At 34.4% G+C, this 71677-nt stretch overlaps 6 protein-coding genes and 2 pseudogenes across 6 annotated transcripts; 3 read left to right on the plus strand and 5 right to left on the minus strand.

The window, feature by feature from the left end:
* Nucleotides 1–737: 737 nt before the first annotated feature.
* LOC120162374 (chloride channel protein CLC-f-like) lies at nt 738–6176 on the plus strand. Its single transcript, XM_039172533.1, has 9 exons — nt 738–1421; nt 1783–2185; nt 3024–3218; nt 3711–4165; nt 4270–4374; nt 4785–4970; nt 5123–5335; nt 5430–5662; nt 5781–6176. Exons 1-9 carry the CDS (start codon nt 1008–1010, stop codon nt 5866–5868), a joined length of 2292 nt encoding a protein of 763 aa, XP_039028464.1. The 5' UTR covers nt 738–1007; the 3' UTR covers nt 5869–6176.
* A 958-nt stretch (nt 6177–7134) lies between these two features.
* Nucleotides 7135–10359, plus strand: LOC120162553 (COP9 signalosome complex subunit 6a-like). The gene is made up of 9 exons (XM_039172696.1): nt 7135–7474; nt 7566–7654; nt 7920–8013; nt 8422–8483; nt 8605–8683; nt 8810–8902; nt 9287–9387; nt 9967–10022; nt 10106–10359. The coding sequence occupies exons 1-9, from the start codon at nt 7192–7194 to the stop codon at nt 10185–10187; spliced, it is 939 nt and encodes a 312-aa protein (XP_039028627.1). The 5' UTR covers nt 7135–7191; the 3' UTR covers nt 10188–10359.
* Nucleotides 10360–10582: 223 nt separating this feature from the next.
* Nucleotides 10583–13314, minus strand: LOC120162555 (annotated as a pseudogene).
* A 12520-nt stretch (nt 13315–25834) lies between these two features.
* On the minus strand, nt 25835–29378 carry LOC120161818 (isocitrate dehydrogenase [NADP]-like). The gene is made up of 13 exons (XM_039172026.1): nt 29130–29378; nt 28974–29017; nt 28803–28906; nt 28670–28707; nt 28264–28341; nt 28084–28137; nt 27902–28003; nt 27669–27760; nt 27483–27586; nt 27295–27363; nt 27096–27211; nt 26889–26923; nt 25835–26008 (listed from the first exon to the last, which is right to left on the minus strand). Exons 1-13 carry the CDS (start codon nt 29179–29181, stop codon nt 25850–25852), a joined length of 1047 nt encoding a protein of 348 aa, XP_039027957.1. The 5' UTR covers nt 29182–29378; the 3' UTR covers nt 25835–25849.
* A 2180-nt stretch (nt 29379–31558) lies between these two features.
* Nucleotides 31559–35104, minus strand: LOC120161775 (serine/threonine-protein kinase AGC1-7-like). The gene is made up of 4 exons (XM_039171983.1): nt 34985–35104; nt 34779–34862; nt 34036–34685; nt 31559–32606 (listed from the first exon to the last, which is right to left on the minus strand). Exons 2-4 carry the CDS (start codon nt 34821–34823, stop codon nt 31724–31726), a joined length of 1578 nt encoding a protein of 525 aa, XP_039027914.1. The 5' UTR covers nt 34824–34862; nt 34985–35104; the 3' UTR covers nt 31559–31723.
* A 2127-nt stretch (nt 35105–37231) lies between these two features.
* On the minus strand, nt 37232–42080 carry LOC120162103 (CTP synthase-like). Its single transcript, XM_039172281.1, has 22 exons — nt 41872–42080; nt 41547–41694; nt 41377–41456; nt 41182–41268; nt 41043–41093; nt 40831–40948; nt 40680–40736; nt 40506–40570; nt 40276–40359; nt 40137–40187; nt 39986–40048; nt 39827–39873; nt 39637–39706; nt 39482–39559; nt 38991–39080; nt 38808–38846; nt 38472–38699; nt 38309–38394; nt 38144–38192; nt 37976–38056; nt 37765–37858; nt 37232–37422 (listed from the first exon to the last, which is right to left on the minus strand). The coding sequence occupies exons 2-22, from the start codon at nt 41662–41664 to the stop codon at nt 37232–37234; spliced, it is 1827 nt and encodes a 608-aa protein (XP_039028212.1). The 5' UTR covers nt 41665–41694; nt 41872–42080.
* Nucleotides 42081–55830: 13750 nt separating this feature from the next.
* Nucleotides 55831–61996, minus strand: LOC120161450 (annotated as a pseudogene).
* Nucleotides 61997–63371: 1375 nt separating this feature from the next.
* On the plus strand, nt 63372–65256 carry LOC120161890 (metacaspase-4-like). Its single transcript, XM_039172101.1, has 2 exons — nt 63372–63819; nt 64470–65256. Exons 1-2 carry the CDS (start codon nt 63480–63482, stop codon nt 65249–65251), a joined length of 1122 nt encoding a protein of 373 aa, XP_039028032.1. The 5' UTR covers nt 63372–63479; the 3' UTR covers nt 65252–65256.
* Nucleotides 65257–71677: the final 6421 nt, after the last annotated feature.

Consider the following 71677-nt stretch of genomic DNA (forward strand, 5'->3'; position numbering starts at 1 on the left):
ATGTCTAACATTTTTAATCTTACCATTTAAGTGCTTAGACAGTAACAATCATTAAAAATAAGTCAATCAATCGACATTTGATATGTGGTTTGATTTTTTATTCTTTAATTTTCTTTAAAAATAAAATTCACAAAATTTCAAAAAAAACCTAAAACTTTTCTTATTTTTTATAAAATACTCAACGATCTTCAATTTCGGCTTCGAATACCATCACCGGTAGCGTCCACATGCTTTTGGCCACTAGTCCACCAATCAATCACCTATTGATTGAGATAGATGGGTGTTGAAATTTAAGGTTTAGATTTAAGGATCCGGGCTAAAGGATTTTGGGAGATTGAAGCCATGATCGACGACAGATGATGAGTAGATAGACAATGACAAACGGGTAGGCGGTTGATGGGAGTGGCAACGATGGTGGACGATCGAATGGTAAGATGAATATTTTGAGATTAAGAATTTTGAGACTTTTTTTTAGATTTTAGAAATATTTAGAGAGATTTTTGAAAAATGATAATAATTTTAATTTTTTTAAAAAATAATTTTTTTAAAAGTTTATAAAGACGTTACTATCACGTTTTAAGTGGTTGATGAATATTTTTAACACATATCATAATTCATTTATTTAACTTAAACAATAATATTAAAAACGTTAGACATATTAATTGGAAAAAAAGACATTGTTATTATTAAACCAACTATTTATTATATAATAGTATATTTTTTTGTTGGAGGTGTACGATTACAGAATATATTTACAACATTGGTTATCTATGTGTATGCGTGTGTAGTGGTTCGATCTGATATGAAACGCGTACGAGATCTGTTTGATGTTGTTAAGCCGGGAGCCAAACGGCGCGCGTATTGATGGTTGAAAATTAGGAACCAAATCAAATGAAATAAAAAAAGGAGTGTTTCCATTTTCAATTTCTCAGAAAACGCAGGCCAGGGCTGGGATTCGGAAGTAGAATCGAATTTGGATTAGAACTTGAGAGAGTTTGGGGGTGGAAATGACGGAAGGAGGTGAATTCAGCGATCAGAGGCATCTCCTGAGATCCAACAGCCATAAAGACGAAGAACATGACATCGAGGGAAATCCCAATGACTTGGAATCTCAGGTGACGTACAACAACAGCAATAACGCAGGCATCAATGATCTGGTGAAGTATTTGGGGAAGGGGTTCTCCGCCAGGCGCCTCAGCTTCAAACGGCTCGATAGAGACAGAGATAGAGGCAGAGAACGCTCATCGCCGTCTTCGCTAGATCATCATCATCATCAACAACGTCATGTTCACCACCATTCTTACGCTGGGGATGCCGCTGATCCGCTGGGAGATAGCGCTCCTCCCGAATGGGCTTTGTTGCTTATCGGTTGCTTGCTTGGGGTCGCCTCCGGTTTCTTTGTGGCCGCCTTCAATAAAGGAGTAATTTTTTTCTTGTTTCTTTCTTTTTTTCTCCCTCTAGATCTATCCTCTTGAATTTGCTATCAAAAGGGCTTAATTACAGTTTTTGTTCTTCTCATTTACCCATCAATATTGTCATTCTTCAAATGACATTCCTTCTATTGCTACCAAATGCAGCTTCTTTTGGGTTCTCGTATCTCACCTTTGCAACTTTTGCTGAAACAAATCTTTTAGCAAAGCAGCAATGAATATGTGAAGTTTTTGTTTCTATTGATAGCTTACTAGGAACCATATAGTATGGTATTTGTCAGAGTAGCCAATGGCTCTTCAGTTTTTTTAAGCTGAAATTTCTGTGTATTGATGTTTACCATTACTCTACCAGGTTCACGTCATACATGAATGGGCATGGGCGGGGACTCCAAATGAGGGTGCTACTTGGCTTCGTTTGCAGAGACTGGCTGATACTTGGCATCGGATTCTTTTGGTACCAGTTACTGGAGGTGTTATTGTTGGAATGATGCATGGTTTACTCGAGATTTTGAACCAAATACGGCAATCCAGTTCTTCTCAACAACAAGGTTTCAGTTTGGTTGCTGGGGTTTTCCCCACAGTAAAGGCTATCCAGGCTGCCATAACTCTAGGTACAGGTTGTTCTTTGGGTCCAGAAGGCCCCAGTGTAGACATTGGAAAGTCATGTGCCAATGGGTTCTCATTAATGATGGAAAACAACAGAGAAAGGAAGATTGCTCTTGTGGCTGCCGGAGCAGCATCTGGGATTGCTTCTGGTGTGTTAATAAAAATTTTCCATTTCTATTAAGATTTATTTTGCCCAAAATTTTGCTTGTTGATGAGAATGCCTTATCACTTCAGTTGTTCACATCAGTCCATGGGTTTATTATTATAATTCAATGTTATAGAATGGTGAACACTGTTTTTAAGTTTAACTGAACAGCTCAAAGTTATGCGGTGATCAGTCAAATTTGTTTAATTGGTCAATGGTCTTTTAGCTATATTTATGAGGTGTGCAGACTAGACATCTATGGAAAAATTGAAATCCATATATATACTGATATTCATGTGTTTTCATATTGTTAGTGCAGGTACTGTTTCTCTAGTCTGTTGTCTGGAAGAGTTTGGTCCTTTGTACTTAATTATGTATGTCAATGCTTGGGAAGGCAATTAAACAGGAACTAGTGTCTAAATATTCCATGGTATCATGTCATTTGAAGGGTGACCTGAGTGATGATGTGCTAGGGTGTGGTATAACTTATTTACTGAAGTCTCTTACAGACTACTTCCATTGGTTAAAGGAACTTTTCATCTCTAATAATACTCTATGTAATATGAAGCAAAGCTGGATTAATGACTTGGTCAAATTCTTTTATTTAGCAATCGAATCTCTAGTTTGTCATCTTCCACTCACCCCCACCTCCACCCCCAAAAATTTAATACATGACCCTCTAGAGCATGAAAATCCAAACTTCTCTAGACTTACTTCCATGTTTAGTTCTAGCTTTGATTGGCATAAGCTTTTAAGCTTCCTTCCGATCTATTAATTTCATTTAAGGCTATATACCATTTCTAGGTCGATTGATTAAATGAATCTTTTTCCCTTCTTTCCAGGTTTTAATGCTGCTGTTGCTGGTTGCTTCTTTGCTATAGAAACTGTATTAAGACCTCTACGTGCTGAAAACTCGCCTCCTTTTACAACTGCGATGATTATTTTGGCTTCTGTTATCTCATCTACTGTATCAAATGCTTTGCTTGGTACAGAATCAGCCTTCACCGTGCCATCATATGATTTGAAATCTGCTGCTGGTATTTCTCCTTCCTGCAAGGAGTTTCTTTTTATTTTCAGGATTGCAGCTTTTTTTTTTCTTGTATGTATTAGTGTATGTTTCCTGATGTAATTAAGTTTTATAGTCCTTTCAAAAGTAATTTGTTGTCTAACTGAGGAGATTGATGAATTTGTTGATCCGTTAATCATGAATTAAGGTGTGCTTCTTGTATGTGAATTGTTAATTGCAGCTACTTTATGTTTTGATTTCATTTCCTCGTTACAAATTTTTTTAATTAAAAAAAAATCAAAAAGCATATTTGCCTTCAAATATTTGACAGTGAATGGCCAATTTAGTGTGTAAATGTGTAATTTCACTGTGCATTATCATTTCCAAAGGCATAGACTTGTGGTTGTTTGGTTTTTTACCTGAATAGATAAAACGCGCTTCATGAGTTGTACTAGGAAAGTTATGATTACAAAGAACTCCATATATGGGAATAATATATTATGATATTAATTTTGCCTTGCAGAGCTACCTTTGTATCTGATCTTGGGGATGCTTTGTGGCGTTGTAAGTGTAGTCTTCACTCGCTTGGTTTCTTGGTTCACAGAAGCATTTGAGTATATCAAGGAGAAATTTGGACTTCCTACTGTAATCTGCCCTGCATTAGGTGGTTTAGGGGCTGGGATAATAGCTCTTAACTATCCTGGAATACTATACTGGGGCTTTACAAACGTCAACGAAATCCTACATACTGGGAAGTCTGCATCAGCTCCTGGAATCTGGTTGCTAACCCAACTAGCCGCGGCCAAAGTTGTCGCCACTGCTTTATGTAAGGGGTCTGGGCTTGTAGGTGGCCTTTATGCACCAAGTTTGATGATTGGTGCCGCTGTCGGTGCTGTATTTGGAGGCTCAGCTGCTCATCTTATTAATTCAGCTATTCCAGGCAATGCTGCCGTTGCACAACCACAAGCATATGCACTGGTAAACTTTTAACGGGGAGTTATTGCACAATTACTCTTGAGCTTGGAAAAATCCTGTTCAATTTTATCTAAGCTGATTTGAATACATTAAAGTTTCTACTGTAGGTTGGAATGGCTGCCACATTAGCTTCAGTTTGTTCAGTTCCCCTAACTTCAGTTCTGCTTCTTTTTGAGCTGACAAAAGATTACAGGATCTTACTTCCTCTTATGGTAATGTTTTATGCTATCTTGCTTGCTTTTTATATTTTCGGAATAAGCAATATAGAGAATAGGGGAATCCATGAATATAATTTTTACTATTATTTCATAGTCAGCCTAGTCATCTTTAGCGAAAAGAAAAAGTAAATAGGTTCAGTTTAACTGCAGTCCAGCTTTATTGGACTTCATTAGTTGTCTAAAAACGGAAACAAGTTATGCACTGATGCTAGTGGTTTAACTGAAATCTAAATCATGGCGTTCTTTGTTTTATGTTCTAATACAAGATTTCTTTACTAATTCATGTTTTGTTGGGATTAACTATTAACGCTTTAGGGCTTTGTGTTATTCTTGAGCAATTTCATTGGAGACATTGTCTAAATATTTACAACTTAATTTTTCTTCTTTTTCTATTTGGCATATAGGGGGCTGTTGGATTAGCAATATGGGTTCCTTCAGTGGCTAACCAGCACAAGGAGACTGAAGCATCTGATACGAGGCATTCAGCAAGAGGATATTCTTCTGTTTCCGCTGCTGAGGAACTCTCTGTCATAGAAAAGGCTATTGACCTAGAAGCACTAGACGAAGATATGCTTCTTGAAGATCTTAGGGTATAATTCTCTCTTATTTTGTTTTAGAGAAGTTTATTTATTTATTTTTTTCAAAATGATCAAGTTTCTGGTTTCAATTCATTGTTTGAGCTCCTCATTGGTATTCTCTTTGAGTTTCTCAACTTGACAAATTCCTTATTGTTTGTTGTCAGGTTTCTTGGGCCATGTCAAAGAATTTTTTGAAGGTGTCAATGGCTGTTACTGTAAAAGAAGCAATGAAAAGCATGCATGACGGTCATCAGAAATGTGCGGTTGTGGTTGATGAAGATGATTTTCTGGAGGGGATTCTTACATTCGGTGATATTAGACGGTGTCTGTCTAAGAAGCCTAGTGATGTCTCCAAGGGTGATTCAACAGCTCTGGATGTATGGGATGCAAACCTTCTCTCTATCTCTCTCTCTTGTTCGCTCACTCACTCTTTCATGTTTTGAATAACAAACAATTAAACCATGCATACAGGCAAATACATGTCTTGTTTCATCTGTCTGCACAAAAGGGATAAGCTACCGTGGGCAGGAGCGTGGAGTTCTAACCTGCTTTCCAGACACAGACTTGGCAATTGCCAGGGAGTTGATGGAGGCTAGTGGAGTAAAACAATTGCCGGTGGTGAAACGTGGTGGAGAGCCCCACAAAGGAAGGAAACGGAGAGTCCTTGCCATTCTTCATTATGACTCAATCTGGAACTGTCTCAGGTCCATATTTTAGCTTCAATCTGTTATACAATCTGTAGTAAATATAGAGACAAAAAAAAACTTGAATATGATTTTGATTTAAATGTTTATTGTGGTTGTGCATGCAATTGTCATGCAGAGAAGAGATAAATCACAGGAAGGCCATGTATCAGCATGTGCAGAGGAAGGATAAGCAAGGGGAGATTGCAAATGCCAACTGCAATTAATTAAAGCATCTGTATCTCTATCTTGGGCTGCTGCCTGCAAACCACATATATAGATAATAGAGCAACGTAGAAGCAAATTGTTTATGCCGTCTTTAGAATTATGATTGGAATTGGGTCTCCAAATCAGGCACTGAGTGGGGATATTAGGGAATGTTTTGCTGTGGGTCATTTGCTGTAATTTGCAGCCCAAAATATATACACGTAAAGTATTTATAAGTGCTTTGTAATTGGGCTCACAACAATCATGTGTATTTTGACCCATTCACATCACTGGATACGAAGAAATTCCATTGTTTTCTATTATCCAAGCCATTTAATCAAAAGTTAACACCTAGCCATATTTCCTTCATTTATTTTACCATATTGCAGATTGCTTCATTTTTATGGGTTAATTAAACCAATCTTAAATTATTGTTTATAATCTAAATTTATCTTTAAAACAAACTGATTGAGTCTTTAAAGTATCAATAGTAGGGATGATTGAAATATTTAAATCTGCATTCTGATTTGATCTGATCCAATAATATTAATTTTCTTCTAAAATCAGTTTTCGTGATTAATTTTAGACGGTAAATGTTATTTTGAATTCAAAAAATTAAATTATGGATATGTGGGTACTATATTAACAACTTAAATATCTGTTTAAAGTAACACATTATATTTGAACCAGTATTTAATGTCCAAACTAATAGTTAGGCTAACGAAAATACTTAAATGATAGTTTGAGAATTTAGTTAAAATGTTTGAAGATAAATCTAGGGTTAATTTTTTTATTATAGGTAAACTATCTATTTGTTCACCACCTATTATTTAGTTTATGTTTTAATCATCACTTATTACTTTTTTCAAAAATATACTTAACATTACATATCTATTTTGTTTTGGTCACCCATTGTTTAAAAGTTAATGGTAATGTTGATGTGATGTTTTTAATTTTTTTTAAATATTAATTTTTTAACGATTGATGACCAAAACAGAACCAAAACGTAATGTTAGATTTGATTTTAAAAAATTAATAGTTGAATGACCAAAATAAAAAACTAAGTAATAGATGGGTGACCAAATAGATAATTTACTCATATACATTTGGATCAAAAATAATAATTGAGTGATAAAAATAAAAAATTAAGTAATTATATATATATAGATCAGCATGGGCTGGGCTTAGTTCTCATTTATATTTTTAAGCCGAAGAGAGAGGAAGCCCATATGTCCAAATCCAAATCAATACTCCAACTATATAAAATAAAATAAAATTTCAGAGAAAGCAAAGCAAAGCATCGACGCAAACTGGGAAAATACAATCAAATTTGAAATCAAAGAATGGCGTCATCGTCGAGCAGCGGCCTAACCTTCAAGCTTCATCCGCTGGTAATCGTAAACATATCCGAGCACTACACTCGGGTCAAGTCTCAGATGAACCCTCATCCACTCACCTCCACCGTCAACGGCGTCGAAAACCAACAGCCAGCCCCTCGAGTCTACGGATGTGTCATAGGTGTCCAGAGGGGTCGCACCGTCGAGATCTTCAACAGCTTCGAGCTTCTCTACGATCCCTCCACCCACTCCCTCGACCGCTCCTTCCTCGAGAAGAAACAGGAGCTTTGTATGGCCAAGACTTTTTTTCGTTTTGTTTCTTCTTTTATTGGTTTTATAATTCCAATTTAAAATTTTTTCTTTTGAATTTATTTTCCAAGATAAGAAGGTTTTCCCCCATTTTTACATTCTTGGATGGTATTCCACTGGGAGCGATGCCCAGGAATCTGATATGCACATTCATAAAGCTGTATGTTTTCTTAACCTCCCCATCCTTTCACATTTATATAATATATATATATATATATATAAATATAATTACTAAGGAAAAGATGCATATTTGATTGTGTTGCTTATTGTTAATGTTTGATTGCTATGGTGAGTGATATGTTTTTCCGCTTCTATTTGAATCTTCTTTCTACCAAAGGAATTATATTATTGTAGTACTCGGTTGTCTCCTCTTTTCTTTGGCCAATGCGTTTGTTTAAGAATTTCTCCTTGTTCATTTGTTACAGTTGATGGATATTAATGAAAGCCCTCTCTATGTGCTTCTCAATCCTGCAATCAATCCCGCCCAAAAGGATCTTCCAGTCACCATTTATGAAAGTGGTTTGTAGCTGTTTAGTCTTTATTTCATTCTTTTATATTAATCAATATTTATCCTCTCATTGTCTCAGGATTTTTGCATCGAGGTATCCTATGTCCTATCATACGGAATTTTAAAGTTTAAAGTGTAGTTTTGTTATGATTGATTAGCTGTCTATCTAATTCGTTCCTTCATTATCATCAATACATTCTTTGTTTTGCAACATAAGATATACATTCTATATTTGCTAATTTAGTCCATGTGTTAACTTTTCTTTATTTAAAGAAACTCTCTTGGAATGATTTCTGACAGGGACACAAACTGAAAATCTTCTGCAGTTTTAGGTAGTTTTAATACCCTTTAGTACAGTTCCTAATTATTCTTTGGTAATGACATTTTTATTCATCTTCTTGATCATGTCAACATAAAAGAACTGCACGTTATAGATGGGATTCCACAACTTATTTTTGTCCGATCAAGCTACACAATTGAGGTTCATACTCATGCTTCCGAAATTTCCATTCTTTTCTATACAGTTTAATTTTCACCAAATGGAATTGCTGAGATTGTTTCTCCTTTTTTCTTTTTATTATGGGGGTGTGGGGGTGGTAAAGACTGTTGAAGCTGAGAGGATTTCAGTGGATCATGTTGCCCACCTAAAGCCATCTGATGGAGGTTCAGCAGCAACTCAATGTAAGCCCACATTCTTCTTTTTCTTCTTGGGATTTCTGTGGAAATTCATAATCCTCCTTGATGGAAGCCTTTTTTACTTTTCTGTAATTGATGATTACAAGTGAACTCTTTGTATTTGTGATGCAGTGGCTGCTCATCTTACTGGTATTCACAGTGCAACCAAGATGTTGAATAGCAGAATTAGGGTGCTTCATCACTATCTTGTTGGAATGCAAAAAGGTATGAGTCCATTCCTTCTGAATGTAATTCAAATTAAATTTATTATAATGCATGTGAATTTTCGGGGTCATTGATAAATACCTATATTTGTAGTGTAGAGTGTGGATAAATGTTTCAGACATGGAGAATACTTCAAAGTAAATTATAATTTTCAATTTCCATAATAAATTAAGACTAAATTTGAGAAATTGTTATGGATGTAAAAAGTTATAAACGCTACCATCTTTAATTGTTTTTATGACTTTTTATCACACATTTCCCATTTCTTATTGGATGTTGTATATATTACTTGCATTGGATAAGCTGAAAAAAATTGACTATTATTATTTGGGCTATTGTGGATTACATGGCCATGAATTAGTTCTAATATGTTCTCCATTTCAGGTGATATTCCTTGCGAAAATTCACTATTAAGGCAAGTATCAAGCCTCCTCAGAAGGTTACCTGCCATCGAATCAGAAAAATTTCAAGATGACTTTCTGATGGTGAGCTCTTCTTCTTGACCACAAGAAAGTTGTGATTTTTTCTGTTCTTGTGAGGATTTGGTTTTTGTATCATACTTTTCTTTGATACAATCAAAAGTGTGGTATCTTAAAATGATCAATCATACCCTCAAATTGTTACCCCCAGAGTACCATTTCTTGCAGCTACCTAAGTTCTGTTAACGGAAAGATTTGAAAACCCAACCTACCTGTAGAAAGTTGGTAGAACATTCTATCATGGTTTCGTAATAGGATCTTCTAAAACTTTTGTGATTTCATTGTAGCTTGTTAGAAGACCTGAAGAAGATGTTTGTTGCATGTTAATTGTCCTGATGCAATGGTGAAAATAGAAAGATATTTGTCGTTCTAGTTAGCAAGTTTGATGGAAATAAGACCGGTGTAGATCTTTAGTCTGAAGTACAGTTCAAAATTCGCATATTCTACATACATGCATTGGTACTTGTATAATTATTGCCTGCTTCAAAGCATTTCTTTTCTTTTGGATTTATCAATCCTCTTTTTGAGGATTTGCCTGTCAATTATTTAATCTGCCGAAACTTTTCTTTTTGAAATTATTCACAGGAATACAATGATACCTTGTTGATTACTTATCTTGCGATGTTCACTAACTGCTCAAGGTAAGGGTTACGTTCATGTTCCATCTTTGGCTAAATGATTTGTTATTATTATTATTATCATGGTGATGATATTTGCTTTGCAGCACAATGAACGAGCTAGTCGACAAATTCAACACTGCTTACGATAGGCATAGTCGAAGGGGTGGACGGACAGCTTTCATCTAAATACTGTTATTGTTTATTAATAGGTTGGATTTTCGTTGGAGAGGATGGTGGTGGTGTTTGTGTTTGCGGTGTTTTAAAGCCTCTCGAGTAATGTAATTTAATTAAGTACTACTAATATGATACGAGTAGGGATGTTTCAAATTCCAAGAGATGAATGAAGTGCTTTGCCTTACCTGCATATTTTACCATTTATGAAACTACATCTTTGACAACAAAAAAAACACATATTCAGAACTTTTTTATACAATAAGTTTAGGTGAAAGTACCTGTCAGGTCCCTCTATTTTAGGGATTATAACAATTTAGTCCCTCTATTATAGAGACTGGTTTAAATTAGTTCACTAAATTATCTAAATCTTGTCATTTTCTAATTAGCCGTCGCCAACTTAGGTTGTAATAATTTAACAACAGAATGTGAGTGAAAGTGAAACGAAACACTAGCTATTATTGCAAGCGGATGGGACAAAACCTAAATTTTTCCCTTCCAAATCATATTCCCACAAATAGTTTTGTTGCATAATATTTCCAATAATAGAAGATTCAGAAAACCCTGCAGGCGAAAACCCAAGGCACCTAATTCCACCACCAGCATCAATGATATAGCTATTCCAGTGTGGCTCAAACCGAGCTCCATCGACGAAGTGAATGATCAACTTCGGCACCAAAGTCTAATCGAAGCCGGCAGTAGCGTTGAAGCAATAGTCCATTGGTATTGTATCCAACTTCACCCGTTGGTACTTCGAAACTGACTTCGTAAGAACTTCCATTACCTCTTAGCACGCGGGATCTGCTAGCCTCACCATGCTGGTGCCAGAATCGATGATCGTTCCACCGCCTTGTGTCGTGTCCCACACTTCCATAGGTATCTCCTACATTTTGCCACCGATGGAGATCCCCATAACATTTACTGCATAAAATGAAGGGATGACATCGAGTTCGAGCCTGGTATAACGAGCGTTGCCCGACACTTTCACTTGGTTTCAACTTTTACCGAAGTTGAGGTAATTGGTGACATTTAAGTGGCTGAGATGATCAACCAGGCAATAGGAAAATCTCGCACCAAATTTTTCTGCAGCATTGTGAAAGAATACTTTGTATTGGATAACCCCAAGATACCATCGATGTGGTTAACTGAGGTTTTGTAGAGTTAGTGCACCCAATTACCACATTACGGAGCCTCGTTTTTCTACCATTGGTAAGACCAACAGTGTGATGGTCTCAATCGCTAGGACTCCCGCTGGTTCTGAACCATCTATATAGCTGTTCCAAGACATGTTGGAGAAAAAAATCGACAAAATTGGATATCAATTTGAATCGTAATGATTTTTCAAATAAAAGCATAATAACATTGACGACAGAAATAAATTTGAGGTTTTTTTTTTTATTTTTACAATTCGTTCTTTTTGATTGGGGTGGAGAATGATGGTAAGTTATTAGAAAAAAGGGTTAAAAAATATAAACAGTGGGAAAGAGTTTTTGACCTTTCTCCCATCAACTTTGTTTGTACGGGGAAGTACCTCTCTAACACCAGATAATACCGTGGTTAGTGTCAATAATAGGGTTGCTGGCTATTGATGAGTTGATAGGTGAGTAGATCCAAATATAGATAATAGGTTTAATAGTAGTCATATCAAATGACTCTAGATAAGAAAAACTCAAATTGATCCGAACAAAAATGTTTTCTAAATCAAAGCAAACAGAGTTGGTCAGTACCACTGGTAATTACTGGCTTTCACAGAAGCAAGCCCCTTCCAGGACTTGAATGCCCTGTTTTGGTACCAATCTATTTAGAGTCATGTGAACATTACCTACTAATAATAACTACCACTAAGTGTAGGATGTAGTTAAGAAGGCAACATGGATTATTGCATCTGCAGCCGGCCGGCCAGCCTCATCTGTTAACTCTACCATTCACCATTTATTCTCGGATCTATACATTATCTATCTATCTATATATATTATGTCCGCAATTACCATAAATGTATTTCAGCTAGAAACGTGCTTGAAGATCTAACTCTCCCATTCAATATGGGTGGGGTTTAGCCTTGTCTAATGCGGCTTGGTGCTATGCATTTAAAGCCAAACTACAAAAGAAGCAGTGAACCTTAAATGCAACAGCATTTACCTTCAAGATCCCTACTTTATAAATGCACTTGTCGACCATTTTAGGCTTTGGTTTTGTACAAACAGGATACAAACCAGACACTTGTAGTGTCCAGAAGTTATACTTGTACGACACTCAGACCGAAATATCAGGTAAATTGTTACCAAAGATGGATGTAAGATTTTTTGTTAGATGAATTTTAGAGAACGAAAATAAATTATAAATAAAAATAATTAAATTATACGATAATGTAAAATTTTAAGAAGGAGAACCACCCGTTAGCCCTCTAGGTCGATCAGTGATTGTTATTGACAATGGAATCTTAATGTGTCATGGTAATGAATCTAGTTTAAGACTAGAGACTATTAGGTACCTGTAAGAATAGGCACAAGGAGTGAGTGGCGTAGGGCATGCTGTGATAGTGAAGGAGTTCACAACATCACACACCTCTGAGGCGCAAGGGACCGGACTAAAGGAAGAAGATGAAGGAGCATGTAACACCCTATTTCCATTTATCCTCCCCTTTCTGGTACAATCACCACCACGTCGCGAACATCCATATTGACAACGGACCCACGTCAAATCGCTCCCCGTGTCGACGACCAAACGGAACTTCTGCGACGGAGTCCCGATGTTCAGCGTCGTAAAATACTCTGCTATCGCGTAATCTACAGCTGAGGCGACCGGCATTTCGATGGAAGCCGGGCGCGAGACGGCTTCTCCAGATCGTCTGTGGGAGGTGATACTGTGGCGGATAATGTCATGGTGGAGAAGGACCTTGAGGCGTTCGTGCCGAGTTTTAAGCCCGTTGTTGGTGAGCCGAAGAGCGTGCCTGTGGACTAACTCTAATGTGAAGGAATCGGAATTGTGGTTTTGCAGCATTTTCTCGACATGTTGCTGAGCTTCAACAATGGAGAAGAAGACGATCAAGGGGAGCAAAATCACAAGTTTCCCCTCCATAAGTTTATGCCGACTGAGAAACGAAACAAGGAGAGGTCGAGAGAGAAAGGGAAATAAAATTATAAACAAAGGTCATTTTGGTTGATGTCTATACAAATCAAAACGTGTATATATATTTATACACTACAGAAAAACTTATAGATATGAATCTATGGTTTAAATCCGGCATTAGTATACTGATCAGGTTGTACTTGCTTCTTGTAATAAATAATACTTCATAAAAAAACCGACATAAAAATTTAAAAAAAATCTAAAAAATCTAAAAATTTTAAATTAAAAAAAACGACTATCCCATCCACCTATTCGGTCCATCTCAATACATATATTGCTTGAAGCCTTCAACCACACACACATCCCATCCCACTTTTCGTCTGGTGTGTGAATTTTCTTCAAATTAATAACTGTTATATTCTCACTTCTCTAATTTATTATTGGCTGGATGCCCCAAATTTCAACCTCTTAGTGTCTATAGGGTAAACTATGTATTTAGTCACTTATTTATTTATGTAATTTTATTTTGATCATTCGATAATTTTTTAATCAAAATCATACTTAATGTTATGTTTTAGTTCTGTTTTGTTCATATACGGTTAAAAAATTAACAGTGATCTTGATGTGTCAACATAAGATAATGTCATATCATCATTGAATTTTTTTTAAAAAGTTACCATATCAATAATTATGTTTAATTAAATATGATTTTGAAAAGAAAGTAGTTGTGTGACCAAAATGGAAACGCGAGAATAGGTGAATAACTAAATACGTAGTTTACCCTTATTTATATTATACTATAATACGGATCTCTATATTCATTTTAAAATAAAATATATTTTTTAGAAATTAAATTTTGTTAATTGTGGTTGACCTTACCTTATATGTGTGAATCTAGAATTGTAAATCAGATTGTGGAACGGAAGAAATAGTAGGGGGAATTTATCAGAATTCAGAATTATAAAAATAAGATTTTAAATAAATAAATAAAATAGACTGAAAATTCAGTAATGCGGCGGACTTTGTGAACGCATCAAGCTGGCTCCACGTAGGCAGGGTTGTAAAAAGTTGACCCGACCTGTAAAGTTGATTGAATTGATTCGAGTAAAAATTATTTTTGATCTACACTATGACGATCCGAAACAGACTTGAGTCGGAATTGGTGTTGACCTGAACTCGATTTGGACCTGGAAATTGTGGATCTGAACCCGACCTGCATCCGACCTAAACCCGAATTGAACCGAAAATATGATACCTGAACCCGAACTGCATCCGAATGATATGAACCCGAACCCGAGATTGACCTGGTAAATAACTGGTATTACCCAGCCTGTTTTCAACATGATCTGTTTTTAACCTGACCTGTAAATGATCCGACTTGTTAATGATCTGATCTGATATTTACCTGACTTATATATATTACCATGGAAATCTTATAAATTATTAATTTTTTAGCTTATGATGAAATTAAAATATTAATATGATTAATTTTTAAATGTTATAATAAAATATTTATTATGATACTTATATTAATAAATAGACCTATTATATAAAATTATTTAATAAAATTAATAAAATTATTTAAATGTAAATTAGATAAAACATTATTAATAATGCAAAGAAAAATTAATATAGTTTAATTTATATAAATTATATAGTTTAATTTATATAAAGAAAAAATAATATTAATAATAAAAGTATTTATTATGTAACATATATTAATGGTTTACATTAATAATATGAATAATTTTGGTAATAAAATAATAATTAAATTGATAATAACTGAATGTTAGTATTAAACGTGATTAATTCTCTAAAATATAAACATAAACTATACCATTTATTTTTTGTACAAAAAATTATCTAACAATTATAACATAAATGAAAAATAATATAAAATATAAATTTAATTGATAATGATAATTTAAATAACATTTAATATAAAATTTGAATTACATTTGAATCAATTCAAGTTCAATACAATAAAATGAAAAAAAAAAATAAAAAAATTTTAAGCTCTCAGATCTTATAACAAAAATGTTATAAGGCTAAAATCCTAACTTTGCTACCAGAGATTTCTTCATCGAGCTTTTATATCGAAATAGCTGCCAACATTGTTAATTTACGGGCAACTTTTAAAGCTACCAACATAATTTAACATGAGTAGCTATTTCAAAAAAATGACAGTTTGAACAATCTATTTAAGTCAGACCAACAAAATAAAATACAAGGCAACAACATGAAGCAAGCAGCATGAAACAGCAGGCAGTAACATCAACAGAAGGCATATTTTCTGCATTAAACAAACATTTAATCAGTGGTAAAGACAAAAGGAATACGATGGCCAACATTGCCAAACATTTACGACTTTACCAAACCCTTATATAATAAAACATTCAACATTGTTAATGAAAATAAAATTAATATCAAGCAAAATCAGAATGTGTTACTTTGGACAGAATCATCCTACAAAAAAACAAAAACATCAATTAAAATTTATTTCAGATAAACATAATAAACACAATAAGTAATTAATAAGTAAAAGTTACATGTAATAGAAGAAACAAGACCGAATCGTAAATTCCAATGGCTTTACTTAACGTTAACACCCTAAAAAATTAAAATTAAAATAATTAATAAACAATTTGAAATATTGAGATTAAAATAAAATATAAAACAATTATATCATACATTTACATAGCAGAGTCATTAACCACATTAAGGTAATCTTCATTCTCATCCTCCAGCTCAAAACCATACAACCAATTACGGGTTGTAACAAAAATCTCAAATTTTTTTGGTAAGAGTGAAACTCTTAATTTGGTCAAAATTCTACTCCCCATACTAAAGGACGATTCAGATGCAACTGAAGTAATTGAAATAGCCAATATATCTCTCGCCATGCGAGAAAGTACTGGATATGAAACACGTTGATTTTTCCAATTCTCCAGTACGAGGGACAAGGGGAAAACTGATGTACGAGTCAACATCAGATCGTCCACTCCTTGAAGCAGCTAAATTGTCATCAAAATTCTGAAAAACAAAAGACAAGAAATTAGTAAATAAAAATAGGAAATAAATAAGTTAAAATTCAACTAGAAATTATATTAACTAACCTGAAATAAATTTGATTTTCTAAATGTTCGAGACCGATTGGAACTTGAGCCACTTCTGTCCAAGGTTGTGTTACTTTGGACAGAAGAAGAAGAAACACAAGGTGCATTTTTGAATAAAATACATATAACTCAAGAAACTTGTCATAAATGAGACTTACACCCCGTTGAACCTCATCATCAACATAAAGAACATTGTACAACTCCTTAAGCAGTTGTAATTTATATCGAGGATCAAGTAAAATAGCAAAAGACAAAATCATAGAGTGATCAGACCAATATTTCTCACAAAGTTCAAGCATGGGTTCTGCCATTACAGAAATACCTTCACAAGGATCATTATGAGCATCACACAACAATTTCTCAATTGCAACAACGTTAGCCAAATACAAGTTAGAAGTGAGATACTTAGAACCAGAGAACAGAGAAATAATTTTATAAAAAGGGTCAAGAAAATCACAAATTGTTTGAATTGTTTCCCATTCATAATCAGTAATGATATCCAACTCATTTTCCATGTTAACAAACAAGTTAATTCCTAATATAGCCTCAAGTGCCCTATGAATCATCAAGTAAGTTGAATTCCAACGAGTAGGAACATCAAATACTAACTTACCAGAGAAAGAAGAATCACAATATTTAACAGTTAATTTCAAAGGAACAAAGTCAAGAGTCAGAAGAATTAATAAACTTAACAATATGACGTAATTTATTAACAGAAGAATCAATTACCTTCAAACCTTTTTGAACTATCAAGTTCAAAATGTGGGCAACATACCTTATATAGAAGTACTTACCATTGCAAGGAAGAGGAGAAATGACATTCAAATCATCTTTTAGTCACTTAACCATTTTATCATTTGCAGAAGCATTATCAAGTGTAATGGTAAATGTTTTTTTTTCAAGACCCCATTCACATAGCATATTTTTCACAAACTTAAAGATAGACTCAACATCATGACGAGGAGGAAAACGATAAAAATTAAGTATTTTAGACTGAAGTTTCCAGTTATTATCAACATAATGAGCAGTAAGGGAAAATAAGAACGTTAAGTGCAGGCAGACCAAGCATCACATGTAAAACAAACACGACTTGAGACATAATGCGTTGAATCAAACAATAATTTTTTTATTTTTCATGTTGCAACATGCAATACTTAGTAACAATATATCTAGATATTTCCTTAACATAAGAATTAAGGTAATGATGTAAATCCCTAAGTTTGTCATTTTCAACTATACTATATGCATAACCATGACACATAATAGCCTCATCAAACAATTCACAGTATTTGTTTTGATCAAAAGAAGCTACACTATCTGGATTTTCAGAAAGAAATCCTTATATGCTTGACATTTATCAGTATGCCTTTTAGGGTTAGATGTACCAATATGAGAATCAACTTTATACCTTTTCAATTTGCAATACTTACACTCGGCATAAACAGAACCATCATCAGCTTTGGTGAATGTGTAGTGGTCCCAAACACCAGAGGTTCTTCTCCCAAATTCGAATGAACCAGTGGCCCTCCTCTTAGAGGATTTATTTAAATCAACTGCTTCGGAAAGCACATCATTTATATCCCCTTGCAAAAAAAATTAGGGTTAACAACCAACCTTATAAAAGCAATTCGAATGAACAACCAACAATAGCAACAAATTAAACAGTTCATTTAAATTGTAAATAAAGGAAGCTAACAACCTTATAAAAGCAATCCGAATGAACAACCAACAACACAAACAAATCAACAATAGCAACAAATTGAACAGTTTATTTAAACTGTAAATAAAGGCAGCTAACAAACTTATAGAAGTAATCCGAATGAAAAACCAACACAAACAAATCAACAATAGCTACAAATTAAATAGTTTATTTGAACTATAAATAAAGGCAGCTAACAACCTTATAAAAGTAATCTGAATGAACAACCAACAACACAAACAAATCAGCAGTAGCTACAAATTAAACAATTTAGTTACCTCTTTCAGAATGCCCTTCATTCTGATTTGTTGGGTTTTCTCCTACAAAAGAAATGAATAATAAATTAATAAACAATAATAAAATCAAAACCAAAATAATACATTACTAAACAGTAAACATACTTGGACCATTCAACTCGTATGATAAACTGTCCATGAAACTCTTGAAAAAAGGATTCGAATATCAACCAAAAATAGAGAATTTGAGAGAACGGAGAGCTAGAGAGAGAGCAAAATGAGATAAATGAATAAGAAGTTATGGGCTCATGATTTAATTCCTAAGTCAGTGCGTTATGGGGTTGCTGCGTATGGTTTACGTTATCAGACTAGTGTCTCAGAGATGGATTTGTGTACGGCTCAAGAAGATAATGTGCATGCAGTGTCGTTTGTATATACTGATGGGCTCTCGAAAAAGAGCATTTTCGACAACATGAGGCTTTTTAATTCCCAGACAATGTGGTATGAGGCAGCGATGCCTGTTATTCTTTGTCTATGGTGCGATTTTTTTAATACTTTGGAGAAGTATAATAAGGCGCACGTGGTTTCTAAGTTTGAATTGTGTGTTTCTTTTGATGTCAAGGTGTTAGAAGTGTCATTTGATCCTATTGTTGGGCTGTTGAACAAGTCCATGGAGGTTAGTATGGGTGCACAGTTCCAAATAGAGTTAAAGATCTTCGACAGCCCAAGTATTCTTCATTTAGCCTAAGGCCTTTGGAAAGTCTAGAATCGATGATCGTTCCACCGCCTAATGTCGGGTCCCACACTTCTATAGGTATATCCTACATTTTCCACCGATGGAGATCCCCATAACATTTACTGCATAAAATGAAGGGATGACATCAAGTTCAAGCCTGGTAAAACGAGTGTTGCCCGACACTTTCACTTGGTTTCAACTTTTGCCGAAGTTGAGGTAATTGGTGACATTTAAGTGACTGAGATGATCAACCAGGAAATAGGAAAATCTCACACCAAATTTTTCTGCAGCAAACGTTGTGAAAGAATACTTTGTATTGGATAACCCCAAGATATCATCGATGTGGTTAACTGAGGCTATGTAAGAGTTAGTGCACTCAATTACTACATTACGGAACCTCGTTTTTCTACCATTGGTAAGACCAACAGTGTGATGGTCTCGTTTGCTAGGATTCCCACTGCTTCTGAACCATCTATATAGTTGTTCCAAGATAAGTTGGAGAAAAAATCGACAAAATTGGATATCAATTCGAATCGTAATGATTTTTCAAATAAAAGTATAATAACATTGGCGATAGAAATGAATTTGAGGGTTTTTTTTACGATTCATTCTTTTTGATTTGGGTGGAGAATGATGGTAAGTTATTAGAAAAAAGGGTTAAAAATATAAACAATGGGAATGAGTTTTGATCTTTCTCCCATCAACTTTGTTTGTACGGGGAAGTACCCTCTAACACCAGATAATACTGTGGTTAGTGTCAATCATAGGGTTGATGGCTATTGATGAATTGATAGGTGAGTAGATCCAAATATAGATAATACCCCTCTTCCACTGTTCTGACAGATATCGACTATGAACTCGAACTTTCCAAAGGCCGTAAGCTAAATGAAGAAGACTTGGACTGCCGAAGATCTTCAACTCTATTTGGAACCGTGCGCCTAATACTAACCTCTATGGACTTGTTCAACATCCCAACAATAGGATCAAACGACACTTCTAACACATGGCCATTAAAAGAAACACATAATTCAAACTTAGAAACCACGTACACCCTATTATACTTCTCTAAAGCATTAAAAAAACCGCACCATAGACAAAGAAGAACGTGCGTCGCTGCCCCATACCACGTTGTCTGGGAATTAAAAATCCACATGTTGTCGATAATGCTCCTTTTCGAGAGTCCATCAATAGATACAAGCGACACTACATGTGCATTATCTTCTTGAGCCGCACACAAATCCACCTCTAAGACACTATTCTGACAACGTAAACCATGCGCAGCAACCCCATAACGCACTGGCTTAGGAATTAAATCATGAGCCCATAACTTCCTATTCATTTATCTCATTTTGCTCTCTCTATAGCTCTCTGTTTCTCTCAAATTCTCTGTTTTTGGTTGATATTCTAATCTTTTTTTTCCGAGGGTTTCATGGACAACTTATCTTACGAGTTGAATGGTCCAAGTATGTTTACTGTTTAGTAATGTATTATTTTGGTTTTGATTTTAATATTGTTTATTAATTTATTATTCATTTCTTTTGTAGGAAAAAACCCAACAAATCAGAATGAAGGGTATTCTGAAAGAGGTAACTAAACTGTTTAATTTGTAGTTACTGTTGATTTGTTTGTGTTGTTGGTTGTTCATTCAGATTACTTTATAAGGTTGTTACCTGCCTTTATTTATAGTTCAAATAAACTGTTTAATTTGTAGTTACTGTTGATTTGTTTGTGTTGGTTTTTCATTCAGATTACTTCTATAAGGTTGTTAGCTGTCTTTATTTACAGTTTAAATAATATGTTCAATTTGTTGCTACTGTTGATTTGTTTGTGTTGTTGGTTGTTCATTCGGATTGCTTTTATAAGGTTGTTAGCTGCCTTTATTTAGAGTTTAAATAAACTGTTTATTTTGTTGCTACTGTTGGTTGTTCATTCGAATTGCTTTTTTAAGGTTGGTTGCTAACCTTAATTTTTTTTTGCAAGGAGATATAAATGCTGTGATTTCCGATGCAGTTGATTTAAATAAATCCTCTAAGAGGAAGGCCATTGGTTCATTCGAATTTGGGAGAAGAACCTTTGCTGTTTGGGACCACTACACATTCACCAAAGCTGATGATGGTTTTGTTTATGTCGAGTGTAAGTATTTCAAATTGAAAAGGTATAAAGCTGATTCTCATATTGGTACATCTAACCCTAAAAGGCATACAAAGAAATGCCAAGCATATAAGGATTTTATTTCTGAAAATCCAGATAGTGTAGCTTCTTTTGACCAAAACAAATACTGTGAATTGTTTGTTGAGGCTATTCTGTGTCATGGTTATGCATATAGTATAATTGAGCATGACAAACTTAGGGATTTACATCATTACCATAATTCTTATGTTAAGGAAATATCTAGATATATTGTTACTAAGTATTGCATGTTGCAGCATGAAAAACAAAAAAATCACTACTTGATTCAATGCATTCTGTCTCAAGTCGTGTTTGTTTTACATGTGATGCTTGGTCTGCCTGCACTTCACGTTCTTATTTTGCCCTTACTGCTCATTATGTTGATAATAACTGGAAACTTAAGTCTAAAATACTTAAATTTCTTCGTTTTCCTCCTCCTCATGATGTTGAGTCTATCTTTAAGTTTGTGAAAAAGATGATATGTGAATGGGGTCTTGAAAAAAACATTTACCATTACACTTGATAATGCTTCTGCAAATGATAAAATGGTTAAGAGACTGAAAGATGATTTGAATGTCATTTCTCATCTTCCTTGCAATGGTAAGTACTTCCATATAAGGTGTATTGCCCACATTTTGAACTTGATAGTTCAAAAAGGTTTGAAGGTAATTGATTTTTTCGTTAATAAATTACGTCATATTGTTAAGTTTATTGATTCTTCTGACTCTCGACTTTGTGCCTTTGAATTAGCTGTTAAAGATTGTGATTCTTCTTTCTCTGGAAAGTTAGTATTGGATGTTCCTACTCGTTGGAATTCGACTTACTTGATGATTCATAGGGCATTTGAGGCTAGATTAGGAATTAACTTGTTTGTTAATAGGGAAAATGAGTTAGATATCATTATTGATTATGAATGGGAAACAATTCAAACAATTTGTAATTTTCTTGAGCCTTTTTATGAAATTACTTCTATGTTCTCTGGTTCTAAGTATCACACTTCCAACTTGTATTTGGCTAACGTTGTTGCAATTGAGAAATTGTTGTGTGATGCTCATAATGATCCTTGTGAAGGTATTTCTGCAATGGCATGACCCATGCTTGAACTTTATGAGAAATATTGGTCTGATTACTCTATGATTCTATCTTTTGATGTTTTAATATAAATTACAACTGCTTAAGGAGTTGTACAATGTTCTTTATGTTGAGGATGAGGTTCAACGGAGGGTAAGTCTCATTTATGTCGAGTTTCTTGAGTTATACGTATTTTATTAAAAAATGCACCTTGTGTTTCTTCTTTTTTTTCTTCTGTCCAAAGTAACATAACCTTGGACAGAAGTGGCTCAAGTTCCAATCGGCCTCGAACATTTAGAAAATCAAATTTATTTCAAGTTAGTTAATATAATTTCTAGTTGAATTTTAACTTATTTATTTCCTTTTTTTATTTACTAATTTCTTGTCTTTTGTTTTTCAGAATTTTGATGCCAATTTAGTTGTTTCAAGGTGTGGACGGTCTAATGTTGACTCGTACATCAGTTTGCCCCTTGTCCCTCGTACTGGAGAATCAAACTTTGATATTTTGGAGTATTGAAAAAATCAACGTGTTTCATATCATGTACTTTCTCGCATGACGAGAGATATATTGGCTATTCCAATTACTTCAGTTGCATCTGAATCATCCTTTAGTATGGGGTAAAATTTTGACCAAATTAAGAGCTTCACTCTTACAAAAAAATGTTGAGATTTTTGTTACAACCCGTAATTGGTTGTATGGTTTTGAGTCGGGGGATAAGGATGAAGATTACCTTAATGTGGTTAATGACTATGCTATGTAAATGTATGATATAATTGCTTTATATTTTATTTTAATCTCAATATTTCAAATTGTTTATTAATTATTTTAATTTTAATTTTTAGGTTGTTAACGTTAAGTGAAGCCATTGGAATTTACGATTCAGTCTTTTTTCTTCTATTACATGTAACTTTTACTTATTAATTACTTATTGTGTTTATTATGTTTATCTGAAACAAATTTTAATTGATGCTTTTGTTTTTTTGTAGGATGCTTCTGTCCAAAGTAACACATTCTGATTTTGCTTGATATTAATTTTATTTTCATAAACAATGTTGAATGTTTTATTATGTATGGGTTTGGTAAAGTCGGAAATGTTTGGCACTGTTGGCCATCGTATTCCCTTTGGCTTTACCACTGATTAAAATGTTTGTTTAATGCATAAAATCTACCTTCTGTTGCTGTTGCTGCCTGCTGTTTCATGCTGCCTGCTGCTTGCTTCCTGTTGTTGCCTTGTATTTTATTTTGTTGGTCTGACTTAAATAGATTGTTCAAACTGTCATTTTTTTTTTGGAAATAGCTACTCATGTTAAATTATGTTGGTAGCTTTAAAAGTTACCCGCAATTTAACAATGTTGGCAGCTATTTCGATATAAAAGTTTGATGAAGAAATTTCTGGTAGCAAAGTTTGACTTTTAGCCTTATAACTTTTTTTTATAAGATCTGAGAGCTTAAATTTTTTTAATTTTTTTCATTTTATTGTATTGAACTTGAATTGACTCAAATGTAATTCAAATTTTATATTAACTGCTATTTAAATTATTATTATAAATTAAATTTATATTTTATATTATTTTTCATTTATGTTATAATTATTAGATATTTTTTGTACAAAAATTAAACGGTATAGTTTATATTTATATTTTAGAGAATTAATCACTTTTAATACTAACATTCAGTTATTATCAATTTAATTATTATTTTATTGCCAAAATTATTCATATTATTAATGTAAACCATTAATATATGTTACATAATAAATACTTTTATTATTAATATTATTTTTTCTTTATATAAATTAAACTATATAATTTTTATAAATTAAACTATATTAATTTTCCTTTGCATTGTTAATAATGTTTTGTCTAATTTACATTTAAATAATTTTATATAATAGGTCTATTTATTAATATAAGTATTATAATAAATATTTTAGTGTAACATTTAAAAAGTAATCATATTAATATTTTAATTACATCATAAACTAAAAAACTAATAATTTATAAGATTTCCATGGTAATATATAAGTCAGGTAAATATCAGATCAGGTCATTAACAAGTCGGATCATTTACAGGTAAGGTTAAAAACATGTCAGATTAAAAACAGATCAGGTTAAAAACATGTTAGGTTGAAAACAAATCAGGTTGAAAACAGGTCGGATAATACCAGTTATTTACCAGGTCAATCTCGGGTTCGGGTTCATATCAGTCAGATGCAGTTCGGGTTCGGGTATCATATTTTCGGTTCAATTCGGGTTCAGGTCGTTCTCAGGTCGGATGCAGGTCGGGTTTGGATCCACAATTTCCATATCCAAATCTTGTTCAGGTCAACACCAGTTTTGACTCGAGTCGGTTTCGGATCGCTATAGTGTAGATCAAAAACAGTTTTAACTCGAGTCGATTTCAGTCAGTTTTGCAGGTCGGGTCAGATTTTTTACAGCCCTAGTATTGAGTTTTGAGTTACGTCTTCAAATTAAAAGACATCTCACCCATAAATGAGGATATTATACTTCATTTAATTAAATTATGGGTTTGATGAAAGGCATTGTAAATGCATTGTTGTTTAATGTATAATACGTCTTTAATGAAAGTGCTCCACTTTGCATATAATTTCCAAGCAAACTGATCTGTGCTCCACTTTGCATATAATTTCCAAGCAAACTAATCTGTGCTCCACTTTGCATATATGTAGTTTCAATAAAGGCATATTCCTTGGCTTCCGTGCCTCGAGCATATTGTTCCTATTTAAGTTTTCAATTGAAGTCTATGTGATCCTAATACTAGTGAAGAGTCCTTTTAACATTCAGAAGTTCCAAGTTTAAATTATGCGATCCATTATCCGTGTTTGAAAGTGAAAGGTTAAGGGAGATTAACATGACTGAAATAATGATTGGACAAATAGGTCAGGTAGCTTTTATCTAAGATGCTAGCATGCAATTTAACTATCATTACAACAAAAAAAGGATTATGGTACTCCTTTTCCTTTTATACTACTCGCAAAATTAATTAGGGAACTATTGAATATTGAAATGTTCAAAACTGTCTATTACACTATAATCTGAATTACTAAGAGAAAATTATTCAAGTGAATCTATATGCAAATTAGGGCATTATAAGAATTAAATTAACTTGCATTAACCATTCCTATGTTCTAAAATGTTGCTGCAAGAGCCTAGAAAACAATTTTCCACGAACAATTGCAATTAATTCCGTTAGTTGACTTACCAATTCTAGTATTTACCTTGTTTGATATGAACAGATTATTTACAGATTTTTGCCAAATTTATAGGCTAACTTATAAGTGTTTCCATATTTCTTGTATAGTTGACTTTCCTATTAAGACTCTTGAATATATATAATATATGTCCCTTAAGCTGTAACCAGATTATTGAAAATGCAAGATATTCTTTTACCTACTGTTATGCCGATTTACAAATTCTAAATGCAAGAATTTTAAAGTATTGTGTATTTTCCTGCACATTATTTGTTCATCAAGAATTCTCAGTTTCCAAGGGAAATTAACTCCTAACTTAAAGCACCGCCTTAAGAATTCCAAGCTTTCAACAAAACAGACTACATGAACTCAATTACTAGATTGAGAATAACAAAACAATACCTGTGCGCAAGTCCTCGTGACAATGCTATTAGTGCTGGTTTCACCTCCTTTCTGATGAACACGGTAGTGGCGGGTAACTGTTCCATGAGCTGCTTCAGCTTCAATAGTCTTTCCATCTGGGCACACCTGGAAAAAAATTCAATTACTCATATACCCAAAAAGAAAATACGAGATAATTTAAAATTATAGTTGGGGGTTTTATCACGGTAGCTGACAGCGTTACAAACATAATGAATTGTTCGAAGTTGTATACTGTAACCACTATAAGAACCAAATTCCATGTAGTATTCGTAATGGCTTTATATAAATTTTGTTTTGAGTTAAAAATATTATTCAACTAATTTACAAATTACAATAATGTCATGTTAGTAAAACCTTTATGTAAATTCATGAATCATTAATCAACAAGACCTAGTTTTCCGCATCCCATACAAATTGTCCAAGAACATCTGCAATTAAAGCTTCTATCTTCTAAGAGATGATGGATATACCCTTTTGAAAGAAGGCTAAAGAAATACTGAAAGAAGAATCTGAAAAGTATTTTGTTTTTTTATTCACGAAAATTAGCCATCAAAGACAGCATTTTCTTCAGTTTTTACTTTGTTTTAGTCAAAAGCAGCAATTACAATTTTCCATTAAGCCCACAAGTTCTTATTTTTCTTTGATGCTTCAGCAGCCTGCATCAAAACCACCTGAGCACTACAGTACACCATTTCTCTCTTTCTCAGATATTTAGTCTTTCTGAAATTGAATTACAACTTTTTTTCAGAACATTATTTGATTTCCATCCATGTTAAGAACTTACTGCTCAGAGATTTCACAAGATTATATCCAACAAAAATGTCCCTAATGGTTGTTACATTGTGGGTGCTTGTGCATGGATGCTGTGCCTGTCTTATTCCTTTTATCTTTTCTATGTATGAGGCCATTAGGCTATGGTGCATGTGCATAGGTGCTGTTCTCTATCTATTTATGGATGTGTTAGTTGAGAGGGGAGAGAATATACCAGCACTGATGTCATCAACCCAAGAGATCCAAACCCTGTCCCGTGCAAAAAAGGGAAAAAAAGCTTAGCAAATCAACAAAGGAAATGAAGCATGGCATTAAAAACCTTAGATAGAAATTTCTCAATGAAATGCCTCTTTTACTTTCAGAGAAGCAGCTGCTTATAATTATATATGAAGCAGATGTAATAATCTTAAATATGCTAGACTTTGGGATAAGAAATCACTCTGCACATCTCCATCATAGTTTTTGCATGCCCATACATAACCTCCTTCGCTTTTTAGAGCATAAGCAACCATATCATCAATAAGACGGTGCTCATACCTACAACACAGCAAAGCTAGTTATGCTAGTGTAGTTACTCCAAATAAGAACAATAGAAAACTGCAATGGGTACTGTATCTCACCAAACACTTTCTGCCTCAAACTTGGATTTCCATTGAGTTTCATAAACTTCCTGGAAAATGTCTTTAAATCTTCAGAAAAAAGAAAAACATCAGAAATCACCAAATTATAGAAATACATGGTTACAAAGATCAAATAAGAAGTAAGAATGTGAAAAAAAAACAAAAAACCATATCATGCAAATGCAAACCTTCCATCATAACTCTTCATAATTGTATTTTTTGTGCTAAGATAAAGTGGCCGTTTTTTCTGGTAAGCATTGTTCATTGAAGACTCGGCAAAAGCACAAATAGACTGTTTTCAATTCAAAGCCATAATAATAGTTAATGGATTCTAGAAACCTGTTGGGCATACATGTCACATGTTGAACATGTACCTCATCAGTGTTGTACATGGACAAAGCTACACCGCCAGAACCTTTGAAGTTGAAAACCTCGAGCTCCTTCTTCTCACCACTTGTATCAGGAACTGCAAAAATAAAGAGTCATGAGATAAAATAAAATTAAAGTAAGATGAATATGGGTTTTCCTCTGCAGAAAATCTGCTAGGCCATGTCAAAGTACAAAACCTATAGATTGACAGAGTTTCTCTGTTAAAATAGGAGATTACCAAAAACAAGCATGAGTTTTCCAGGTTCTTGTACAACTAAATCGGTTGCTCGGTACTGATCACCAAAAACATGCCTCCCGATGCAGATTGGCTTGGTCCAGCCTGAAATGTTTTAGATGAATAAAACAAATAACAGTGATGATAAGAATAATGAAACAGAAATATTAAGATGATGCACAAACTTGGAACAAGCCGAGGGACATTTTTGCAAATAATTGGTTCTCTGAAAACTGTTCCTGGAGTCACAAAAAAATGAAAAAAAAGGAGAAATTATTTGAGCCCTTTCAAATCCCAAAACAAAAGCAAATAAAAACAATAGCAATAAACTGGGAACAAAATCATACCAAGTGAGAAACACTTACCATTTAAAATGTTTCGAATAGTCCCATTTGGACTTTTCCACATTTTCTTTAAGTTGAACTCCATAACACGGCCTTCATCTGTCAAAAATCATACAGTAAATCACTTCAATGAACCCTCTTAGTCAATTGGGACAACTGCAGTACTCTTCCATGACATTCTCTAATGAGTAAAATTACTATTTCCATTAGAAAAACACCATTACCATGATGATATGACATTTTTTTCGATGCATTGGCATGAAAAAATTAAACACTTTCACCTATGCCGCTTCTTACAAAAACTATGCACACACATATATTGAATCTACTTTTGTTTTTTCTTCCCCCACCCCAACCAATGATTTTATCTCTCATTTCTTCCTCACTACCCTCTCTTTAGTAAGTAAAAGGTTTAGGAAATCCATACCTGGAGTTATAGTTGCACACTTAATTGCTACATTATACCTACAATTACATATACAAAGGAATTAACATCAAAGCAAAGACATTAAATGTTGTATACAATTACAAACTTATTAACACTGATTTCAAAGCCATACTTAAGAGTAGCTTCAGCACTTGCTACTGTAACTTCATCATTCGTGGCATCATGATTAATAAGACCAAGGTCATAATACTTTATATCCAAGAAGGGAAAAATTAGCTGAAAACATTCGACCAAAACAGGCGTGAGAAAGGGGGAAAAACAAAAAAAAAACAAAGAAAACTACCTTTTCCTTTATAGATTTCCAGATAACACGAGTCATTTCATCTCCTGCATTTGAAGAAGAAGAAGAAGAAGAAGAAGAAGGGAAGAATCAACGGTTAAGGTAGACAAATAAAAAACGGGAAGACTGAAGAGGGAGTTTGAGGGATTGAAATCTCACCGTCCATCTCGACTATGGGATTCATCACCTTAATCTTACTGGGGAACGCCATTTCGAATCGAAATTTGGTTGAAAAGAACCACCGCAATCCCGATCGCCAACTCCTTCAAATAAAGGTCAACGAGAGATTTATTCAGAAGACCCTCACCCTCGGCTTCGCATACGCCTCCCTTATGTGGCCCACGGTCGAGAGAAATGATTGAATTCCAGAACGGGTTGGCTCACTCGCAGTGTTTTTCTGCTGACACAATTCGGTCGGCGGTTTACATTGGTGTCAACGATAGTTTATTTTATTTTATTCTGTTTTTTGTCTTCTTTCTCCGACCAATGTTAAAAAAATCGGATAGGTTGCATTGAACCGATTGAGTTTGTTTGTTTGTTTGATTTATATTTAATTCCTTTAACCGTAAACTCAAATTAATCGAACAACCGAATGTAGTATGGTTAAAATGTCCCGTCAGGAAATGAGATCTCCCTTTTCCCAGGCGCCAAACAGATAGAAAGAGTGAAAAAGGAATGCTCATCAGCATTTGACCTCCGATCAGAAGCTGATATTGGTGGAAACAAAACGGGGAACACCATAACCACCTCTGGTACAAGTGGATATGCCTGAGTCATCTTATGTTCCCAAGTCTCTGAAAAGTTTGGAAAGGCTTATGGTAGAAGATCCGTTTCCTGAGTATCCCACGGTTGAAAATCATGGACAAGGCAATGGATTTTTAGGCAAGAATTTTGATGTTGCTAGTGATAAGAATGCTTCTGTCATCCCGAGCCACACCGATGTTACTGAGGAGGATGAATGGATCATTATTCCACATAGGGCTCTCCCTGATGATTGGAATCATGCAACAGACGTACGCTTATTACGTTCCCTGGATCGTTCTTTTGTTTTTCCTGGTGAACAAGTCCATGTTCTAGCACGCTTTTCAGCATCTAATCAGGAAACATAAATTATTACCCCTTTTAATACCCCTTTTAAAGTTGCTGCAGTGATGAGTAAAAGTGGCATACGCAAAGATGCTAAGAAACAAAATTTAAACAAGAAGGGTGAGACAAATTCAGTGGCAGGAGGAGAGGAAGTGAATCATGGTGGTGCTGTAATGGATCTGAATGATGAGAACTTGGAGAAAGAAGATTGATCCAGCAAAAGATGTCTATGATAGTGAATCATTTAATAGAGTGGAAGACCAGAAAAGGCAGACTGAAACACTATTAAAAAGGTTTAATAACTCTCATTTCTTTGTTAGGATTGCAGAGAGGGGTGAACCTCTATGGTCGAAAAAATGTGCTCCTCAGACAGCTTCTGATTCATCTGAAATAGATAGTCAATGGTCTGTTCAAAATGAAACAAAAAACACTGCTAAAAACATATCTAGTCTAACTGCAGTTATTGATAGAGGAAACCTTGGTGCCAATGTTTCTGGTGGAGCAGCTAGAGGTACTGTCAAGTGTTCCTCTCTTTCCAATGGAGATATAGTGGTGCTTTTACAAGTAAATGTTGGCATTGGTTTTCTCAGAGACCCTGTCATTGAAATTCTTCTTTTACAGTCTACTTCTTTTGACGAGCAGTTGGCTCCAATAGCTAATTTCATATTTTTCATTCCAACTTCTGGTTTGGGATGTACTCATCTCTGGCTGCAGATTAGAGTACCACTAGGACGTATTCCTGCTCAATCTACGACTACCATTAAGATGGAGCTACTTCCGTTGACTGATGGCATAATAACACTGGACAGTTTACGGATTGATGCCAAGGAGAAAGGTCGTACATATATCCCGGATCACTCACCGATGATAAATGCGACTACTAGCATCTCCACGGGGATTATTTAGGATGGATTGCAAATTGTGTTTCTCATTTTACTTTTATGTTTAACCATCAAGTATTTCAAAGGGTGATTCATTTTGTTACCCGCTATTCTGCCACGTTGTGCAGAATCTTTGGAAGTTGGAACCGACATGGATATCTTTCCTTGTTGAGCAGAAAACCAAGTAGCGTTGCCAACTCGTCCAAAAATTACAACGGCAAATGATTTCTCGTAAGCTGAAAAAAATACTTTAAGCATCGTCAACAATAGTCATTGTGCTTCATTTTTGTGTATTTTCGATTATTAATTTAACAACTAATATTTCGACCATATATATACTGATTTATAAGGTTATAAATATTGTTAGTTTAATAATATGATACATTAATAATAATTTTTAAAGTACTAAACTATGTTTCATCTTTTTCGGTATGGTCCTTTATTATATATATTGTCATCATTCATCAAATCTTATTTAATTTCAAATATAATAAAAAGAAAAAACGTACAATGGACAAATTTCTAAGTATTTTCAGTTTTTAAAAGAATTATAAGAAAATGCATGTTAAAATGTGAGAAATATTACACATTTCTAGTAAATGATGACGGGAGAACTTGAAACAAAATCTCCAATCCTAAGCATACAACAATCTATATGATGTATAGGTTACATAGTAAATATTAATTATCATAATTATATAATTATAATCATTTTATTGAAATCCATCACATTTAGAATTAATTTTTGCAGTAATGAAGTTAATGAGAAGAGGTCAATGTAGTGTGTTAAAAGTATTCAAATTGTATGTAGTCAGATGAATTGGATTTTTGAGCTGCTTGATCTCCAACAAGTTCGTTATGAAGATGATGATGACCGCCATGGCTACTCTTCTTCTCTTCCCTCGTTGCCAACTGCGAAAAATCCACAGGCTCCGGTACGTGCGGCGGCATTGCGCTCCTCACCAGTGCCCAGTTCACTCCTTCGAAGAACGGGTGTTGTTTTATCTCGGTTGCTCCCCTTTTGCATGCAATACGTTTGCTCGGTTCTTTGACCAGCAAGCCTCGTATGAGGTCTCGAGCCACAAAGCTCACTTGTGGGTTTTCCGGGAACCTCAGTGGCTGCCCTACTACGTTGAACAATGTGGCTCGGTTGCCTTGGCCTTTGAATGGTGTCGTTCCATGCAAGAGTTCGTATAAGAAGATGCCAAAAGTCCACCAGTCGACCGCGCTGCCGTGACCCTCTCCTCGGATGATTTCCGGCGCTAAGTATTCGTGTGTACCGACGAACGACATCGACCGGACATTGGTTGGTTCGGCCATTAACTCCGGCATGGAGCCTCCCACGAAGAGGCCGAAATCTGATTTGGATTTGCGATTCTTTTTGCTAGGCAGGATGCGGGGGAAGAATGTGGATGGCTGCATGCAACCATGCGCGGGCACTTGCTCATTATCCAAGATGCCACCGTTGTAGCCGCCGTTGCTCGCATTATGTCCTGATGAAGATTTCACCAGTATCGGATTGACGGAGCAACGGAGGGACAAGTCGAAATCCGAGAGCATTATATGACCTTCATCTCTTACCAACACGTTTTCTGGTTTCAAATCCCTGTATACTATACCTAGCATGTGCAAATATTCCAGTGCCAGCAACACTTCTGATGCAAAGAACCTGCAATACCCAAAATGAATCAATCTATATATTAACAAAAAGAAAACGAAAACTAGCGTCGGTCTAATTCAAATTGAATCTTGGTGTGAGCACGGATAGACCGAGGGAGGCTAAACTCACGATATAACGTACTCAAAATAAATAATTCACGAAATAACGTTCTCCCAATATTATTTGCTGAAATAGGGCGAAATCAACAGTGTGGCCGTAGGTCGCCATGCCTTCCGGGCGACCTACGACGTGGCTTCCGACGTGGCTTCCGACGAGGGTCGTGTGCATGGGACATGCACAACCCAACCATAAGTCGCCATGCACTCCCAGCGACCTCCTAGGTCGCCATGCACGCCCGGCGACCAAGGAGGTCGCCATGCACTCGGGACGACCAAGGATTCATGCATGGGGAGATTGGGGAGATCGTGCCATGCACTCGGGGCTCAGTTCATGCATGGGGCACTCGAGGCGACCAAGGATGACCAAGGATCGGTTCATGCATGGGGCACTCGGGAGCAGGCGAGCAATAATGCAGCGAGCAGGCGACCATGCAGCGTGGAGTAGGGGCCAAAGACAAGGTTGCGAGCAGGCGAGCATGCGGTAGGGGATGTCGCCGCGAGTGCATAGCGACCTCCTTGGTCGCCGGGCGTGCATGGCGACCTAGGAGGTCGCTGGGAGTGCATGGCGACCTATGGTTGGGGAAGCCACGTCGTAGGTCGCCCGGAAGGCATGGCGACCTACGGCCACACTGTTGATTTCGCCCTATTTCAACAAATAATCTTGGGAGAACGTTATTTCGTGAATTATTTATTTTGAGTGCATTATATCGTGAGTTCAGTCGACCGAGGGATTTAGGTATTTTTTTTATATTTTTTATTGATAATGTGATTTTGCCTAGGGATGGCAACTCAACCCGAATCCGACGGGTTCCGACCCGACCCGATCGGGTCGGATTTTTTTTAAAAAAATTCGGGTTCGGGTCGGGTCGGATTTTTTTTAAATGTACTGTTCGGGTCGGGTCGGGTTTAGGGTGAAAAAAATCCAACCCGACCCGACCCGAAAAATATATATAATTTTATCCTATATATTTAGGGATAATTACAATAATGTCCCTCCATATATAATTTTTTTCAATTAAGTCACTGTTTTCATTGAATAAATTTTTTTATTATTATTATTTCGGGTCGGGTCGGGTTTCTAAATCATATATTCGGGTCGGGTCGGGTCGGGTGAAACCTTAATTTCGTCGGGTCGGGTCGGGTCACGGGTGAAAAACCCTTTCTTCTCGGGTCGGGTGGCCCAAAAACCTGACCCGACCCGACCCATTGCCATCCCTAATTTTGCCTCTAAAATCTCATTGCTAGTTTGGGTTGGTCTCCCCGACATAAAAGCTTAGGTTGGTCTCTAAACGTGAGTATTAAATATGAAGATTATGAACCTTGCAGCTTCCTCTGTGAAATGCTTATTGGGTTGCTTTTGGCGGAGTGAATGAAGATTGCCCCCACTGCAGAATTCCATGACCAGACAATAGAATTTATCAGTCTCAAAGTAAGAATATAGAGTAGGCAAGAAAGGGTGGTCGAGAAGGCCAAGAATCTCTCGTTCCGTTTGAGCTCTCAATAGCTTGTTTCTACTTGCCAAAGACGCCTTGTCCATCACCTTCATAGCGAAATAAGCATTGGTTCCTCTAAGTTCGACGAGGTAAACACTCCCGATATCTCCATATCCAATGCGCTTGAGAAGCCGAAAGTTGCTGAGACCGATGGGGCCTTTCGCACTCACCGAATTAATAGCATCCCACCTCACGTCGCCGCCGGTGTGCGGCCTAAGCGGCGCGGTGGTGCTCTCCATGCTATCACTGCGACTACTGTTTCTACTCCCTGAAAGATTGGTGTTCCTCGCATCATTTGGTTTCATGTCGGCATCTGTCGGCACCCTGGGCATATTTGCCGGAGCCTTGGTTTTGGGGTCGTGCTGGTGGTGATTAGACTGCACATTTTCATTCACTTGATGGGATGCATTGCTAGGTTCGTTGTTCATTTTCTTAAAATTTGAATCCGTTGCTGCTCCCGATGACTTATCGCTCAGCTTCACCATCAGAACAAAATTTAACAACAATTCTCACTAAAATTCGTTTCAAAATCGAAAATCAAGAAAGAAAACTAAAACAAAAAACGCTACCTCTTTTTCAGAAGAGTTGAGCATCTTATTCGTTATCAACGACATCGATTGATTCGATTCAACCAAAAAAACTCGACTGATTTCCTATCACTGCATAGAAAGAAAATCACCAAGACAAGCCAAATCATGGGTTGCAATTGCATGCATGCATAATAAGCCAAAACCCTACGTAAATGTACACAAACAAAAGAAGGTTGAGGACTAACCAGAAGGAATAAGGGTATTAGTAGCTGTAAATTAAATTATAAAAGAAGTTTAAGAAACAGCCGGCTAAGATGAGTTTGGTCGGAAACGAAGATGAAGGAGCAGCGGCAGCACCACCCATGATAGAGATGTAAAGAGGGGGGATTAGTGTTTAATGATGCATGTTTTATTATTTAATGGGGAGAGATTTGATTAGGGATTAAAAGAATAAATTAAAAGTATGGGAGATAATTAGAAGCCAAACAAACCAACTAATCCATAAGCTAATTCAAGTATTTGAGGATTTAATGAATGGTTTTCCAGTTTTGTGTGAATTTGAGTTTTTGTGGTTTAATTCATGCCACGCTGTTTCTCCACAATACATTTCCTATATTTATATTCGTGTTCATTTCCTTTTGTTTTATTTGGTACCAATTTGTGTTTATTTTATCTAAAATTATAAATTGTTCATTATTTTTTTAAATCGGATTTAACCCGATTTATTGGAGTTCATAATAATTTTTTTATATAATTTATAAGATTAGATTGTTTTTAACACAAACAAACAGTTAGTTTTATTAAAAAGATAAAATATCCAAATTATAATAAAAATTTACAAGCACAACCGTAAACTAAGTACATAATAAGGTTATTTTTCTATAATCGTTAACATAAGAAATTTACCCACTTAAGATCACACAATAACAATACAAGGAAAAAATTAAAAAATCTAACTAAATAAACTCGAATAAAATATAGATACAAACATATCTGACCGTATCGACAAACAAACCACAAAAGATGATTAGGCTATTGAAATACAACTGATAAACCACAAATCAGAGTCGAACAACCTGAAAAACTATCCACGAACCTAAATAGTGTATCCAAATTCAATATGAGAATTCAAAGTAGGGAAGATCAACTTCATAATAAATGAACGTCATCTTGATCAGTCGTGACGATGTCAAATCCAACTCTAAAAAATGATAAACAAAAACAACGATCAAACGACAAAAAACGTATCATAAAAATAGAAAAAATGTTTTGATTAACTAAGCGTTATATTTATTAATGAGTGCATGCATTGATGAATTTAAACATTCTGATCAACTAAACATTATATTTATTAGCGAGTGTATGTATTTATCATTATAAGTTAATTTTTAAAATAAATATTATCTTATCTAAACTATTTGAAAAATAATATAAAGTAGTTTTAATGTCCCGCTCCAGTCTTCAAATTTTGTTAGTAGAATAAATTGACACTTACAAATAAATAAGTTTAAATATATTGTTTGAAAGTAAAAACGTAACTAAAACCTCATTAAATTAATTTGTTACAATAGTTTATTTTAAATTTTTTCAAAAAATAAATCTAAAACTAAAATTAAATTATCACAATAAAACATGTAAAATATAAAATAAATAAAACAAAAAAATTAATATACTATAAATACAAAAATATCCAAACCCATAAAATTCAATTAAACAGAGTACTGTAATGATCTGTGTTTTCAGGTTTCACCACTTGACGTCTTAGGTAAAGAATATAGAACATCTACGATTCTTAATGTGTTCTTTTATCTGCATCTTTTAATTCGTATGTTATCCTCCGGTCTTTCTTTTCATGGTAAAAAACTTTTCAATATTTAAAGATTTTTAATGACTTTTTTTATTAAAAAAAATAAATTTAACATGGTTAGAAATGTTAACCCTTCATTTAAAATAAATCAATAAGTAGATAAACTGAAATAGCTATTTTAATTGATAACAATGATAATAGTTGTGTATATAACAGATTCAAAAGTACACACCTAATAGTGTCCCTGAATGGTGGTAAACAACAAAATCCAGGATAATAATAATAATAGTAAGAGAAATTTAAATTTATTAAATCTAATTTGCATCATCATCATCAACATCATGCCAGGTTCTTTTACTGAAAAGGTAATGGCTTTTGTATAGTTGCAGAGGAATGCTAGGTCTTGTATTGTTGATAGTGCATTCTCTTCTTGCAATCTAAATGAATTAAAGCCAATATCATAGCACACAGGGTATTAAGTTCAACGTTTTGACACCCTCTTGCTCCATATTCTCTGCTGCAGCCACTTCATATAATGATAAACCTATTCATTAAACACCAAAAAGCCTTCCTGGAAAAGTATTGTCCGTCTCTCAATTGCTAAGAAACCCTACTCATACTCAACCACTGTACACACAGAACCGAGTTCTTATCGGATACTCCTGGAGAAACTTAAACCGAGTTCTTAATGGTGCACACCATTACCATTGCTGTACAGACCATTTAATGATCCATTGGCAGACTTGAAACAGTTCCCGTTTTGCCAGACCTTTAGATTTGCTTTTCCGGTATTTACCCCGTTTGCCACTCCGTTGCTTACATGATCAGACTTGTTTAAAAACAATTCCAATTGCCCACATGATGCCGCGATGAGTCCTGGACATTTAAGAAAATACATATAGAGCTTGACAGGCAAAGTTCAATGGATGATTTTTAGGTGTTACTTCATAAAATAAAATAAAAATCATAAGATATAAAACAAGCATAAGCAAATTTCCAACATGCTAGAGAAGTGCCATTATCACAACACAACAATTCTCTAACCCTGTTTTATGTACTTCAATACAGGTAACGGACTTCAAAAGTCGATTACCTAACATGTTATTCAGAATTAATCCAGGCAACCCTCCACACTGATAGAGATAAAATAATCTAAATACTAAGCAATTATGCTGCAACCAATATAAACCCTTAATGCCAGACTTTATGGATAAGAACCTGAGAAAAGAGCAGAAGGTTTTCCTGGTCTGGACTTGAATTCAGGATGGAACTGAACACCAATAAAATATGGATGGCTTGGTAGTTCTACAATCTGTATAGCCAACAGACAATGCCCATTACAATCATGAACTAAATAGAGAAGTAATGATCAGTGAAACTGTTGAGTGGAGTCTGATTTTTCAGATAGAGATGCTACAGTGTAACTTACCTCCATCCTCCTACCAGTTTCATCCCTGCCAACAAACGAGAGACCAGCTGCTTCAAGTTTTGATATCATATCAGGATTGACCTACAAAGGACGAACATCATTCTTAATAACTTGACATAAACTGTCACCAACAAATAGCATCTAATAATCCCATGCATAGTAGCCTACCTCGTATCTATGCCGATGCCGTTCATCAACAAAGTTTGCATCACCATAACTAGAATAAACAACCATTAAGAAAAGGAAATGCCGCTTAGAATATAACCCCTGAACAATTTGAAGAAGTTTGTAACATCATATATAGGAATTAAGCTTGGAGAGTTGTGTTCTTACAGCTTGGCAGATTTGCAGTCAGGAACCTTGAAGTAAGTCCTCCTCGATCCCAGACGCATTGTTCCTCCCATATGAGTTTTCGATCCCTGTGAAAAAAATCATACATACAATTCACTTAATGGGACAAGACATATATTTTTTCAAATGTAATATTGTTACAAACCTCAGGCATAAATATGACGCAAGGATTTGATGTTTGAGGATCAAACTCTTCAGTGTTCGCATAATGCAAACCAAGAACTGAACGTGCATACTCTATGACAGCTATTTGCATCCCAAGGCAGATGCCTAGGAAAGGAACTTTGCTTTCACGAGCATACTTTGCAGCATGAATTTTCCCTTGCACTCCCCTATCACCAAAGCCTCCAGGAACTAGGATACCATCAGCACCCTACATTAAAAGACCTTTCAGAGGTTCTTTCGAAGGAAATAACTGAAGAGAAACTAGAGGATATAAACACAAAATGAAAAATCAATCGACGTTGTAGTGTGAAAAAACCTTCAAATGATTCCATGCTGCTTTGTAAGTTTCAGGATCCTGTAAGGTGTAAATTATAGACATTCTGAGCATACAAGTACTACACAAAGTTAAAGTGTGGGGGAAATATATTATTTAGTGACAAAAATTACAATTAAAAATCCATGAAAATAACTGCGATAAAAAATTACAATTAAAACTGACCTCTTTAGCAGTAATGTCTTCAAGATGACTCGCTTCAACCCACTCTACAATTAGCTTCTTGCGGCAGCCAACAGATGCATGCAAAAGTGCCTATTGCAATAAACCTAAAATATTAGAAGCCAATTTCACTGCATGTCTATTAGCCTTCTAACCTTTAGAGCTTCTTTCCAACTAGGGTTTTTATAGGATAGAGTTGTTAGCAATTGTTAGGAATTTACATACATAACGCAGACCTAGTTGAAATGACTTGGTAAAAGGGGCAGAAATAAATAAATGAATAATATAGAATGAGTTGTTACATGTTAGGTATTTACATGCATTAAGTAGACCTAGTTTAAATGACTTAGTGAAAGGGGAAGAACTAAATAAATGAATAATATAGGGATTGCATTGAGTGATTGAAATGACTTGATAAAAGGGGCAGAATTAAATGAGTAACAATGCCAACAACGAAAGATTCTCATGTTTTCGAGAACCAGCAAAGCTTTTACCTTTAAAACTGAGAGGTAGGAATCTTTAAGCCCAATGTACTTTCCAACCATGACAATTTTAACCTGCAGTGTAAATGACTGCAAAGGAATTATTATTTTCACCATATGCAAATAAACGCTGACTACTCAGCAATTTAATGATTCTTGGCACCTACAGGTTCGTGAAGCATGTCATAAACTTTGGTCCTAGCAGTCCACTCTGTTAAGTCAGGCTTACTTGCAATCCTGTAATTCAGACAAGTATTCAAATCAGAGCCAAAACATAAAGAAAACATAGATGGAGACAGATCATGCAATTAGATATGAAAAAAATAAAGGGTGGATTAGAGAGTTCATAGGGCAAACCCTAGTAGGTTCAATCCTTTCAAGATTGCTTCATGTGCCTTTTGATCCTATTCATGATCAGTAAAATAAACAAATGAATCAGGGAACAGATATTTTCAGTTCTAATTTTGTACTAAGAATGTTAGACGATAAAAAGAACTCAAAAAGTGAACTACTTACTCTTAGTAGTAAAGGAATGTGCCAAATATTTGGAACGTCATAGAGGGTGACAATATTTTCGGCCTGGAAAGAAGTCATATTTCTTAATAACAGTAGTTACTGATTTAGTAGATGAAAGAGAAGCAAACAAATAGAATCCATGTTTCATTACCGGAACATGGCAAAACTGAGAGAGCTTTAACTTGACATTATCATCAAGTGCCTATTGCAAAAAAGGGGCAAGTGAATGAATAAGAAATGTCAAATTAGCACTGGTAAATACAATTGAAAAAGAGAAATAAGGGTAGAACCATTGTACTGCGACAAGCAAGAATATTTGGTGTCAAGCCAAGTCCTCTAAGTCCCCGAACACTGTGCTGGGTAGGCTTTGTTTTCTGTCATTTGAATTTGTTGCAAGGATAATTAGAAATAATGACCCATCAAAGCAGAGAAGATTTCACGCGTCATATGCTTCTTTTAGCTTCATACACATGAGCTATGATCTACTGTACACGAGAAAAAATTTAGCATCAATGGATACCTGTTCACCAACAACATTGAGAACAGGAACAAGGCTGACATGAACCAAACAGAAATTGCCAGGGCCTAAGACAAGAAACACAAAAAAAATGAAAATATAATCACGCCAGAAGAACATTCCAAAGAAAATTAGCATAAACCAATTACATAAGTAAGCACAACATATTATTCTTACCTACACGGTAAGAGAATTGCCCAAGTGCCTCAATAAATGGCATAGATTCAATGTCCCCTGGATCCAGAAGAGATACAATTAAGAAAAAAAAGAAAAAAGAAATGCAGCAAACACAGACTGTTAAGAAATAGATAGCATAGATCCGATGTACCTATGGTTCCACCCAATTCAATGACACAAATATCAGCCGGACCTTCCTTTCCATCAACTGGTATCTTTGCTGCCCGTTCTATCCACTCTTGTATAGCATCAGTAATGTGAGGAACAACCTAGAGGAGGAACAAACATAAATTAAGAAACTATAGTAGAATAGGCCATTTGGGAAATCGTTGTTGAGGAAAGAGTATAACTTCTAAAACAAACCTGAACAGTCTTTCCAAGATAATCTCCCCTTCTCTCCTTGTTAATGACATACTGTAAAAATCAAAGTCATGTGGTTGAACAGAGACATTCAAAAGGTATAAATCTTAAATTGAAAAAAGAAAAAGATACAATAATCAACCTGATAAATCTTTCCTGTTGTTATGTTGTTGTCACGGGTTAATGTAATGTCAAGAAACCGTTCATAGTTTCCAAGGTCCAAGTCCACCTTCAAATCCAAACAGAGTTAATTTACATCATCATCAACATTTGATTTGTCCATGAATGTTATGCTTTGATTTATTATAACACACGATGAAGAAACAAAAAATATTACCTCGCCGCCATCATCGAGGACAAATACCTCACCATGCTCAAAAGGGGACATTGTACCCGCATCAGTATTGAGATAAGGATCTGCAAATGATATCATAACAAAAATGTTTGTTCCATAATCGAAAGCATTGGGATAATGAGATTTCAAATAAGAACAAGGAGAAGAAGTACCAATCTTAATGGAAGTGACACGAAAGCCGCAAGATTTAAGAAGAAGACCAATACTGCTAGCGGTAACCCCTTTTCCCAGACCGCTAACAACACCACCAGTAACAAGCACGTACTTCATTTTTCTCTCCTGATTCTGCCTTCTTTGAAACTAAATGGAAATGGAAAAAGAGAGGAGCAAAGAGAGTCATTATTTATAGCAGTGAGAAATAAGCAGCAAAGCAAAGGGTGGCCTTGCACTGATAAAACCAAAGTCCAAAGCAGAACCCAAAGCCACGAAATCAAAATCAAAATCAAAAGAAAAACAACTACTGGTGACGGTGTTTACGATAAATTTCGCAGAATGAAAAACGAGGATTTGAAAGTTGGGGGAAATGTGGATAAGGGAATCAAAATCAGAGATAGCGTAAAAACGGCAGGTGGCTCCCCTCTCGGTGTTAATGCCCCAAATGCGCTTCCTTCAACTGCAAATTTTAACTTCCACTTCAAGGCGGCGGGTGAGGGACAGGGATGTGAGGAAGGGCTTTCATATTTATTTTATATATATACACGCGCGCCAGACCAATTCACAGTTAATAGATAAAACAATAATATCTATTTAAGGTTACATGTGGATAACCAATGAGATTGATATTTGATTCGATGCTCGTGAGCCGTCGGATTTCAATTGCAATTTTTTATGTTAAAACAATATCATTTCTTCAGTTTTGGGTTTGTGTTATGTGAGATCGAATCTAATTACATTAAGTTGCTGTTTAAGTTAATAATAATAATAATAATTTAATAATATTTGAAATACTCAAAATTTTGTAAAAAAAAGTAATATGGTCCATAATTTTTTTGCACTTAACATAGCCCTTAAATTAAAAATTTAATAATTTAATTTTGTAGTATTTTTATATTTAATGTACTTAATATATTGATCATTGTTTGTATTTTATGTTTTTAGTTTTTTTAAATAAATAAATCCTTAAACTTTCTAAAAATCAATTACACTATCAAACTTAGTTAAAAAATCAATTAAGTTAATCTATCACATCATCGTATATCGTGTACTGTCATAACTATATCGTAAACTATCACAACAATATTATATATTGTCAGATAAACGCCGTGACATTCAATGTTTGATTTCGTTTTTCAAAGAGTTAGATTGATTTTTTTAGTGAAAAAACATTTAGGGGCTACACTAATTATTTCTCCCCAAAAATTTAAAGGCCTCAATTACCATTAAATATATTTTTATTTTAATGATATTTTTGTGTGCTCTTGCTTATAATAATATTACTGTGTAATTTTAAAATTTAATTGATGTCCAATATACAAAAACATTATGTTCTTATTATATACTAAAAAATTGTTGTGTTATGATATTTCTTATTAACTTTGGATAAATCGTCGACTTTTATATTTCTTATTTTCTTTTATTTTTTATTGTTATATCTTTATTTTTTTTAATTTTTAATAATTTTGATTTTATGACAATTTTTTACATATTTATGACACATTTTTCTATTTTTATTTTTTTGTTAGTCGTTTAATTATTTTTTTGGGTTAATCTCTAAGGGATAAATTTAATGTCACCTTAATTAATCAAATATTTATTATGATATAAACGTCTATCAGATGTAGGGATGAGCATAGGACCCGAATCCGACGGGTTCAGACCCGACCCGTTCGGTTGGGTCGGGTTTTTAAAAAAATTCGGATTCAAATCTAGTTTTTTGAAAGGTAGTGTTTGGGTTGGGTCGGATTCGGGTTTAGAGTGAAAAATTTCCGATCCGGAAAAAATATAATTTTACCTTATATATTTAGGAATAATTACAATAATATCCCTCTATACATTATTTTTTTCAATTAAATCATTTTTTATTGAATAAAATTAATATTTATTATCAGGTCGGGTCGATTTGGGTTCGGATTTTCTCTCAAAAAATAGGTCGAGTGGAGAGTATATATTTTTCAGATCGGATCGAGTGAAAGATATAAAATTTTCGGTTCAGACCCAAATTGACCGAAATCCGACCATGCCCGATGATTTTGTTTTTGGCAGCGCCGCGGTGCAGTGCATGAAAATGCGCGGTCGAAGGTTGTGGGCTCATTTAAAAGGAATCTTGAAAGCCTGCATTTGGTAGTTTCTATTAAAAAAAATACATATTGAAGAAACAGATTCAAACATAATAACCAACCAAACCGACCATCATGCACTCAGACCCGACAAACCCCACGTTTCAAGCATAGTGTTAGAAACAAACAAGAACAAGAAAGAAAAAAGGCAGGTAATCACTATGACTAATCTCAAAGATAAGCCAAAACCATTGTCTTCTTCACGTTTACTATTTGTTTAATCCAATCACTCATAATATCTGACCTTTTTTTTACATTATCCCTTACTTAGTTTACGCCTTTTCATCCTTTAACTTTACGTTGTTGACATCTTCCCCCACATTTGCGCCTCATTCAGGGTTTACTCAGGCGAGTAATCAATTTCCATACGGATCATGATGCAAAAGGCGGGAGCGGGAATTGCTTTACTTTTCCTCCGTCTAAATCATTTCTCTTTTTAGGAAGTATTCAAACAGTCTCCTGAATATAGGACTCTCATTTATTAAAAGTTATAAAATGTCTTTCGACTATATAATATTGTTTTGTTGAATCTCGGACTATTAAAAGTTATAAAATAGTCATCTGATTATTCATATGTTCCAAGTTCGTATTTTTTTGTTAAAAATTTGATAGTCGTATGAGCTAAATGTTAATATACTAATTGAGATATAATAAAATCATATTTTAATGATGTCTACTGACACTGTTACTTTTAAGCATTGGTTCGATGACATAATATTTCTAGCACTGACTCGACGATATAACGTAAATGAAAAATCGATTCACAAAATACAACTCAAACATGTTAATATCTAATTTAGACAATCACCAATTTTAAACGAAAAATGATGCGTTTAGAAAATATGAATAATTGTAACATCTTATAATCGGGTGGTCATTTGTGTTTGCATGTTGTTTATATTTATAATTGGTTTATTAGGTATTTCTAGTCATTTCGATTTATTACACACACAGAGGAGTAATGTATAAATATCCTAATTAAATATTTTAGTGCATATTGTTTAATATATTACTATATTTTTACAGTTTTAAAATTATTTTTCTATTAGTGAAATAAAGATTGAAGGCGAAACAAAGAAGAAAAGAATTGAGAAGAGAGAGGAGGCGCAAATAAAGGGTAAAATGTTAAATAAAGAAAAGAAGGAATGAAAATGAAGGGTAAAATTGAAGAAAAAATATATGTTGCCGACGGTCGTGTCTTATTCCCCGGAGAGTAAAGCGCCAATGAGATAAAGATGTCTCATTTTGAAAGCTTTAGTAGTTGAATAGGGTGGTTACTGGCAGTTTACATCCCAACTCTACCCTCACTCCTCATCTTGAATCCCACCAATCCTAGTCTCACGTGGATAGACAAGACTTTATATTGGGAAAATTATTTTTTTTTATTTTTTTGAGAATAGATAAATTTATTAAATTCTTTAAAAATTAAAATGAATTATTAACCAAGAATATATTAAATATCTAAAATATATGATAATTTAAAAAATTTAGAATTAACCATCCATGTTCACACCTCATATTGAATTTCATCAATATTTTATTAAAGCTTAATTAGAAAAAATAATTAATTAATTCTTTTAGAAATATTTAAATTAAAAAATAAAGATAAAAAGCTAAATTTTTCTTATAAAACTCTATAATTTTTTAGCATATTGGATAACACTAGCTTTTGAAATTAAGTAAGACTTCATATTTAATTACACAACTATCACTTTGATTCTGTTTTGATCACTAAATTATTCTTCTTCTTTTTAAATCATACTTAAAGTTAGATTTTACTTTTGTTTTAGCCTCGATCGTTAAAAATTTAACAGTGATGCAGATGTGTCACTATAAGATAATATTATGTCATCACTATAAAATAAAAAAATTATTACGTGAGTAGTTCTGTTTATTTTTTAACAACAAATGACAAAAAATAAAAAAATGTAACGTTAAATATAATTTTTAAAAAAAAAATTGAATAACCAAAACAAAATTAAAGTGATAATTAGATAGCTAAATATATCATTTACCCTTGAAATTATTGAGGAGGTGGAAGGATGGACCTAGACAAGTAGTGCAACACGTCTTAATCAATGGGGAAGTCACAACGAGCAATTGTTCACTACTCAATTACTTTTATAGACCAAACAAGCTTTTGCAAGCATGCTACAACCACGTAAACATCATTGTTTTATATATATATATATTTCTCTATATACGTATGAGTATCAAAATTACGTATTCTCTAAGGATGAGTCAGGGACAGGCAATGGTGATGGCCTTTTAGTTAAGTGGATAAGCTATCCTTTTAATAATAATACTATCAAATTATATAAATTGTAGCATTTCGGTGACATATATATTTTCATATATTATTATTGTTTCGGACTTTACGAATGATAAGAAAATGCAGTCATTGAACATATTAAATAGTTTTAATGGTAAAATAAAATATTATTTTCTTTAAGAATTTAAGTTTGAGCACGTGTTTGTAAGGTGTGTGTGCGTTGTCATTGAAAAAATATACTATCCTGCTTATCTCTTGTTCCTTTCTTTTCTTTTTTGTTTGACAGACGACGATATTAGTTTCGGTGTTGGTCGTCGATCATTTGTATTTTATGTTTTTCTTTGTTTTGATTTTTTAATTTTCAAAAACTTTACTTCTATGTCACGTTTTCGTTTGTCTTTATGATACATTTTTTTGCCTTTTTTGCACTTTTTCATTTGTTTGATCATTTATTTTTCATTTAGTTTTCTCATAGTTGAATTTGACGACACCTCGACTGATTAAGATGATGATTATTTGTTATCTTGATGTTCGACTCTATTTGTGATCATATGTGATCTTTTAATAATTGTCCCCTATTGTGGTTTGTTTGTTTATACAGTCATATCTGTTCGTATCTATCTTTTGTTTGATATTTTTGTTTTAACATTTTCTTTGTAAAATCCTTATATGATCTCAAGTATCTAATTTCTTGTGTTAATGGTTATATGGATATGTCCTAGTTATATGTTCATTGTAATGTTGGATACTCTCTTTTTAAGAAAAATAAAAATTAACGATTTTTATTTGCATAAAAAACATTTTTCAAAGGGTAAATAAACCCTAAAACAATTTATTGTCAAAATCCCAATTATAAGATGGGTTAGTGATGGGTTTTGCTATACATTGTGAACAATTAATTACTGTCTTTTTGCTACTGTGGATTTACGTTCCTGCCAAATAACGGTTATTTAAATTAGGAAGGTAGTGGGTAAATTAATGACCAAAAACCATAAATTCTCATTAACCATTGCATGTGAATTGCTAGTTGCTTGTCATTGTATATGGTTCTTGTGCATTTTTAAGGCACATGGTTTTGCACCCTAAACTGCAACTGTAAGTTTCGCCCTAACGTGCACTTTGTCGGCTACTAAATTAGGAAGCTTTGAAGACCAGGTTTGTTTGAATACGTGGGGTGCCCAAATTCAAACCAGATGAAGCTCAAATGCCCCACTTCAAAGGTTCCATCTCTTTCCAGAGATTTGCTTGTAGAAAACGTAATGGAAAACTTGATAGTTTTGTCATTTTCAATTGGAATAAGCTTTTTTTATTATATATTTGAATGTCTTGCCGCTCAAAAATTATGTAGTTGGTCGCCGCTAATCTCCATCCGATGCTGCCTTCTCATCCCTTGTTTTTGTTCCTTCCTCCTCTTCCTTGTCGGTAAAATAATGGTCCAAATTTGGTCTCCTCCATCGTTTTCTTTAGCGCATTGCCCTATGGTGTCTAATGTGGAACACCCATCCACCGGAACATTAGTTTGGTGTCAAATGAAAAGAGACATATCACGAGATTTTGTGTCAGCAATATCAAAGATACAAAATTAGATAATTACATTTTTGCCAGAGAGCAATAATGGCAGGTCTTATAATTTATTCAAACAGAATCCAAGGATGCCCATTTATTTTACTCGCATTTGCACCCACTTTGTTGTTCTCTCAAGGGTGCGTGTCTGGTAACCTCGGTCTTCTTTTCATTCCAACTTATTATTCTCAAATTTTGTGATTTTGTATTGTTATTTTTAAAGTGTCATTGAACAAATAGTTTAAAATCAATCTTTCAATCCAATATACTTGAATTACAAATTGGAACATATAGAATTCCCCAACTACAAGCAACAATTTAGCTACGAACATTTTCGATGTCTTCTTCAAACTTAATCGACGGGGCCATGCTCTTAATACAGAAAGCCCCATAAAACCATCGAACTGATAATTTAAACCAGCTTCTCCTACCTGTGTTGTCATGCCATGTTTCTCATCCAGACACTGTTGCAAATGTTCCTTGTATTGCATTCATGGCCTCCCCAGGGGGTGGGTGATCGAATTTGCACATTGCACCGTACTTGCATGCCCCTGTCTTCATGTAGTATGAACAATGTATGGATCCCTGGCAATGTACCCCCCACAATTATTTTTATAGCATCTGTAAAAATAAAATTATCTAAAACTACAATTTTATGCGTGAAGACATCCTAGACAAATATTAATACTATAGACAAAATGAACAAAGAAAAAGCACAAAAATCATAATTAGTAGTAAAGACACGAGTAAATAAAATAAAATAAAATAAACCTCTCTCCTTGGTAATCCTGCAAGTGTGAGCTTAATAGACTGCTGAGAAGCTTCATTGGGTGCTAATAGATCAACAGGGCGATGAAGTTTGCATCTCTCTCCGAATTTACATTTGCCAGTTTTCACATAGTTCTGCAATGTAAAGAAATAAAACGGGGGGAAAGTCATCAATAAGCATAGGGATTCCTGCAATGCTTGACATTACAAAGTGAGCCAACAGTATGTCCAAGGTAATTTGGATGCTTGATATGAAAACTGTGGCACAAAAGAATTGTGCAGCACTAATCCAAGCTCAATAATGTGTACCATCTTGATAGTCATAAGAAAATTGGGTGGCAAGGAATTCAAAATAACAATTAAAAACAAACATATATCAAAACGACACAGAATGGATTGATTTGCACATCTCATTCAGTTTGTCCTGGTCTCTGAGGATACACAGTCTGACTGCCTGCCAGCTGCAATAGGTAAATAAATAATATACATCAGCCCTTAGGGAAACAAAAAAAATTCAGAAACATCAAGCAAAATACCTCCACAGAGAAAGTTCTTGCATTATTGTACAGAAATTTTGGCAAACGTAGGAGGCAAGATTGAAGCTAAAGAGTAAAGATTACTCTAAATTTTGCAAACTGGTATATATTATAAAGGCAGCCAATGCAATCAAAGTAGCCACAGGAACTCAAAACCATAGAAGACTGAGCGAAACTTGGGTGATATGAAGTAGAACTTGAACAAAAGAACGTAGCAGATGAATGACTAAACAAGTAATAGCCCTTGGAAGAGATAGTGACCTAGTCCCTATCCTGCAAGTGTGAGCTTAATAGACTGCTGAGAAGCTTCATTGGGTGCTAATAGATCAACAGGGCGATGAAGTTTGCATCTCTCTCCGAATTTACATTTGCCAGTTTTCACATAGTACTGCAATGTAAAGAAATAAAACGGGGGGAAAGTCATCAATAAGCATAGGGATTCCTGCAATGCTTGACATTACAAAGTGAGCCAACAGTATGTCCAAGGTAATTTGGATGCTTGATATGAAAACTGTGGCACAAAAGAATTGTGCAGCACTAATCCAAGCTCAATAATGTGTACCATCTTGATAGTCATAAGAAAATTGGGTGGCAAGGAATTCAAAATAACAATTAAAAACAAACATATATCAAAACGACACAGAATGGATTGATTTGCACATCTCATTCAGTTTGTCCTGGTCTCTGAGGATACACAGTCTGACTGCCTGCCAGCTGCAATAGGTAAATAAATAATATACATCAGCCCTTAGGGAAACAAAAAAAATTCAGAAACATCAAGCAAAATACCTCCACAGAGAAAGTTCTTGCATTATTGTACAGAAATTTTGGCAAACGTAGGAGGCAAGATTGAAGCTAAAGAGTAAAGATTACTCTAAATTTTGCAAACTGGTATATATTATAAAGGCAGCCAATGCAATCAAAGTAGCCACAGGAACTCAAAACCATAGAAGACTGAGCGAAACTTGGGTGATATGAAGTAGAACTTGAACAAAAGAACGTAGCAGATGAATGACTAAACAAGTAATAGCCCTTGGAAGAGATAGTGACCTAGTCCCTAATGGTATTGCAACGAGATTGCAAAATCAGGTGGAATTGCAATAAGACTGAAATTAGCAATGGCCTCATTATGTCAAAGAAAATAGAAACACTTGCAAATCAGTGACAATGTAGTGAGAGGATGACCTGACCCTCAAGAGAATATTACCAAAAATGTTGAGTAATAATATATCCACTACTTTATTTTTCTCCATTTTCTTATTTGAAATCTTTGGAAAAAAAAAACCTGTTAGAATTAACAAAGGTCTTCACTCAACAAAATTAACCTGATCATTCGACCCAATGGAAAATGCAAGTATCCTGTGCTGAAAAAGCTGGCTTCAAGTTAACCCCTCCCCCAAATCGAAAAAAGACTATAAAATCATACTCGATAATTAAAATTGAATAATTATGCTTAATTTTGCATGAAGGTTAAACATAAAATGCTTAAACATTTTTCTAGCAACCCAAACTTATGCAACCATATTTGAATTACATCATGCCAATCTAGCCAGCCATGGCTGAATCTAGTCATAGCAAGCCAAATTGCAATTTCTAAGGCTGCATTTGGACTCAGAGAGCTAGATGTGATGTGGGTTGCGTTGAAAATTAAAAGCAGCTGGCGACTGTTAAATAAATTAAAAAGGGGGCTGTTAAGGGGCTACTGAATTTTGTTGATTTTTAAGCATGAGAAAATTATTTTTTAGTCATTGGACTTTAGGGTATTTATAAAGATTAGTCCCTAAGTTTCAACTATAAATACCCTACCTCATTTAGCTTCAAAATCATCCCAAAAATCATTTCTTTCTCCCAATACTAGAGAGCTTTCTTGTGAGTAGTGAGTGTTTTGTAAACACCTGTAAATTTTCTCTCTTAGTAAAAGATCTGCAGCAGTCCGGAGACGTAAGCAAATTGGTTGAACTCCGTTAGCAATTTCGGGTATTATTTTTCGCTTTTATTTCGCATTTTCACTAATCTGGTTATAGGGAAATTTCTCGTACTCAGTTTGTTTCCCAACAACTGGTAATCAGAGTTTTTGGTTATGAATTTTGTCAATTTTTTGTGAGGTTACTATTCACATGAATAGTAAATTTCGTAAATAGTAAAATTTTGTCGGCGATACGAATTTATCGACGGAGATGTTATAATACACGATGGTTCGCATGGATTATCAGAAACGATCCAAACGAAGCCAGATTCGAGTAGGAGCGATGGCTGCAGACGAAGGGAATGTGAAAATTGAAAAGTTCGATGGTGCGGACTTTGACTTTTGGAAGATGCAGATTGAGGATTTTATGTACCAGAAAAATCTATATCAACCTCTCTCAGGAAAGCAACCTCTCTCAGGAAAGCAACCAGAGGGCATGAAGAATGAAGATTAGGCTCTTCTCGACAGACAAGCCCTCGGAGTTATCCGACTGACGTTATCTCGCAATGTTGCTTTCAACATAACAAAGGAAAAGACCATGCCGGGTCTTATGGCGACTCTCTCCAGTATGTATGAGAAGCAATCGGCCTCAAACAAAGTTCACTTGATGAGGCGATTATTCAATTTGCGGATGACGGAAGGGGCATCAGTGGCTCAACACCTGAATGAACTCAACACAATCACAACCCAGTTGAGTTCCGTGGAAATTGAATTCGATGATGAAGTTTGAGCTTTAATTCACTTATCATCTCTACCAGACAGTTGGAATGCTACTGTTACAGTAGTTAACAGCTCGTCGGGAAATAGTAAATTGAAATTCGATGATGTTCGGGATCTGGTACTGAGTGAAGAAATTCGACGGAGAGAATCGGGTGAAGCATCAACCTCCTCAGCCTTGCACACGGAGTCCAGAGGGAGAACTTTAGAAAGAAATTCAAATCGTGGCAGATCGAAATCCAGACGGGGAAAATCAAGAACGGGAAAGAAAGATTTTACCTATTATAATTGTGGCAAGAATGATCACTTTAAAAGGGATTGTCGAGCACTGAAGAAAGATACCGACGCATAAGAATCTGCAAACATGACAGAGGAGACAGGTGCTGTCATGATTCTAAGCGTCAACAGTCCGATTGAATCATGGATATTGGATTCAGGGGCATCTTTCCACTCAACCTCATGCCAAGAAATCATGGAGAACTATGTCAGTGGTGATTTTGGGAAGGTTCATCTAGTTGATGATGAAACATTGAAGATCGTCGAAAAAGGAGACATCCGACTAAAGCTGCCAAACCAGACCACCTGGAAGCTGACAGGAGTGAGACATATTTCTAGCCTCAAAAGAAATCTGATTTCTGTAGGACAACTTGATGGAGAAGGTTATAGTAAAACCTTTTCAAGCTGTGAATGAAAGATTACCAAAGGAGCACTCGTCATTGCTCGTGGTAAGAAGACTGGTACTCTCTATGTAACCTCAAATTTAGAGAATATCATTGTTGCAGCAGATGCTGATGGAAAATCAAACCTATGGCACCAAAGGCTTGGTCATATGAGCGAGAAAGGGATGAAGACACTTTTGTCAAAAGGGAAGCTGCCGGATCTAAAGAATGTAGATGTCAGACTATGCGAGGATTGCATCTTTGGCAAACGAAAGAAAGTCAGCTTTGCAAAGATTGGTAAGACACCCAAGGCTGAAAAGTTAGAGTTGGTTCATATTGATGTATGGGGACCATCTCCAGTTCCATCTCTTGCAACCTCATTATATTATGTCACATTCATCGAGGATTCTACAAGGAAGGTGTGGGTTTATTTTCTGAAGAAGAAATCAGAAGTCTTTGATACCTTCAGAAAATGGAAGGCCATGGTGGAAAACGAGACTGGTCTGAAAGTCAAGCAACTGAGGTCTGACAATAGAGGAGAGTACAAAAATAGAAGATTCAGAGATTTCTGCGCAAACAATGGGATCAAGATGGAGACAACAGTTCCTATGACACCGCAGTAGAATGGCGTAGCAGAACGCATGAATATAACTCTGAATGAACGTGCCAGAAGCATGAGGATACATGCCGGATTGCCCAAATTTCTATGGGCTGAAGCTATCAACACTGCAGCTTACCTGATCAACTGTGGGCCCTCAATTCCTTTGGATGACAGAATACCAGAGAAAGTTTGGAGCAAGAAAGAAATAAATCTTTCACACTTAAGAGTGTTTAGTTGTATTTCTTATGTACACATAGACTCTGCTAAAAGAAGTAAACTTGATGCTAAGTCCAATAAATGTGTCTTTGTTGGTTATGACAGTGATGAGTTCGGTTACCTGTTTTGGGACTATGAAAATCGGAAGATCATCAGAAGCAGAGATGTCATTTTCAATGAAAATGTGATGTATAAAGATAGGTCAACCATGGAATCAAGTAGCTCCAACACCGAAGCTGAAACAAAGGAATTTGCTGAGTTCTAGGAGATTTCTGGAAATGATGTTCATATCAGTCCAGAAGCAGTTTAAGAAGAACCAGGCACACCAGAACTGAGACGCTCCTCCAGAATTCCTAAACCAACCCAACGATTTTCTCCTTCTTTGCACTACTTGTTGCTAACTAACAATGGTGAACCAGAGTGCTATGATGAAGCAATACAAGTGGAGGATTCAGTCAAGTGGGAGTCTTCCATGAAAGATGAGATGGACTCGCTTATGTAAAATCAGACATGAGAATTAGCTGAATTACCACCAGGCAAGAAAGCGCTTCACAACAAGTGGATTTACAGGATCAAAGAAGAGCACGATGGGAGAAAACGCTACAAAGCAAGATTGGTTGTCAAAGGCTTTCAACAAAAAGAAGGTATTGACTACAATGAAATTTTCTTTCCAATCGTAAAACTGTCGGTGTTGAAAATTGTAGCTGCAGAGAATTTATATCTTGAGCAGTTAGATGTAAAGGCAGCTTTCCTTCATGGTGATTTGGAGGAAGAAATCTATATGAGGCAACCAGAAGGCTTCATAGAAGCAGACAAGAAAAACCTGGTATGCAGGTTGAAGAAGAGTTTGTATGGTTTAAAACAAGCTCCTAGACAGTGGTACAAGAAGTTCGATAGCTTCATGAGTAGCAGTGGTTTTACAAGATGCAAAGCAAATCATTGTTGCTACATCAAGAGGTTCGACAACAACTTCATTATTTTATTATTGTACGTTGATGACATGCTCGTTGCAGGCTCAGACATGCAAGAGATTATAAACTTGAAGCAAAAATTATCGAAGTAGTTTGCTATGAAGGATCTGGCGCTGCAAAGCAGATTCTTGTGATGAAGATCAAGAGAGACACAAAGTCGGGGACTTTGATGTTATCACAGGCTGAGTACATCAACAAAGTACTCTCCAGGTTCAACATGCAAGATGCTAAACCAGTAAGTACACCTTTAGGTGTTCATTTTAGACTCTCCAAAGAACAATCACCAAAGACGGAGGAAGAACGTGCACACATGGTGAAGGTGTCATATGCCTCAGCAATTAGAAGTCTAATGTATGCCATGGTTTATACCAGACCGATATTGCTCGTGCAGTGGGAGCTGTTAGCAGGTACATGAATAATCCGGGCAAATTACACTAGGAAGCAGTCAAATGGATCCTTAGATATCTGCGGGGTACTACAAGCAAAACACTTTATTTCAAAGGTGGAGATATGTTACTGACAGGCTATGTAGATGCTGACTTAGCCGGAAATGTCGACATCAGAAGGAGCACTACAGGGTATGTCTATACTCTAGGAGGAACCGCAGTGAGTTGAGTTTCTCAACTATAGAAGATAGTTGCTCTATCCACAACTGAAGCAGAATATGTTGTTGTTACGGAAGCCAACAAGGAGATGATGCGGCTCCAAAGTTTCTTGGAAGAGTTAGGCAAGAAACAAGAAAACAATGTCTTGTACTGCGACAGTCAAAGTGCTATTCATCTAGCAAAGAATCCGTCTTTTCATTCCAGGATGAAACACATACAATTGAGATATCATTTTATCCGATCTCTTCTGGAAGATGGGATTTTAAAACTTGAAAAGATTAGTGGAGCTCAAAATCCGGCAGACATGTTGACAAAGACGGTGACCACGAACAAACTGAAGTTGTGTTCAACTTCAGTTGGCATGCTAGGATAACAAGACCATAAATGCTGCTGCATTGATCAAGATGTGAAGACAGATTAAAATCAGTCTTCAAGTGGGAGATTGTTGAAAATTAAATGCAGCCGGCGGCTGTTAAATGAATTAAAAAGGGGGCTGCTAAGGGGCTGCTGAATTTTGTTGATTTTTAAGCATGGGAAAATTATTTTTTAGTCATTAGACTTTAGGGTATTTACAAATATTAGTCCCTAAGTTTCAACTATAAACACCCTAGCTCATTTAGCTTCAAAATCATCCCAAAAATCATTTCTTTCTCCCAATACTAAAGAGCTTTCTTGTGAGTAGTGAGTGTTTTGTAAACACTTGTAAATTTTCTCTCTTAGTAAAAGATCTGCAGCAGTCCGAAGATGTAAGCAAATTGGCTGAACTCCGTTAACAATTTCGGGTATTATTTTTCGCTTTTATTTCGCATTTTCACTAATCTAGTTATAGGAAAATTTCTCGTACTCGGTTTATTTCCCAACAGGTTGTAGGTTTGGAGGTTTGATAGAGAAGCCAAACAAACAAACAAACAAAAGAGGGAGAAAAATAAAAAAATGAAAAAAGAATAATAATTCCTTTTTATTGTTTTAAATGAAAAATAGATTTTTGAAAATAAAATAAACAAAATTGTAAAAGAATTATTTTCATATTGAACATAATTTTACAAGGAATAAGTTTTTTGGGCAGGTTGGGCCTCTCCCATAAAAATGGGCAGTAATGGTTGGACACGCAACTAGAAATTCAATGGGCATTTACCGCCATATCCATTTAAAACTTGCCATACCAGCTCAACCCCACCCATTTGCCACTAATCATGCAGTTTGATATATGAGAGGGACAGGAGGGACAGAGGTGGAGGGCTACCATGAAACATAAAAGTTTGAATGCAGAAACATAAAATCTCTCATTACCGTTGGCAATGTTTGCATGCAGAAGCAGCTGCATTAACTCCAATGTTCAGATTACTTGTGGATGCTACAAGAGAATGACCTAATGCTGCAGGAGGAATGAATGCTACACAAAAACTCAACAATGAACTGTGAGGCACAAATACTGAATGCAACATTTAGAAACTTAAATAATTTTATCTTCAAAATCACAAACATCAAACAGAACATACCATTCCTATCAGGATGATTGTAGCGGCAAGTAGAACCATACTTGCAACTAAAATTGAAAAGTAAGAAAATTTAGAAGTTTGCATAAGACACCATCTTTATTTCATAGATAAAACAATTTGACTGAAAGATAACACATACCTGCCAGTTTCCAAGTAGAATGGGCAATCTACTTCATCCTGTCAAAAAGAAGATACATTATCCATGAGCTTCATAAACCTTTATCTCCATGTTGGGATTAGATTGAAAAAATATGAAAAAGCATATTGATTTAACTTTACTAGGATGAATGATAATACTAAAACATTTTACGTCACTGATGGTGTCATGCATGACTATTTCATTAAATTGAGTATCAGTCTATCTACCTACATTTCTTCCTCTCGTTGCTTAAACTCCATGCCTATATAGTGCCTTCCCTTATAACTTGAATGTAAGTCATTGTTTACATGTCAAAAGTAGAGTAACTTATTAGGATGCTTCTCAACTTCTGACCAATTTTTTTTATCTGCTAGTGTTCAAACACTTTTTCACAGTGGCAGGAATTCTTGATGTGCATGTTTCTTTGTGCATCGAGAAATATATGTATTATATTATTCACTGGATAGGCCATTTATTTTTGCTCTTTATGGATTTTCTAAAGCAGACAGTATTTGCATTCTAACTCTCTCTACAATAAATTACATTTAGTTCAGAAGGGAATGGCATACATCATTTAAAGCATATATTATTTTAGTGTTATTTCCAATTAGAGCTATATTTGGCATTTCACTATTTTGCATAGAGTTATGGTTATTAGTTTACTTAAAATACCTGTGTTATTTTAGTTTTTCTCACTCAGGTTCCAGATATGGATATTTGAGTTATCTTGATTTTCTTCCCCTGTTGACTACATTCTGCTTTCTCTGTGCTCTTTTTCAGCCCCAATTTCCTCTATTCCTTCCAAGTTATTTCAATCAATTTCTGATATGTTTTTTTCTATATTTCATCAATTTCCCTACGTATTCTACATCACTAATGCACCAACTAGTTATTAAAAAGGAAAAACAAACGCATGCACAGACACATTACCGGTCTAATTGGAAGTCCTTTGGAATTATAATACAGTGCCGGCTTAATGTCTCCAGTTATCGCCCCAATATTTGAGACTGTATCATTCTGCTCGCAGTTGGCATTGTTTTGTATGGATAACTGTATTTGGAATCTTTCGGGTGGTTGAATTTGCAAGTTGCACCAAATTTACAATTTGCAGTCTTCATGTAGAACTGCAAAAGTTATAAGACCAAAGATAACAATTTAAAATCATAATTGGTGCTAATCATACAAGAAGAAATAAACCATAGGAGGTAAATATCTTACAGAACATGGGGACTCAGACGGCCTTTCTGGTAAACCAGATGCATGTACATTCTCGAAATCACCCTGAGAAAAGAATCACGATTTTGTCATAGAGTCAGAAATGAAAATAACTGCAAAGTAAGGGAACCCTGGATGAATGGAACATACAGAAGGATCCAGTTTATCTTTGGGATGATTGAACTTGCACTTCGAACCAAACTTGCATCTTTGAGTCTTCATAAAATACTGCAAAATCAAACAGGCAATAGAATCGAATATTTTAAGAACTCAAGTTCAACTTATTTAAATAAACTAAAAGCATAAAAAATATAACAGCTCACAGGACAATCTGGCTCTCCCGGTCTCTCAGAGAGGGATTCACCAGCAGGAACAACTGGAACCTAAAGCAAAAGAAAGAGAGACAAGGAAATGAAACCGTATTCTAACATGGAAAACAAACACGAGTAATAAGTTCATTGATGTGTCCTCATGAGAAACAAACAACTTATTTTAAAAAAAGTAGAACAAATCACAATGTATCTTTAATTGGAACAACCAAGGAATACTTGTCCAGAAAGGTATGCAAGTCAAGCAAAGTAACAATTCGATGATCCCAATTATTAGATACGCAACTAGGAAGAAAAAGAAGTACCAGAAGTATGTTAATGGGATCCGTTCAAAAATTTAGAACCACAAGCTATGACAAAATAGCCCATCAAACTTATGCAAACAGCTGAGAAAAGAAATGTTATTAATCCTAAAGTGTACCAATTTCTTCACCAACTACATTGAACACATCTAACAGGAGAAACCGACAGCAATAGACACATTCCTAGAAAAGCATCGACATGCACCAATAGTAGGAGGTAGGAGCGCTGCCCCTTTTATCACATTTTTCTCGGGCTGAAGTCGGACAATGACTCAGCATCCTTAAAGAAGCTGACAGAAATTCTTGAGGCAGGGCCCTAAGGAAAATCCCATGTTCTTCATTCCATCATTCTAGGTTGCTCTTATTAGCAGTTACCCCAAAACACCAAATCCTATATGCATGCCCAAGAAGAGCCACCAAAAGTAGCTTGCTTTCCTCCACCCTTGTTCTTGAAAAGTTTGTGAGATAAAAAAAAATACTCTTGCACAGGTGTGTCTCTTTTTTGACTCCAGAAAGGGGTAAATTCCATTAGGAATAGAAGTTCTTACAATGGATGGATGGAAATTTTGGATATACTTTAAATTTTGTAAACTATAAGTAAATAATGGAACTCCAAATTTCTTTTCTATTAAAAATATTATATTAGATAAAATGTCTAAACACTGTTATGAAGATACACACACACACACAAAAGCATGAATTTGCATCTTACAAAACCAGACCATCATCTAATAAAAACATACATCTAGGCCTGAAAAATGTTAAAGGACTTAGGAGTTCCAAAGAAATAACAAGAAATCAGATTAGTATGATATTTTTTTTTTATAAGAATGGAAGGCCTCATTATAAATTCCTTTCTTGATTAATGGAGCTTTAGATTAAGCTCCTTAATCTCAGCGGAAGGAGGAAAAGAGTGCCTTAGAACTTTTATTGACACTGAAAAATTACATAAGATCAATGTTTTAAAAGGCGCGAGGCGCTCCAAGGCGATTAGCTACCTGCCTCAATTTTTGAGGCGCTTTGAGGCGAGGGATTCACGTACGCGAGACGCTTAATTTTACAAAACATTTATAAATATTTTATAACCATACCTCAAACACAAAACAACTTAATAATTAAATTAATAGGCAAAAACACCAAATTTCAAGAATACTTTTAATCTCAATAATACTTTTAATAGACAATACTAAACCCTAATATCATCTGAGACCTCAATTTTCTTAGCACACAAATTTCAATTTAAAATAAACTAATACTATATTAACATTTACATTTAAATATCAGCTTCATGTATAAAAAAATGTTACCTTCAAGTGGAGGATGTATATTTCCGAATAAAATCGTATTGATAAAAAAGTTGATCCAATTTAATTCGTTACTATTTTTAGAATTTTTAATATTATTGTATCGTTAAAAGATTGAATTTAAAATATTAATTATTATAAAAAAGATAGGAAAATATATGTTTCAAAGAAATTGAATTAACAAAGTGTAAAAATTGGATAAAATAATGCAGTTATATTGATAGCGATGATTACGATGAAAACATGGATCGAAAATGTCTATAACACAGTTGGGGAATGGCGATGATCATAATGCAAAAAATTATTATTTTATTGTTTTAGTTTGGCGCCCACCATTGAATCCACACGCTACTATAAGCATAAACACTATGGTCTAACCAAAGCATTCTTCAGTTTCCACTTGCTTCAAACTCGAAATCTCCGCTGCTACCTGCTTCTTCTCTTCATCTCTCCACCAATGGCAGTCGCCTCCAACTCGCTTGTGTCTTTCATCCACTGCTCATTGAGTCGACCCAGAAGGCACTCCCAGCTTCTCCCTTCCCCTTCTCTTCCTTTGACCGGATCTCGTTCTCTATCTCTGGAGCTCACTCGCATGAAGACAAAAAGCCCAATCTGAAATGGGTCATTGTACGTGAATCGCTAAAAGCATCGCCTCGTCGCCTCTCGCCGCCTCCGACGACTGAATCGCCGCCTCATGTACTCGCCGCCGCCTTGGTGGTAGGAGGCTTTCTTCTAAACGCCTCGCCTCGCCTAGCGCCTCAGACGCGCTTTTTAAAACACTGCATAAGATTTAACAATTACACTAAAATTCAGTACATAAAACTTAAACACTCCAACTGCCATAAAAATCTTCTCACTGGACCAAAAAAACCACAGTTGAACCTATACAGTTTTGCTAAACTGTCTGCCTCTCCATTGCACGCCCTTGGAATTAACCTCACTGAATGAACCTTTCCCATGATAAGAGTAGAAATCTGATAAATTAGATGCGATACATAAATAATATTGAATAATTATTCAATTACGATAATAACAGGAACAAAAAATTCGAAATGAGGATGAATTTTTGGAACCATTCTAGAAAAATTGACCATTTTTCTATTACCTGGTCACTAGATATTATTCAGAATAGTAATTGAATTTCATAAAACATGAAAGCATAATGCTATAGTTGTAAAAAATCTTTTAAATACTGGTAAAACTATAAAATAACCCGACAAGCCTCACAAATATGCTTATCCAGGCATAAAAGCAGCAATCATATACTTTATAAGCAATAAATAGTACGTAGATAAAGTACTTATTAAAATAAAAGATATGTATAAAAGTTGAAAATAAATTTCATTCAAATTGTAATGTTTATATTTTACCCAAAGAAAAGTAATTTCTATAGGCGCATAGTCTTAAGATTCACCATCATCGGTGCAAGAAAGATAGCAATAAACGCTCACCTCTTTCCAATATGGGATTCCACCCTCGGGAACCCAAATAGGATGATCAAATTTACAGCTATCTCCAAACTTACAGGTTCTTGTGAGCATATAACGAGCACAATCTTTTTCTCCTGGCCTCTGAGGATATATAGGTAAATTGTTTGCACTCTCCAATCTAGGTCGCTTGACTAAAGAGCTAGCAGAATACCAAGCTTCAAGCTGCCCAAGTGTGCTTTGGGCATCCAAAACATTCTGATGGTAGAGAACTATAGTGCATAGTAGTTATATGCAACAAAAGCAGGAAATATATACGTTAATAATATAAGTTGGACATAAAAAGCGCTTTTATATAAAGAAGATAATGGTTTGGGAATTATATACCAAATAACATGTTAAAAAAATTACAAATACTTTACAACTTTTCATTAAAAGATATTACTGAATTCCAGAAATATAGTTAGCTAGATACAAAGTTAATTACCATCCTTGGGAGATGCACAAAGTCATTAACACTTAACAGTTAAACAAGGATCAAGATGACTTACAATACTAGTACTAAAAAATATACATATACAAAATGGTATCAAATTTTGAACAAGCTGATTAAGGCCAATAGCCTGTAGGTTCCTTCCCAGATTGCAATAAATCTCACACCATGTTACAGCTAAAAGTAGAATCGTTATAACAATATCATCAGTGCACCTATCGATGAGAAACCACACAAAGACAAAGACGTAGACATTATTTAGTATACAGAACAATGTTAAACTAAAATTTTGAAAGGCAAGTAAAGGATAATGCTAAAGCTAACCTTTAGCATCTATGTTTATAACCATTAACCAATAATGGGCATCTAAGACGGTAGTTTCCTAACAAGAAAAACGTTCAGAACACAATAAATAAGAATGAAATAAAACTGATAATCGGATTTGTATATGCAATCCTCGAAATAAAAAGCAGTTGATATATATAATCTGAAGGTAGTTCGGTTACCTTGAGAGGGGCGTTTGATGAGCGTCGGCGGCGGATTGGTGTAGCTGGTGAAGCAAATGAGACTGAGACTGTGTCGTGGTGTCGGCGTCGAGATAACGTTGGAGAGTGGAGGCGTAAGTGGATAGGGATGGGGAAGAGTAACCGTAAAATCGGTTGGCCATTTCGGCCACTGCTACTAACCCTAATTCCCAAAATTATAATTTCGCACTCACCGCTGAATTAGATGTCTGAAGTAACTATATTTTCTTCGAATTCCATATTCTTTTCATCATTTATCCTCCTTTATTATTTTCGAAGCCACCACGGTCCACGGAACCAAGAGTGATGCCGCTCGGTGGGTCAGGTAACACGCCAATGTACTTTAGAAATTATTTATCAAAAACTAAATAAAAATTAAATTAATAAATCATATTAGTGAATTTTAATTTTAAATATATTATTGGATTGTTACTTCATTAACAATAATGATATGACAGTTTACTATTGATGTAGAAAATAAAAATTATTTTTTATTCTAATTTATTATATTATTCATCAAAATTAAAGTTTTTTCATTCATTTTTAATCATAATTGAAAATTATCACTCTATATCATCTTTATGGTCATTCTAAATATCGATGAACGTGTCTTATCGTCTTCCATCATTTTATCAGTTTAAATTTTCACATATCTCTTTAGAACTCATAAATTAAACAAAAATTTCATTATTTTAAAGAGTTTTTGGATTTTCTTGGATTCAAAAGATTTGGAGTGTTTGTTTAAAAATATAATTGATGTGGAGCACATCAAATTTTTAAATAATCACTAAAGAAGATTGAAGATTAGCATGTTAAACCTTTAAATGATTTGTTATTGATTTTTGAGTGAGTTTTATGAAAAATCAATATGAGGAGAAAAAACTATGAAATGTATATAATTTTATACTAATATTATCCGAATAACCTCACCAAAATTAAAGTTTTAGGATAATTTCTTTAGACATGAGGTATCAAGTCTTACACCTTTCAAAAGATCGTGATTAAATGACCTTAAATAAATTCACATAATTTATCATATTTGAAAATTAGTATCAATCAATCATATTTACTAAATTTGTCTAACTATAAATAATTATAATAATTATACATCTGACACTAACACTAAAAATTATTATAAAACTTTTCTATAACGATCTAGAACCAATTTTTTTCACTCTATCTTTTTCTATCATTTAATAGAAATGAAACATCTAAACACATCAATCATTGTATTACCATAGGTTATAATTTTTTTGCTTCAATAAAAAGAAATGATTTGTCAATTATCACTCGAGATCTTGTCATGGATTTAAATAGTTTGTCAAGCACATAGTCGGGGCTTTCGAGGGGCGGTTACTATTTGTTTCCATCATTTAAGATATTAAAAGATATATTTATTTTAAAAAAATTAATTAATTGATAATACACACAAATTTTAAAATCATAGTTGATCGAACTCATAATTACGAAAGAGAATAATATTTTTCTTTTATTATTGAGATCATTTAATGGGTTCAGAGTATATTTTTTAAAATTAATAAACAAGACTTTAAAATAATTAATAAATTAATAATTTATAAATGATAAAAATAGTAAGATAACTAATTTTTCCGATCAATAGTCAATCATCTCCCTCCACACACAAAACACAAGCTTTTCCATAATTATAGAAATAATTCTGCAAAGAAATTAGTTTCGTTTCAATGGCGAAAAAAGCAGTGTTGATAGGAATCAACTATCCAGGCACAAACGGGGAGCTAAAAGGCTGCATAAACGACGTGAAGAGAATGCACAATTGCCTCATCCAACGCTACGGATTCTCCGATCAGGACATAAAGGTGTTGATAGACACCGATGATTCTTACGATCAGCCCACGGGGAAGAACATCAGACGTGCTTTGAATGATCTCGTGTGTTCGGCTGAGTCTGGGGATTTTCTGTTTGTGCACTACAGTGGGCATGGCACCAGGCTTCCTGCTGAGGATGATGATGAAACCGGCTACGATGAATGCATTGTGCCCATGGATATGAATCTCATCACTGGTTTTTCTTTCTTTCACTTTTTTTTTCTTTTGATTCTCTACTTTATATGCTATATTATATAGATTTGTGTCTCTCGTGATCAGATTTAGTTTTGTTCTAGTTTAGGATCTCCTTGCTAGACTCGATTTGAAGTTTCAATGTGATCAATACTCCCCCCACCCCGTTTTTGGCTGAATTTATGAATACGAGTGTAAATGAATTAACTTTAACGAATAAGATTGTGTCTTATTCTATATTTTTTAAGGTGTTTATGTTTGTATTATGCTCATATTCGTTCGTTTATTTGTAAATTTGTTCGTGTTCGGCTCGTTGAACGTTGGCAGACATATTTAGTCCTTAAACTCCTTAGATTATACGGTTTGAACTTTAAAGCTCACCACAAGTTCAATTTAATCCCTACTTTCACTAATATTTAAGCAGAATATAGTAAACAAGTCGATAAATAAGCCAATAAACGAACTTTTAAATGAGTTTGTTCATGAACATAAACAAACTTAACACATGTATGTTTGCGTTCGTTCGTTAATTAAATGAACATATTTTTTTTTTCAAAATAAACAAATGTTATATGAAATGTATGGATATATTTCATAATCTTCAACATTTTTTTGCATGGTTCGTTAATGGTGTTGTTGGGTGGTTGTGCACAGATGATGATTTCAGAGAGTTGGTGGATGAAGTCCCAGAAGGTTGTCGCATAACAATCGTATCGGATTCATGCCACAGTGGGGGATTGATCGAAGAGGCGAAAGAGCAAATCGGTGAGAGCACAAAGCACCATGATTCCGATTCAGAGTCAGGTTCTGGGTTCAATATCTTCTTCAACCAAACAGTTGAGGGTCGTGGAATACATGACGAGAGTATCTACGTGAAAAGCCGACATCTCCCCCTCTCAACTCTAATCGAAATGCTCAAGCAGAAAACCGGCAAAGACGACATCGATATCGGGAAAGTAAGGCCGACCCTTTTCGATGCATTCGGAGAAGACGCAAGCCCCAAAGTGAAGAAGTTCATGAAGGTCGTTATAACCAAACTACAGGATGAAGACGAAGGGTTCATGGGGACTCTTGGGAGTCTGGTGCTACAGTTTCTTAAACAGAAGCTTGTTGAAGACGAAGGGTACGGAAAATGGGCGCTCGAGACCGAACATAGAGAAGCAACTGTGTACCCTCTTCCAGACAACGGAATTCTTATCAGTGGTTGCCAGACACACCAAACATCGGCGGATGCTTGCCCGCCGGGAAATCCGAATCTAGCATATGGTGCATTAAGCGATGCCATTCAAACAATACTTGCAGAGTCGGATGGCTCAGTTACTAATCGAGAACTTGTTTTGAAGGCCAGGCAAATGCTTAAAAAAAAGGGTTACACTCAGAGCCCTGGCCTTTACTGCAGCGACTATCTTGTTGATACTCCATTTATCTGCGATTAAATGATCTTCTTCTCCTGTTGGTGCTCAGATGATTGTATTGCCTGTACACAACTTATATATCATATTCATATATAATCAAACATAGTCATTCGCCATCTAAATTCTAATCACTTATGGTTAAATGGTGTAATTATTTTTGAATTTGAAAAATTTTATAAATTTTTAAACATAGTCCGGGTAAGTACAAGGTAATATTTGTTCATAGATAACTCTCAACCTCTCGACATTGAACGCTCACACCCCTAACATCTATGGTGCTCGAACTTGGGTCCTCAAGGGATAATAAGAATTTATTTATCACAGAAGTCACTTAATGTAACATCCCAAATTCAGGGCTAGTGACTAAAATGTAAGTTTCGAAACTTTGAGGTCTAATTTTGAAAGATTAAAAAGTTTAGGGACTTAATTAGAGAATTTTAATGTTGGACTTAATAGCAAAGTTTGAAAGTAATAAGGGTATTGTAACATCCCAAAAGATGGGTCAGTGACGTAAATGTAAATTTTGAAAATTTATGCTCAATTTTGAAATAAGTTAAAAGTTCAGGGACTTTATTGGAAACATTTTGTGATGGATGATTTAGTAAAGAATGAAAGAAAGAAGGGCAAAATGGTCATTTGACAAGAAAGAATTTTATCTTTCCTTTTGTAGGCTATATAAACGTGGGAAATGGTAGAAAGTTTCCAGAGAACTCTCCATTTTGTAGGCTATAAACGTGGGAAATGGGAGAAAGTTTCCAGAGAACTCTCCATTCTTTTTTTTCTCTTTACCGTGAGAGCCAAAGCAAAGGTATGTTGATTTCATCTTGTTAATTCCTTGAATTTATAGGTTGAGTTGGAATAATTGGGTGTTATATAAGCTTAAGGAAAGCTTATATAAACTTAAAACAATAAGATGAGTGAGTTATGATGGGATTTGTAAAAAGAGTTTTAAAGATGAATTTTGTTATGGTTTGTTTTTAGGGTTTTGATGAGATTTTTGACTTGACATAAGAAGAATTAAGAAGTCTAAAGCATTAGAATTGAATTTAGATCATGTTGATATTTTGGTATGATTCTTAGCTTTAAGAATCTGGATGAAATATGAGAGACTATAAGATGTTGGAATGCTAGAAATTAGTTATAATGGTTATAAATGAGTTTGATAGCTTAATAAAGGGTTTATACATGAAAATTTGGGTAAAGTATTGAGGAATTTCGGGTGAAATAGCATATTCTGGGCAGGTGCATCGGTACACTATAAATATGCACCGATGCACTAAGACCAATTTTGAAGGTGCATCGATACATTAAGGGGTGCATCGATGCATGGGTATTTCGAACCTAATTTGTGTACCGATGCATACATAGTGCATCGGTACACCCCTAAAGGAAAAAGTAAATATTGGTATGTTAAATTCATTCAAGTTATTAGCATCAAATTACAAGGTGTAGATATCTGATAATTACCTTAAAATGTATATTTATATAGATATCGAGCATGAAAAAGTTCTGGAACGATTATCAAGTTAAGATTCGATCGAAAGAGAGGAAATCATAAATGTGGATTTGAACTTAGTGAGGCCAAGGTGAGTGCATATTAGTTAGTTTATGGTGCTAAATGGAAACAAGACTTGCGACAAGTCTATTTCCTATGTTAGAATGCATGAATATAAGATTACATATATATGGATGACATGAATTATATGTATGCATGATTATGTGTGTTAACATGCTTTTGTATGTAATGATATAAGAAGTATGTGCTATGTGATGTATATATATTAACATATGTGAAACTGAACTATGTGACTGCATGAGAAATATATGAGCCATATGACATGATATATGTGAACATAAGAAAACAAAGTATAAGATATGAGCTATGTGATCCTATGAGAATATGAAAAGAAGCTATGTGACTACATGTATATGTGAAAGAAGCAATGAGCTTATATGACATGTGATATGAAAGTGTGTATGTGAAATGATATAAGTGAAAATGCCCATGTTATATGGTACGAGAGCTATAGGTATAGTTGGCATGCCAAGAGTCGAGGGTCGACGCAGTCCTTCGGGATATATATGTATTATTTGGAACATGTATGAGGTCTTTTGAGACACATATCTGGTCCTTGGCATATGTATATGATTCTTAAGGAATTTTTCTATATGGTCCTTAGGGACATCTTAAATAGAACAACGGTGCAATTCTACGCGGCACTTCGGTGCAATTCTATGTGACACTTCGGTGCATTTATACGAGTTGTGGTGACATCATAATGCACAATCTCAATACTCACATAGCTTTAGTTCTCCAAAGTGTACATGGGCCAGTAAAGATATAATATAAATAATAAGTAATATGATTGTTATATAATTATGTAATTGGAAGTGAGTGTATTGGTTGAATGTATTGCATATGTTACATGGTTTAATGCTATAATTTATGATTGTTTGATATGTTGGATTATAAGGAAATAAAATGAGCTTATATGATAAGTTATGAGTAATTACTTGAGAAATGTTGTGAACTCCATAAGTATAAGTATATGTAATGGGGGAGTGAATTATAGGAGTATATGAATAGAATAATTAAGATTGTGGTGTGAAATATACTTTGTGAGTGAAATAGTATAATGAAAGTTATATTAGAATAGAGATAAAGTAAATAATATATTAAATAGAATATATATATAAGAATAAGAATAAGAATATATGAGATAAGTCGTATAGGAAGACTATATATTTTAATGAAAATATTATAGGAGTTAATTTACGATAAGTTACTAAAATATATATGTTTATGTGATAACTTATACGAAAAATGAATTAATAGAATATAAGGAGTTGTTATACAAGAATATGATATAGAACATGTCACCAAAACTTACGGGTATATGATAGATAGAACTTATGGAATAAGGGATAAGATATGTGATTTTGGGATAGGAATTTATGATTAAGAATTATATAGAAGAAATGATTAAATAATAATAGGAAAATGTGATAAGCTGAGTGGGATAAATACACAGGACTTTATGGACATGAAACAATATATAAGCATAGATGATATGATAATGTATATGTATGTATATATTCATTATGTGGAAGTGTATATGAGGTTGTTTGATATGATAGTAGAAAACCTACATTCATTGTTAGGAGTCATGGTTACGTTATATATTTTATATGCCTCACTAAGTCATCGACTTAGTGTGTGAGTGTTTCATACGTAGGTTTTGGAAAGTTAGAAGAGACGTTAAGAGGAGCAAGACATGTCAGCTCTTCTTTACAAAGTTCAGATCAGAAAATAAATAGATGTGATTTTGTATTTTATTATGTTGAATATAGTTGGCATGTACTAATTGATAGAGTTAAATATGCTCTGATAGTATTTGTAAAACCAAACGGTTTCTTTTATGTAAAATAATGAATTTTATTTAACGAAAGTTAAAAATTTCATGTTTTTTAGAGACAAGTTTTGAAAAGTCAATGTGACACCTCAGATTCGTATTCGGGTCAGATACGGGTTGAGGGTGTTACATTTAATGGTATTAGAGCTACGGTTTAGCCGATTCTAGGCTAAAAACGAAGTCAAAAGTGTTTTAAAAAGTATACATGCCAACACAAAGTGAAAATTTTTCTGTAAGGAGTATACTGTCTTGATAATAAAGTAAAAGTGTTATGTTATATTAGATGTATGTTCATAAGAGTTTTCAAAGTGAAGTACAAGGTGATAGACCTGAAGGTAATAGCATTCACCTGCCCTGGCCAGTCAGGGAGAAGAGCGAAACCTCAGGGAGTGCCTGTACAAAATTAGGGAATATCTTCATGATGTTGAATGATAATTTGATGTGTTTCCATTTTTATACTTCTATAATTCATAGAATTAATGTATCAAAAAGAGTTGAGAACACTCGAGTTCAAGGGTGAATTTGAGAAATGTTCCATTGTTATAGACATTTGATTAAATGATAGGAAGATAATGTTAGAAGGTTTTTATTTCTCCAAATTAAAGAAGTTAAATTGAGTAGTTTCGTTACTATGTGGGCAAGCTAGAGTATGGTGGATGAATGTCACCATAAGAATGTTAAAAGATCAAGTGATGTGGTTATTGATTGTAGAAGAGTTGAAGAATAAGTATATGGATGACCAATTCATAAGACGAATAAAGCTCGAATATATGAGATTGAAGCAAGGGAATTACACATGCATGTGTATGAAAGTAAGTTTAATAAGTTAAGCAGAATTGTTACTGAGTTAATTCCGATTAAGAATGATATATGTGGTTGGTTGTTTAGGGCTTGTGTTTTAAATTAAAAGAGTGTTACTGGTTTTGAATTTGTACTCGTTTCAAGAAATGGTTAATAGCGTTAAATCTTTAGCAATAGCTCAAAATGAAAGGATTGAAGAACAAAAATCACAGATGATTAAGAGAATTATTGCTTCATAAAGTTAAGCACCATCAAAGAAAGGTAGAGATTCTGGTTTTCAACTTTAAACCAGATATGAATTAGTTGTATTCTCCGCCAGAGATTAAAGCCAATCAATTCAGATGGATTGGAAATATAATATTAAAGGAATTTTAATCGTTCTGAAATAGAATAATTTCTTTATAACATGGACAAGATAAAATGGAAGAGATTGATGTTAATTGAAGAACATTAAAAGACCAAGGAATGGTTTAAGAATATGTATAACAGTGATCAGTTATAAGACAAAGGTAAATGGAATGGTTGAATTCGAACCAAAGGAATTGTATTATGGACGAATGAGAATGAATGTTTGATAAGTGATGGAAATAATGAATGAATTATTTCGACTGAAAATAATATATATATATATATATATATGGATAGTTTGATGAAGGTTTATGTTTGGATTGAAAGAAATAAGTTGAATAATAAAGTAGTGTGATAGTGAATGTATTAAGGTTAAAGGATTTGTATGTTTGACGGAAACTAAGGATTGATAGAAAAGTTAAAAGGATTAAAAAGGAAAAGTGTAAATGATATGAAATGAATGTAAAAGCATAGGGGAAAAGGTAATGAAAGAATTAAAGTAACGAAGTGAAGTTTATGATAGCAAGAAATATTTATTGAAGATGAGATATGTAAAAAGGAATAGTAGACGTATAAATAGTATTGTGTATAAGCAAAATTGAGAATATGATAAGAGATTTGCATTATAGATGGAAAGAGTTAGCAATGGCTAATAAAAAAATTTAAAAAAATTATGTGAGGGAAATGTATTTGAATTATAAGATATTTTCAGGTTATGATAACCAAATATGAAGTGGATTCGAATACAATGTACATTTTAATGATATATGATGAAGGTTTAAGGTTATGTTTCTTGGTCAAGAAGACATAGTTAGAGGAATAAGAAATGATTTATAGGCGTTAACAAAGTTCAAATGACAGTTAAATTATACAGTATGTTGATCCAGTTATCAAGAATAAGCATGTTATTTGAAAGGATAAAAGGTTGGGTTATTATTGTAAGGTAATTAGATTTTGACGAAGGAAATCAATTGATTTATAATCTTAAGTAAGAAGAGTGAATGCTAATGTTTATATGATAAGTAGCATGATATGTATGTTCAACGGTTAAGAGTAAGTGTAATATAGAAGAAGAGAAATGATAGAAATGAATTAAGTTTTTGAAAATTGAAGGTAAATTAGTAATTGTAATGGTGAAGGAATAAGGTAGAGAAAACAACATGAGAACATTAAAAGATATGATCTTATTAAGGTGTGCAGTGAAAATTCGATGACGAATTTTCTTAAAAGGAGGGGAGATTTGTAACATCCCAAAAGATGGGTCAGTGACTTAAATGCAAATTTTGAAAATTTATGCTCAATTTTGAAATAAGTTAAAAGTTCAGGGACTTTATTAGAAATATTTTGTGATGGATGGTTTAGTAAAGAATGAAAGAAAGAAGGGCAAAATGGTCATTTGACAAGAAAGATTTTTATCTTTCTTTTTGTAGGCTATATAAACGTGGGAAATAGGAGAAAGTTTCCAGAGAACTCTCCATTCTTTTTTTTCTCTTCATCGTGAGAGCCAAAGCAAAAGTATGTTGATTTCATATTGTTAATTCCTTGAATTTATAGGTTGGGTTGGAATAATTGGGTGTTATATAAGCTTAAGGAAAGCTTATATAAACTTAAAACAATAAAATGAGTGAGTTATGATGGGATTTGTAAATAGAGTTTTAAAGATGAATTTTGTTATGGTTTGGTTTTTAGGGTTTTGATGAGATTTTTGACTTAACATAAGAAGAATTAGGAAGTCTAAAGCATTAGACTTAAATTTGGATCATGTTGATATTTTGGCATGATTCTTAGCTTTAAGAATCTGGATGAAATATGGGAGATTATAAGGTGTTGGAATGCTAGAAATTAGTTATAATGGTTATAGATGAGTTTGATAGCATAATAAAGG

The sequence above is a fragment of the Hibiscus syriacus genome, unplaced genomic scaffold (genome assembly GCF_006381635.1).
Source record: "Hibiscus syriacus cultivar Baekdansim isolate YM2019G1 unplaced genomic scaffold, ASM638163v2 tig00111402_pilon, whole genome shotgun sequence".
NCBI lineage: Eukaryota > Viridiplantae > Streptophyta > Magnoliopsida > Malvales > Malvaceae > Hibiscus > Hibiscus syriacus.

Coding starts and splice junctions, on each gene's coding strand:
- LOC120161818 (XM_039172026.1), bottom strand. CDS start 29,181: ATGGCGTTCCCCAGTAAGATTAAGGTGATGAATCCCATAGTCGAGATG. Junction 27,587..27,668: donor CCATGTACAACACTGATGAG/GTACATGTTCAA, acceptor AATTGAAAACAG/TCTATTTGTGCTTTTGCCGA. Junction 27,364..27,482: donor ATGAAGAGTTATGATGGAAG/GTTTGCATTTGC, acceptor TTTTTTCTGAAG/ATTTAAAGACATTTTCCAGG.
- LOC120162103 (XM_039172281.1), bottom strand. CDS start 41,664: ATGAAGTACGTGCTTGTTACTGGTGGTGTTGTTAGCGGTCTGGGAAAA. Junction 40,737..40,830: donor TGAATTGGGTGGAACCATAG/GTACATCGGATC, acceptor TTCTGGATCCAG/GGGACATTGAATCTATGCCA. Junction 38,193..38,308: donor GACTGCAAATCTGCCAAGCT/GTAAGAACACAA, acceptor TGTTTATTCTAG/TTATGGTGATGCAAACTTTG.
- LOC120161890 (XM_039172101.1), top strand. CDS start 63,480: ATGGCGAAAAAAGCAGTGTTGATAGGAATCAACTATCCAGGCACAAAC. Junction 63,820..64,469: donor GGATATGAATCTCATCACTG/GTTTTTCTTTCT, acceptor GGTTGTGCACAG/ATGATGATTTCAGAGAGTTG.
- LOC120162374 (XM_039172533.1), top strand. CDS start 1,008: ATGACGGAAGGAGGTGAATTCAGCGATCAGAGGCATCTCCTGAGATCC. Junction 4,971..5,122: donor TGCTTCTTGAAGATCTTAGG/GTATAATTCTCT, acceptor GTTTGTTGTCAG/GTTTCTTGGGCCATGTCAAA. Junction 5,663..5,780: donor TCAATCTGGAACTGTCTCAG/GTCCATATTTTA, acceptor ATTGTCATGCAG/AGAAGAGATAAATCACAGGA.
- LOC120161775 (XM_039171983.1), bottom strand. CDS start 34,823: ATGTCGTTGATAACGAATAAGATGCTCAACTCTTCTGAAAAAGAG. Junction 34,686..34,778: donor TCAACTCTTCTGAAAAAGAG/GTAGCGTTTTTT, acceptor CTGATGGTGAAG/CTGAGCGATAAGTCATCGGG. Junction 32,607..34,035: donor TTCACAGAGGAAGCTGCAAG/GTTCATAATCTT, acceptor TGGGTATTGCAG/GTTCTTTGCATCAGAAGTGT.
- LOC120162553 (XM_039172696.1), top strand. CDS start 7,192: ATGGCGTCATCGTCGAGCAGCGGCCTAACCTTCAAGCTTCATCCGCTG. Junction 7,475..7,565: donor CGAGAAGAAACAGGAGCTTT/GTATGGCCAAGA, acceptor TTATTTTCCAAG/ATAAGAAGGTTTTCCCCCAT. Junction 10,023..10,105: donor ATGTTCACTAACTGCTCAAG/GTAAGGGTTACG, acceptor TTTGCTTTGCAG/CACAATGAACGAGCTAGTCG.